The sequence below is a fragment of the Lycium barbarum genome, chromosome 10, assembly GCF_019175385.1.
Source record: "Lycium barbarum isolate Lr01 chromosome 10, ASM1917538v2, whole genome shotgun sequence".
In the NCBI taxonomy this organism is placed as follows: Eukaryota; Viridiplantae; Streptophyta; class Magnoliopsida; order Solanales; family Solanaceae; genus Lycium; species Lycium barbarum.
Window position 1 is genome coordinate 57,046,016 of NC_083346.1, and position 72,089 is coordinate 57,118,104.

At 35.8% G+C, this 72,089-nt stretch overlaps 2 protein-coding genes across 9 annotated transcripts; both read right to left on the reverse strand.

The window, feature by feature from the left end:
* Positions 1–22,227: 22,227 nt before the first annotated feature.
* Positions 22,228–27,802, reverse strand: LOC132614415 (pentatricopeptide repeat-containing protein At1g52640, mitochondrial-like). 7 transcript variants are annotated; one of them, XR_009572292.1, is made up of 6 exons: positions 27,588–27,801; positions 25,772–25,825; positions 24,625–24,850; positions 23,277–23,434; positions 22,660–23,167; positions 22,228–22,508 (listed from the first exon to the last, which is right to left on the reverse strand). XR_009572292.1 is itself a non-coding variant. In XM_060328868.1 (3 exons), exons 1-3 carry the CDS (start codon positions 27,139–27,141, stop codon positions 24,799–24,801), a joined length of 243 nt encoding a protein of 80 aa, XP_060184851.1. In that variant the 5' UTR covers positions 27,142–27,581; the 3' UTR covers positions 24,375–24,798. The 7 variants fall into 7 exon arrangements, 1 of the variants encoding a protein (XP_060184851.1); XR_009572293.1 differs by lacking the exon at positions 25,772–25,825 and adding an exon at positions 26,864–26,884; XR_009572291.1 differs by lacking the exon at positions 25,772–25,825 and having other exon boundaries at positions 22,660–22,917; positions 23,044–23,167; positions 27,588–27,798.
* A 19,756-nt stretch (positions 27,803–47,558) lies between these two features.
* LOC132615910 (uncharacterized) lies at positions 47,559–51,646 on the reverse strand. Of its 2 annotated transcripts, none has more exons than XM_060330506.1 (6): positions 51,508–51,646; positions 49,829–49,905; positions 49,375–49,668; positions 49,142–49,228; positions 49,004–49,060; positions 47,559–48,915 (listed from the first exon to the last, which is right to left on the reverse strand). In XM_060330506.1, exons 3-6 carry the CDS (start codon positions 49,595–49,597, stop codon positions 47,660–47,662), a joined length of 1,623 nt encoding a protein of 540 aa, XP_060186489.1. In that variant the 5' UTR covers positions 49,598–49,668; positions 49,829–49,905; positions 51,508–51,646; the 3' UTR covers positions 47,559–47,659. The 2 variants fall into 2 exon arrangements, with proteins under 2 accessions (XP_060186489.1, XP_060186488.1); XM_060330505.1 differs by having other exon boundaries at positions 51,307–51,599.
* Positions 51,647–72,089: the final 20,443 nt, after the last annotated feature.

A 72,089-nucleotide genomic window follows, 5' to 3' on the forward strand; every position in this document is an offset into this window, starting at 1 on the left:
AATTTGTACATACTACTTCGGATCTTTGGAACATCCTCCTACGGGGTAGGTTTGGGCAATTCGATACGCTAACCTATGCTTTGAATTATATGAACCATTTTGGAAACGTTTTGCGAAATGAAACTTTATGTCGACTAAGTATTCGACTATTTTGTAATATGATATGATTTATGAATTTACTTTGTTTTGAAACACTATTTTGAAAGACGACTTGCATTTGTTTGCTCACGACTCCGTTCGTGCCTTATTATGACTTCGTTCGCCGGTTCCCGGGCCGGTTTTGATTCGTGCGCCTAATGACAAATTCGGCCGTATGCTGTGTTACGGTTCCCAAGGCTTCGCCATAGGGCCGGGTTCCGTTTGGAGTTATGCTGTGATATGGCTCGGGACGCGATACGCTCACCGATGATTATGATTATGTTCAGGGATGTACGGAGATTTGAAACCTTCTGGTGTTATGCTGTGTGTGGCGCCAGCGTCGGAGTGGCGACCACGTTCTTAAGCGTTTGCATGATTTTACTTGCATAATATATATGTATATGATTTCGATACAGACTTTGACATCTGATTTGCTTTCGATTTTGATTCATATTTCTGTACTCCGTGCTTTAGATACTCAGTACATATTCCGTACTGACCCCCTCTCTCCGGGGGCTGCGTTTTATGCCCGCAGGTGCAGATCTTGGTGATCCTCCGCAGTAGGCTCCACTTTTTGCTTTCTCGGAGTACTCTTATTCGATTCGGAGTCCACTTCTGGTATAGACATCTGTTGCTGTATATATTTTGTATATTTGGCTGTTTGGGTACGGCGGGGCCCTGTCCCGCCATATGATTCTGTCGGTCTGTTAGAGGTCTGTGGACAGGGTCGTGGGTTATGGTCCTTAGGTATGGTTATGTGAACATGTCGTTGTGCGATTCTCATATACTGAGGCGGCCAGTCCGCATGTTTTGATTAGGCGATTCTATACGCCGAGGCGGCCAGTCCGCGTTTGATATATGTATATGTATTGTCCTGTTAGCCCTGAGTGGCTTTTGTTGGTATTTTCTGCGTGCAGGATATACTGGGTAGTCCGTAAAACAGAGGAAACTCTGCCGAAATTTTCCTGGAAATGGTCCAAGTCTGTTTATGTAGCCTTACTGGCTTTGGCTAATCGTTTGTCTGTAACTGGAATATGTAACCAGGTCTGGGTGCCCAAGTAGGGCGCCAGTCGCGGCCCACGGGGCTGGGTCGTGACAAACATCATCTTCATAACGTGCTCAGTAGGTGAGAACTCCAGTAATTCTCGAAGAGGTGAATCTCTGAGGGCAATGTCAGTTGGAGAAGTCTCATTCTCGGAAGTACCATTCATTTTTGCTTTGCCTTTGTCTTGTTGGGATAGGGATGCTATTGTAGCTTTTGATCTTGTGAAGAATGTCAGTGTGAACACGAATCAACTTTTCTTCTATAAGAAAAGAATATCTCATAAGAAAATAATGTTAGTTTATTAGGCAATAAAAGATAAGCAGAATATCACACACAATTGACAGTTAAAACACTTAGCACATACATAATCATATGTTTGACTTAAATGGTTAATTGATCTCTTGTACCGAGTTTCAGGTATTTCGGCTTTGTTAAGCAGGGGAATATAATATTTATAATATATAGGGACCGAGTCTTACGTAGATTGCCTACGTATCCCTCCGCGGGAAATCAAGCCCATCCATAGTTCGGTTTACATAAGATAAGACTCCCTAACTTAAAACCTACCCGTGACCAAGCCGATAGGGGCTTCCTGCGTATCCTTCCTTGGGACATCAGGTCGGCGCAGTTCCTTTTATATATAAATAGGGGAAGGGGACAAATCTATGTTAAATACAAAAAATGGGATCCCCCAAAATTTTAACCAAAAGATGACCTTTACCTGAGATCAGAACCAGTTGTTTGTCCTTTCAACCCTTCTCCCGGCCCACAGGTCCTAATTTCTAATACTGTCGTAGGAGCACCACCAAGATGTTTCTTGTGTGGAACAAATGCTCCTTCTCAAACTTGAACGCCTCACATTCTTCTATGTCGTGCCCTAAAGCCTCGAAATGGTAGAGACACATCTGACGGCGAACAGTTCCTTCGGTTTGAGCCCTCCTAGTTCTGATTGGGCTAATTTTTCCGGATTGACCAATTTATGGAAGAAATTGGCATAGGAGTCCTTGAAAATGGTGAAATTGTAACGCCAAATGTGGGTATTCAGCGTAATCCCTTCAATTGGCGAGACACTATCGTGGACCAAAAGTGAGTGTGGGTCCCATAGTTTGGTGATGCGCTTCTCATTTATCAGCCCTATCATCCTTTTTCTGAGGGCCAAGCAATCATTGGTGATATGACCCTGTCACGACCCAATCGAAGGGCCATGACGGGCACCCGGTGCTAACCCACCCGGGTACCTCTTATCGTACTCTCATATTCATATCTAGGTGAGCCACATGGCTTACTCATAATTTACATACATCAATAGTTCTAATCTCGTTGGGCAAGAACACATTTATATCATCATCAATAACAATGCCCATATCCATATACACAAGCCGACGAGGCTATCAAAATGATGTACAAAATATGAGCCGACAAGGCTGCAAGACATCTAGCCATACACAACTGTCTACGAGCCTCTAAGGAGAGTATGTAACATCATATAGGCGGGACAGGACCCCGCCATGCCCATATGTATGTCCATAAAAGAATAATACCCAAAAGTTGTAGCTCTGGATGAGATGGAGCTCCTCTATGTAGTCCCTGAAAAGAAATCTACGGATCAAGCCTGTCTCCTGGTTCACCTGCGGGCATGACGCAACGTCCACAAACAAAAAGACATCAGTACGAATAATGTACTGAGTATGTAAAGCATAATCAACATCATAATAGAAACATAAGAAATAACATAAGATAGAGAGGTCATGAGATAATGAAGCCATTTATACCTCTAGCATTGTTCATCGTATTTACTTATCCCCTTTCTAATGGGAACCTTCCATTTCATACATTTACACGTGTAGTAGTATCATACTCGACCATATAGGTTCGGTGTCTTACATACCCGTCCATGATAAGGTTCGATGTCATACGTACCCGGCCCTACCAAGGCTCAATGTTATCCGTACCCAATTGCAGTGGTGTGCGCGCGATAGATATCATACCCGGCCATGAAGGCTCGGTGCGCTTAGTAGTCATACTTTAATATATAAATATATACATATACATAGAAGCACATAGACGTTCTCAACATTATTATCGTCATCATCATTTTAATTATATCCTTCCTTAGAGAATCAACTATCATAGGATGGGACTAATGGTGTCATGAGATTTATCAAGAATCATGAGCCTTAGCGATTCTAGGAATGAAGTCATTTGGAAGACGCTATGGAACTCATATGAAGGTATTTAGCAATGGGACCATGCCTTAATGAAAGAAGGGTTAGCCTTACATACCTCGTCGTCTTCTTAACTACTTAACGTTCGCCGTTGAAGCTTGGAAAATATATTTTTAAAAGGATTCATACCTTGATTAAGCCTTAAAGATACTCTTAAATCCAAACTAGAACAATTCATGAGTTAACGAAAATCGGGCAGCATTTCCCCTACTTCATCGACTTCCACCATATCACAAAAAAACTCCCAAATAACCATAATAACATCTACAATATCATAATCACGTAGTCACATTCCATTAAGTCTTCCATATTCATTCTCACATTCAACTTACACTAGCAACTTCACACCAACCTTTTGCACATTTTTCATAGAACTTGTCTCATCATCATTTTTACCTTCTATAGCAAGATTATATCCATATCATACTAAGAATCATAACTCAAGTTAACTTACTGCTCAAAAACATCATAAAAACTACATTTAGAACTCATCTTCTACTTTCTCCTTCCACTCAAGTTGTTCAACAACTAAACATTCTTGATAACATGTAATAAGCATGAAAACTAAACTTTTATCTCATAAAAATGAGCTTTGGAGGAAGATATCAACTTATATGAAAACCCTAGCTTCAATACCCAAATAATTCTTGAAGTCTAATAACCCTAGCAAGACTTCTAACACATGGATATCTTGATTCTTGCCTCTTGATATTTAATCTCCCTTGGATTTTGGCTTGGATTAGTTTATGGAGTTGAAGAGAGGGTTTTTGGAGAGCTTTTGAATCTGATTTGGTAAAATAAAATGTCCAAATGAAGTGGAGTGAAATATATAAAGCGTAACTTAAAATCCCGTCGGGCAATTTTGCGCCCATTTTGACGGGCCGGCAAAATTCCTACGGACCATCAAAATACTCTGTAGAACTCCCCAATGAAATATGGTTCACTGTGACTGTTTTACGCTCGGTTGGTACCATTTGACGGGCTGCAGAAATTTCTGCGGTCCGTCAAAATTCCTGCGGGCCGTCAAATGGTCCGTCAAAATTTTTTGCTCAGATGGTCTGTCTTAAAACACCCATAACTTTTTACTCCGATGTCACATTGACGAACGGTTGGTTGCGTTGGAAACTAGACTCGATGAACTTCAATTTGGCTAAAAGAAACACACCAAAACTCCTCATATTATAGGAGATATACCTCCCCCAATTCGGACCAAAATCCTGTCCGAAAATTTTGCCAAGTTTTCCCAAAGTTCCGACAAACTCCATTCCTTAATTTGCTTGTCCTCAAATCCTTCCATAGCTTATTTCATGGGCTTAAACCCCCATAACCATAATATGGGAACATATAATCTCATATATCCTAGAAGGTAACTCCAGTTTCCACGATTAGGACAACTAACACCTAAAGAATCTCAACGGACGTAACTACGAGGTGTAACAGACCCGTTTAATTTTGGTGAAAAGGGCACATCTTACGTGCAAAAAATAGGGCACAGGGTGGAAACCTTTCGTGGCTAACACAACTATCCCTATGCTTCTGAGCTTGTCTAATATTTCCTCACTTGTCACGTATCTTGGTGAGACACGGTACGGGCAGGCCAAAGCCTTGATTGCAATAGCCCACCATTTGGGTGATGCTGGTGGAACGATCTCTGCCCGTTCCTCAAGATCCACTCTTGGGCTTGGAGGTACGATAGAGGCGGACTCTCTTCTTGGGCCTAGCGGCATGAAGGAAGCAGCCTCTCTGGATGGCCAAGTGGGTTCTTATGGATAAGAATCCACCTCTTCCTCCTCTGATTCCTCAGCTACAGGGATATACTCGGGAAGTATTCCCTTTCCCTAGTCCAAAACATTCTTTCCTTGGTGTTGTGTTTCAGTTGGTTCCTTGGGCGGATTTTCTGCCGAATCTATCAACTCGTCGGCCTCCCTAATTTTGGCCTTGACTGCTCGGAACTGTCTTTCGAGATCTTGGATTTTGCGGCGAAGTGAGCCCTCATTTTCCTTTTTGTCCTCATGCTCTAGTACGTTCTTGGCATCCATCTTCAGATTCTGAGAAGGTCACTAGGATTAGTATGGATATTGTTTTTCATTGTTTTTCTTTGGGATAGTGGTTAGTACTTTAAGATCAATTAGGCATTTAAACGGAACATATGAAAGAAAGTAAATCACATAAGGCAGTTCATACAAGTATAAGTACACTAGTTGTATTCCTAAACCAAGGCGTACAAATGGTATGAAACATAAATATGCCATTTGAATCAAACCATTGCCCCATAATTAGAAAACAATAATAAAATTCTTCTCCGAAGCGGTGAAAAAGGATGAAGTAAAGACAGTGCATAAAAATAAATCAGCAGAAGTGTCCTCTAATGGATGATGACGAAGCTCGATTAGTCTTGGCCTTCTTCGCCTTTTGAAGGGTAGTCTGGATATGAAGAAGGGGCGATGTCAAAGTGGCTTCCATCAGAAACCCCTTCTGTGCAAAAGTTAGTGCAGCAGCATCATCTAAAGTCTTCTTCATCCGATCATCAAGAACAATCATTAGTAAGCTCCAACACAAGTCTTAGACTCTCTATGATGGCTTTGTCATGCTCAATCTTCTCCAAATACTTGGCATCCCTATCGTCGGCTCTCCCTGAATTAGACGGGCCTGAATCTTACCTTGTGAATCCTAATCTTGTACACAACTGTAGAGAATGGGTCTGGGAGGGAGAGTACCTTGTAATTCATCCCTTAACCAATCCTTATACTTCACCACTCAACCCAAGCAACACCTATCCTCGGCTAAGGTATCAGGCCCCCAAATTATGCGACCTTTCCACTCTCGTACGCAATCCAAAGCCCTTGGCAGTCTATTGGTGTCATGGTTAATGATAAAGTATCCAATGCCTCTGACTTGGTGTATGACTTGGATCCTTGCAAATTATCTCAAGACTCTAGCAGGTACGTAAGGGCGGATTCCCCAGATTCCTGTAAGTGGTAAAATGGACACTTCCTACTCGTAACCACAATCGTATCGGACACAAAGTTGTGGAACATCCATTGAATACTTTCTTCTCTCATCCTAGAAAAGGTGAAGGTCCAACTTTATTTGTTTTGTTCCCCAAAGCTCGGGCGAAAATCAAGGATACCATCCCTTTCGACTGGCTTACTTAGGCGTTGTTCACCTCTAAATTTGATCATATGCTTAAGGATCCACCATTGTAAGAGTAGGTTACAACCTTGGAAGTATTTGTAATGGTTTCGACAGAGGCTCAAGGCTCGGTATAGATCGGCTAGGATAATTGGTGTTAGGTCGAAGTATTTGGTTTCCTCTTTTTGGGTTATGCCGCAGAAGATGGCATTGGTAACTGAAATGACTCAGGTGTCTATGGCTAATGACTAATCTTTGGGAAAAACTATGGTTCCTAGAAAGCAAATGGCGAAGACTAAAAGTCAGGTGGCCGTCCATTCAGCATAAGTCTTGAACTCTCCGGGATGTTTGACAAATCCACTTGGGCTCCTAAACCTTTTGTATAACTCTCTAAAGGAAACTCAGAGCCAGTAGAGTAAACTCAAATGTTTCAATTCCATGTCCAATAAAGTACTAGTTCATTGGAAGCAAAGGGACAACAAATCACAGAATGATTATATTCACACCTCAATTAATGTAGTTGCATCTAGGATAGTGAATCAAACATTTCGGCAGAAAATGGAAATGACATGGCAGACGGCCATTGCTTCGGTTGGCTAAGACTCAGCAATAACTTTCTTGAACTTAACAGGACACTCATTGAGTGGTCGGTCACTAGACTATTACTAATAAGTCTGTTGGAAAGTGTTATTCGATCGAGTTCACCCATAAATGATGCTACTTAGCCCCTTAGTGCATTAGTTTGGCTCCTCCTAAACCCTACCTATAATGTGATAATATATCATTATGACCGTAGGAAAATAGAATATTCTCTACATTAGTTGACAGCTAGGGTTTACAATAGAGAAAAATGCTCTGCATCCCCAAAGGATATATAGGTTGTGGACAAAGGAAGTTGATCGCTTTGTGAGAATTATCGACGACCGACGAGACAAGTTGTGATTGCCGCAAATCCACTACCGCTATGAAAAATATATAAATCTCCTAACTAGTATTTACGATTCGAATTACTACAAGTCAAAGCACCGTTGAAATTCATAAGATTTCTTCCCTGGTGCATTTTTCTTCCGTGTATATTAGATATGAGAAATTTGGAGCCGTTTGGCCATAGATTTAGTTTAGAAGTATCATTTCAAATAAGTATTTATCTATCTAATTACCTCATTATTTCAACTTCAAACTTGAAACACAAAATTTGAAATTTGAAAAATATATTTAGGAGCTTTTCAAGCTTTCATTTATAAAACTTCAAACCGTATTTGCGAATTGCCCTTCTTTTGTAGTGGTCTTTAACTTTTTCCCCTCAAATTGGTGGTCTTTAATTTTTATCCTTCGCCTAATACCCATGGGTTCCGGGTTCGAACCCCGCTCAGTCAAAGAAAATTTAAAAAAAACACAAGGCAGAGTTTGAACTTCGCTCTGCCGCCTCCGCCATACTTTTAGTTATGCTTAACTAAAAGTGTGTCGTAGGGGGCAGACTTTGCCTTCATGCATATATTTTATTTTTTTTACTTTTCAAGGCAAACTTTTAGTTATGCCTTAAGGAAAAGTTCCGCTTTATGGGGCATACTTTTAGTTATGCCCTAAGTAAAAGTGTGCTCCATCAGACATGACTAAAAGTATACCCATAAGGCGGAACTTTTCCTTAAGGCATAACTAAAAGTTTGCCTTATAATGCAAAGTTTATGCCTAAGTTCTGCCTTATGCGGCATACTTTTGGTTATGCCTTAACTAAAAGTCGGCCCCATAAGGCATAACTAAACTATGCCTTAAGGAAAAGTTTTGTCTTATGGGGCAGACTTTTAGTTATGCCGGATCCAGCATAACTTTAGGTTTTCCTTAAGGCGTGTATGACGGATCCGGCATACACGCCCCAGGCCTGCTTTGCGAAATTATTTTTTATTTTATGCCTGAACGAACCCAGAACCTCAGATATTCGCTCACCTTTCCAAGCGAAGGGCAAAACTTAAAGATTACAACTATGAGGGGCAAAATTTAAAGACAACCCCAAAAGAAGGGCAATCCGCACAAAAAAATGACCATATTTTTATGTTTAAATACAACTTGAACTTTCAAATATTATTCTTTAACTCCAATACTATTGTCTTTCAAATGTCAATCAACTCATGTTCAAACGCCAGTTAGGATAAGGATGCTTACCTTTCTACTTGTTATATTCCACTTCTACGTTGTGCCCAACCAAAGGGCGACAGGGACAATAAAGAGAATTAATTTTGGGAGGCAAATAACAATGATTCTTGATTCACTAGCATGCATGTATTTCACCTTAAAAGTGGAAATGTCGCATTAAATTGCTATTTATGTAATAGATGAGCTTGTGGGAACTTTAAATAATTATACAACCTTAATAGACAAATTATAACTTCTTTACCAATATTTTCAATTACATATCCATAGCAAATTTCAGTCCATAAAAGAAATCACGGTTGGGATACAAACCAATCCCTTCCTATTTCTAGCTAAAAATACTCTCATCGTATACTTTTTCAACTAACCAAACGAATTTTTTCCTATTTTCTCTTTACAAAGATATTGTCTAACAGCTGAAACAAAAGTATTCCGACACTCTCGCTTTTCTTCAACTAGTGGGATAAGCCCCGGCTCCCAATTGAGGGGAACTTTCTTTTTCTCCTGTGAAATTTCTTCGGGCAATTAGAACCCATTGCAGTGCTCACTTGTACTTGGGAAACAGCTTTAGAGCTCTAGATGCAAGTTTAGGAAAATACACTTCAAACAATTTAGAAGTAGTCGGAGATAAAATACACTAAAAGGTAGAAGGCTATTTAATGTTGTAAATATATATAGATCTACTCCTATATCCATTTTCAATATTTGTCAATGTGACTTTGAATGAATTTTGAGTTTAAGTAAGTAAATGAGACAATTAAATCTTGTGATCCTAAATTAAAAATATTTTTAATGTATCAAAAAAACCTATAAATATTGTGGTTGTAAATATTTCATATAAGATATTGAATTTAAAGAATTACTTACTAAATATAAAAAGTGACACTTTTTTAACAAACAAAAAGCAAAGTAATATACATTTATATAAAATGATGGAATACTTAATTCTATTTATTCTTCACCTCAATACTTTTTCTTTTGATTTTTTTGGGAAGCCCCCTCTGCAACCAAAAATGTTGCCCCATTTTTCCATTGGTGATCTTGCTAAATGCCGGAAAATATATTTTAAAATTTTCTCCTTTTATTTCAATACAAATATAAGAAGCACATTTGGACATTTAGAACGTTTTCTGAGCAATTCTCATTAATCTCATGTATTTCTTTATATTATAGCAATTTCTCGCAGTCCAATTTATCAATGAAGATACTATGTTTATAAGTAATATATTTGGTTAACCTAATTCCCAGTAAACCTATTCAAAAAAATTATGGCTATGCAATTTTTTCTTCAAGAGTCCATTTATGCAAAAGCAAATAGAAATAAAATATGAGGAAAATTCAATCCACAACATAGAAATGGAAACATCTCCCACATATAGTTGAAATTGACACTTTTATTCATTATACAGCCAATTGAAAGTAAATAAATAGTAATAGTAGTAGTAAACAAAATAGCAGTATTATTAGTGCAAAACTAAAAAGTTAAAAGAGTGGTAGGTCAGGAAATGACGCAATTACTCAATGAGGTGAAAAGAAGATTTCAGTGGGACCCGCTTTTCAGAAAGTTGTACCCATCTTTAGATGGTATAAACGAAATTATACTAAAGTGTCCTGGTTTGTTCGTCCAAATAGGTAAACGTACGCCCATAAAGCCAATCAAGTACAACAGCACATAAAACATGCAATGACAAAAGTACCTCCATGTCGGCAAGGAGGACAACGGGAAGCACCTGAAACTCCTCCTTATATAGTAGTAATAATTTAGCTTAATATAAACCCTGTATAATTAATTATATTAGGAATAATTCATGTATATTATCTAACAATCTTGTATATTTTAAAAAATATAAAATACATATACAGTCAAACCTCTCAATAACAGCATGGTTGAGTTCGAAATGTTTTGACCATTATAGAGAATGACTATTATACACCTATAACATCATTGACATTTAAATAATATTTCGCTGTTATAGGCAAAAAAAAAAAACATGCATAAAATCTAATTTTTCATTTTTAATTGTCAAATTCTAAGCTTAGTCACACTTTGTATAACGAAGAAAAATCTTTTAATGATGATATATATATATATATATATATATATATATATATATATATATATATTCTTTGTCATAAATAGTGTAAAGGATCAAATATTTGGTCAAAATCTCTATACTTATTATCAAGTAATCATAAATATTATATTTTTATAAAGATGATTAATTATTATATATATTACCAAAAAAGAAAATTGTTGTTATATGGAGGTAATTTTACAAAGAATGTACTATTATAAAGTTGGTTGTTGTTGTTATAAAGGTAAAATGTTATTATCGAAAAGTAAAATATAACATCAAAAATCAGTTCCGAAAAAACTTGGCTATTATAGAGAGATGTTATATGTAGATGTTGTTATAAAGAGTTATGATTGTATTAGTGGGAAAATGTAAGGTATGTATATGATATATCTAAATGGGACCAAGCAAATATGTGTGATCACGTAAAAGTTTAATAATTTTAGCTCTGCGTTAGGGGCTGAGCCTCAAACCCAGACATACCTCTCTCTCTGGGAAGTCAATGAAGAGATTACTTCCTCAAGCTCTTTAATCATTAATTTGGTTGCATCCGAATCTTCATGATCACTAAATGTATCCAGAGTGCCACGGATCTCGGGCCCTTCTTTAATGGACACTTCATCAATCGGTTCCTTTACTAGACCGTGAATGCTTGGCACCCCTGGTAGCTTTAGCTGCTATTCGGGGCCACTTCCTATGGCACAATGGCTTGCCAGTGCCAACGGAATTTATTTCCCGGGATGCTCTTTGCTTTCTCCGGATCTCTGATTCTCCACTTGGTTGGGAACTTCAATACTTGGTGTAAGGTTAATGATACTGTTTTCATATCATGGATCCATGGCCTACCCATGATAATTTAAGTCATGTATTCGACCATTACTTGAAACGGGATGTCTTTGATTACCCCTTTTGTGAAAGTTGGCAGAGTTATTTCTTCCCATATAGTTTCACTGGAATTGTTGATGCAGACAGTAATCCAGTTGTTGGAATGATCTTGTCCATCAGCTACATCTCCACTATGAAACGAAGTTGAATGATGTTGACAGAACTACCTGGGACAATTAAAACACATTTAACGTCAGTGTCTGAAATTCATAAAGCAATTACCAGGGCATCATTGTGTGGAAACATCAGGCCGTCGACATATTTTTTGGTCTATCGTTAAATATGCTACCGAACTTACCGTTTGTAACGATTGCCAACTTGTCTATCCTCTTCGATCCCGAGTTTGATGTCGTATCGGTAGAATACATCATTCCAGGTCGTTGGTGAAAATTCTCGGAGACTGTCCTTCAACCTTTTTGTAGCCTCCGAGCTTTAAGGGTTCAAACTCTTCACAAAAGCCACAACAACGCATTTATCCAGGACAATAGGCAACACCATCCTTTCTTTCTAAAATCCATTCACGAAGTTTAGGAGCAACTTAATGCTTTCCTGTCTGATTTTAAATATATCTTTCACCAACATCTCCAAAATTTGGGCTCCAACATGTGCCTTGATAAAAACATCTGCAAGTTCGACAAAAGAATTAATTGTTCAAGTAAATGAGAAAGTGAGGGTATATTTCATGAGTATCTCTTAGAACTTTTTGACCAACACGGATTCTATCTCTAGTTTGGTCAGATCGTTCCCTTTGATCCCAGTTGTATAAGCTGTGATGTGGTCCTGGAAATCCGAGGTCCATCATACTTTAGGATATCTAGAATCTTAAACTTTTTTTGGTATAGGCAAGGGAACAATGCCCGGCTTCCAAGGTTAATGGGAATACTTTTCCACATCAATGCTTTTAAGAATAGGTGGAGCCCCTGAAATCTAGTCCATGCGATCGTTCACTTCCTTGAATTGCCTTATGAAACCCTCTATGAGTGAGTTTTATGGGTCGAGGGTGACGGTTCCTTATACCACCGCTTCAGTTCCCAAGCCTCCGGTCCTTGAGTTACCTAGAACCCCCCAGTGCCACAGTTTCTTGGCATAAAGTCTGGAGTCTCCACAACTGGTCTTGTCCCCGGTGGAGGTGTTGGCGTTCTAGTGTTGGTATTGTTGGTTATGGCTACTATCACCTGATTGAACTGATTCATGAATGTATTTTGTTGTGACACTAGCATTAGCATCTCCTTCTAGATCAACGTGCTGAATTCCCTGGGCTCTAATTTGGATATGTTGGTCATTTCTCGGGGTCTTGTCACCCCGTACAATTGGACATCTTCTGGAGTTGACAGCAAGGGACCAATAAACCGGTTGTTGGGTCCTCCAGCCATTACATGGATTTCTTGGAAAACAAAGAAAGAAAGATTACTGAAAGGTTGATAGTGAACTAAGCCAACAACGTAATTGTCTTGGCCTCACCGTGAGTGTCAAACTGTTTAACCTAAAATCTGGATTAAAGATTAACAATTGAATTTGTAAAATAAAGTCACCAGCAATTGAATTATCTTAAAAGTAATTAACCTCCCGATAATAATGTAAAATCAACAGTATAAAATATATAAGTAAATAAATTGTAGTGAATAAAGTAAAGGAGATAGAGAATTCTTATTCGTAGACTCTTGATTGAGCAAAAGAATAATGGTGTTAATCTGAGAGCAAATTGCTTTTCCAAATTCGAGAAAATAAATAGTATCAGACGTGGAGTTCAAATGGGATACATGTGAATAAAAATGGGTATATTTATAGCACAATATAAAGTAACGTTTCCTTAATATCATGCTCCTCATTACGATCATTATCTACATGTTCCGCACGTCACACATGTTGATATGTAACTGCCATAGAGGAGCCCAGATACTTCGGAGTATGTTGGCCTGGAGGGTGTATCTTATCTGTTCACTCCGGTGTAATGGAATTGGTGAAACTATGTTGTGGATCCAGGGTAGACTTCATGGGCAATCTTCAATCCTAGAACGACATGAATTTAACTAACCTGACACTAACTAGACGATGATTGTCGTATGTCGACCTTTTATTTGGCCACATGTTGTGTCTATATTTTACCAATACAAGTGCTAGGTATGTAAGGTAAGAGTGGAAGACACAAGTTCCTCCTTTGTCAAAATCCAAAAAAAGTTAGAAGGGCTAAAAATATCTCTGAACGAACTATTCGAAATAGGTCAATTTATCTTATGTTATGGTTTGGACACAAAAATACCCCCGCGCTAGTCATAGTTCAAAATTGCCTTCTAACTACCCAAGTATCTCAAAACTACCCTTCCTTCTAACGGTTTCTCCAAAACAAGAGAACAATGACCAATTTTGCGCTTAAACTATTTAAAATGGGACAATTTTGTCCTTTTTAGGTTTCTCAAGAGGGAAGGGGGTGTGGAGTGTATGTGTCACGACCCAAACCGCTATGACTGGCGCCCACGCTAACTCCTAGTGGGCGAACCAATACGCCTAACCATGTACGCATTCAAGTCCATTTTTATTTATCCAATTCGTAACAAATAAACGCAAGATTAATCAAAAGTAATCATGCCATAAAACAATAATCATAAATGCGGAAGTCCTAACTATTACAACCCCAAAAATTCGAAAGTCACCGTACAAGGACTCTAATCCGAAACATGTCCAAGGAATTCATATTATCTAAAATAAATAAACATCAATGTCTGGAATGGAGATAGACATTAGATAAGAAAGATCTTCGGGCGACCTGGCATGGATAGAAGCTCACCCTTAATCTGTCAGCAAATGGACTTAACGTTAAATGTGAGGTCGGGTAGCAGTCTCTGGATCACAATCTGCACTCAAAAGAATGCAACAAGGTAGTGTCAGTACGAACACTATGTACCGGTAGATATCAGGGTCCGATTAAGATTAGTATCATGCATGAATCATAAAATCAATAAAATAGACAGATCAGTCAACAACACATAATCAAATAGCCAACACCAAGTTAATCAATAATATTAACAAATCAAGTCCACCAATGATGCTAACAATCAAGTCAAGCAATGATCTTAATAATCAAAACAAGGAGAGCAAGCAATGAAATAAACCTCCCAACAACATTTTCACTCACTCAGCCACTGATCACTCATGTACATACATGTTAATTGGTGTCTTTGCCCAATAGCCATGACCTGCAGGGACCCATAGTGTCCATGTACCACTCGTTCCGGAATGAACCTCAGACCATGAGCTCACAACTAGGCCACATCCTCACCTTCTGTCAAATGTGTCTTTTTATATCTAGGCCACATCCTCACACCCGGTCAAATGTGCCTTTTCATATAAATATATTTATTGTCACATCACTTTCAATGATCGATTATCAAGTAGTATCTCAATTTCATCAAGAAGATCATATTAACTTCTCACCACAATTGTCACCGAAATATAGATCACAATACATCAGATAATGGCAATAAGCCCACATTATTACTCAATTAATAGCATATAGGAATTCCAACCACACATTATGCCTGAAGACTAGACATGCTTTCTCCTATCAATCTGATAACGCATACAATCAACTAATCAAAATCTTACTCAAGAAGACCGTAACCTACCTCAACTGCAGAGCTGAAATAATGTGAATCACTCTGCTATATCTTTTCCCTTCCGTAATGCCTCGGAACGCTCAAAGTCTAGTAATTAAGATGCTAAATAAGTCACAAACACTCTAGTCCACAATATCAAAACAATGAACACCCTTCCACCTAACCCCTTTCTAATGGGTGAATGATTACTAGGCGTAATCATCCTAGCATTTGCCCTAGAAACCACAAACTATCAATTTATAAGATTATTCAATCAAGGTATCTCTTTCAAGCAGTTTCTATGGTCAAGCTACTATTTTTATGAAACCCTAAGTCTCAATTCACTTAGTTCATGTCTCTAATGGTTCAATTCTTGATTAGAAAGTGATAATCCAAGCCTTTAGATGATAATCACATAATAATACTCATAACCCACCAACTATTGAAGCTCTATTAAGTTCTAGGGTTACTATTCTCACTTCACCATTGTAGACCCATTAGAATGATGACAATCTTAAAGATGAAAGCGTAATGAAGAAAGGGATGGTTGAGGCTTACTTTTCAACGATATTCTTGCCTTAGCTTTAGAATTTCGCCCTAGGTTCTCCTTGGAAACTGTGTTGGAGTTTTATGAATAAAGAATTCGGAACTAAGTGTTTAAAATTTGGGACTCTGTCCCCGTCGACTGCTGCGGCGGTCATTATGCCGCTGCAGCGGTCTTGCTATAGCGGGTAAGTGCCCGCTGTAGTGGACCCAACAGAATGTTTCCCTCCGCTGTGGCGAGCCTGGTTCCGCTACAGCGCAAGCGCTACAGCGGTTTAGTGCCCGCCATAGCGGACACCCCTAATTTCCCGTCTGAGTGCGGCGGCGAGAGGTCCGCAACTACAGCGATCTCGCCGCAGCAGTACATTGTCCGCCGCAGTAGTACCACTGAGCCAGTAAGATCGCTAATTTCCACAGTTTTTTACTCTACCATCCAACACTTCATCTGAGGCCTCACAAACACAATAAAACATGCACATTAATGTAAAAAAAACACCATACGGACTCACCCGTAGCCTCGAAATTTCCAAGGGAGGTCTAATTTTCTACATCATCCCCTGTCATGCCCCGAACCATGGCCTGTGGGAAACACGGCACTCGGTGTCTTACTGCATGTGACCGAGCGAACCACATGGCTTGCTGAATCATCATGAAGCATAACATGAGCGGAATATAACGTGAATGCATGATGAGCCTTTATAAAATGTAGTAAGTCATAATACTTAATAAAAATACTTGTTTAAACATGAGTGCGGAAATAACATGAATGAGCCAAAATGGCTATAATACTCCGAATGTCTGACATAACATAACTGACTTGTCTAGTCTATGAAATCTCTATCATGAGTCTGACTGGAAAACATACTTACTGGGACAAGGCCCCCACCATACCTTAGATGCATAACTAATCATAAAAAAAAAGTTGACTAAACCCCGAATGAGATGGGGCTCACCAATAAGCTGATACGAATGCTATCCTACTGAGCAGATGTGTCGTCCTGTATATCAATACCTGCATCGTGAAATGCAGGCCCCCGGGCAATAAAAGGGGACGTCAGCACATTGAATGTACTGGTATGTAAGGCAACTGAATGAAATAACATGGGACATAAAGTAATAAAGATAAGAACTGACCGTGAAACGGAAACCTGGTTATGAGTATGAACATGAATACATATATAATATAAAGCATGAGTAAAACATGGTAGGTAGGGAGAGCATTTCATAACCGACAATATAATATCACCACGTGGGTACGTGGAGTCTGGTACCTCGCCGGACCAACAGAGCCCCCATACCTTGCCAGGGTATGAGGTGGTGTCGTGCCTGATGGATCCATTCAGTGTAAAATTAAGGTATCGTCCTATCTGGGCGGAGCGATCCTTGTCCTACGGTGGCTACGTAGTTTCAGGCTATCTGAGCCTTCTCGGTAATTCGTACAACTCCTAAAAAAAACATGAACATAATATAGTTGGCTAAGAAGCCCATGATTTTCGTGAAATAACTTGTATTTAGCATGCATATTTCTTGTATCATGGCATGAAAGTAATTATATGATTTAATTGCATGAAAACTTGTAGACATATAGGATATTCATGAAATAATCATTCTTAGTCAAAAACATGCATGCAAGAACCCATGGAATACAAAATATGGGTTTTCATGGATTACGGACAGATTCTCAATAATCATAATGAGTATCAAGAACACAATGATAGAATAATAGCAATTCAAACATAATATAGTCATAGACATGGACCTAGGGTTATTATGACCATAGTATAGAATAGAAACCCTAGTTTTGTAAAGTTTCATACTTTATGGATTAGGAGGCGTGGGGAAGAACAATGATGTTCCCATATGTAGATAGTAACTCTACATACCTGGTAATGCTCCAAAACTTGAATTAAAGAGTTGAACTTTGAATTGAATCTTGAACCTTGAGATGGGTTTTCTTGAAAACCCTAGTTTAGGAATGATGATTTCTTGTTTAGATTATTAGAGTATATGTTAGAATTGAGTTGGAATAATTAGAGTAGGCTTACCTTGGTGTTCTTGATGATGGAGGAGGGTAGGAGGTCGTTCTAGGGCTTGAAGGAATGAAAAATAATGATTTGAACTGATATGGACGAATATATACTGTTCTGGAAAATTGAACTTTACGTCCAGCAAAATACTGGCCGTATTTTGAAAGACAGACCGTATTTTGAAATACGGTCCGTATTCCGTATGGACTGCACTGCGTCTCTTCAGTAAAATGACCATAACTCTTTGCACAGATGTCCGTTTGACCCCCATAATATACCATTGGAAAGGTATTTCAAAGCTCTACAACTTTCAGCAAGGAAGTTTTCCCAAATTCCAAATAAATTTTGAAATACGGGCCGTATTTTGAAATATGGTTCGTATTTAACGATGTAACCTCTAAGTGTCAAATTCCAGAATGCTCAGAAATATTTGGTACCAGTTTACGACTTGAAATACGGGTCGTATACTGAAATACGGTCACTGTTCATGGGCGTAAACCACCATCTTACAACTGAAGAGGAAATTTCCAATTCCCACATTCTTTATCTGGTTTTCTAAGTCTAGGATCATGGTCAAAGTTTAGGTTAAAGGTACGGGGTGTTACACCCCCAATGGACTCAACACAACCAAACAATAATCACAAACAAGCCAATTTTTTTGTTCTTAGACCTCTACATTTGAGTTTTATTAGCTTGTTCTACCCTTGGAAGGATTATATTTGGTAGGGTGATCCTAGATTTTCCATAAAAACCGGAAGGATCGTTACAGTATGATAATAAGTAGTAGTATAAAGAATAACATATAACTTTTTTTTCTTCTGGTTCATTACGAATTAGTTATGAGTTATTATCTCAGAGCATGAAGACTACAACAAATGTGATATATAGCTACAAAATTATTGGCTACAACATAAACTTTGTCACCAATTCTTCACTTTTGGTGATAAATATTATATTTTGTCTTTAAATACATGAGCCACATACTATTAGTGACGGAACACAAAACTTCACAGCAAAAATTTTGTCCACTAAATTTTCCTGCCAAACATGAGTTGGCGCCATTTATTGAGTAAAATTAGCCATAAATTTTAAGTTATCTGTAACACACTATTTAGTCACTAATAATGTACCCTATTTATGACAAACCATTATTTCTCTTAAAATTAGTTATACAAAAAACTTTCGTCACAAACAATACATTGTTACAATAGCGACAAATTAAAACAGGTAGTTAAAAATTGTAAACTTTAGCCACAAATGTTTATGTTTAATTGTTACCTTAATTTTTATCACTACTAGTATAAACCTTTAGTGACAATCATTTTACTGTCTCTAATCAACCTGTGATTTAGTGACAACAAAGTTTTGTCACAAAAACAAATGACCCACACAGGACGGCCCTCGGCGTACAACTCTGCTATGGCTTGACTTGTATCCAACTGAACCCAGGATTCTAGGCCAAAGCGATGCAGAACATGGGTCATTTCCCCACACTCCTAGCCTCGTACAAGCGATGCTTAGCCTCGCTTCAAGTTGTGTCGACTCCCTTTGATCGAGTTTAAGGCCTCATTTGTTTTCATTAAGATTAAGACGACTGAATCTGAATGCACATCTGAATGATTAAGATGTTATCTCTAGATCTGAACATTGAATGATTAAGACTGTTTGTTTTTCAACATCTGAATGTGCAGAACATATTTATTTAAACATAATAAATATATAATTCAAATAAAAAAGTAACTAAATAAAAATTTAATAAAATAAAAATATTATTTGACAAAAACAATGAAACATTTATGTTTGCTAGTGATGGTGGAGATGCTTTGTATTGGTGGTGGGTGGGGTAAGTGTGTCGTGGTGGGTTGGGTGGGGTAGGGGTGGTGGGTGGTGGTGGTAGTGTGGTGGGTCTGGGGTAAGGTGGTGGTGAGGGGGTGGTTGGGGGTAAGGTAGGTGGGTGGTGGTGAGTGGGGGGGGGGGGGGAGAGGTGGTGGTGGTGGGGTGAGTCGTGGTGGTGTGTTGGTGAGGAGGGTGGTTGGGGGTAAGATAGGTGGGTGGTGATGGTGGGTGGGTTGTTGGGGTGGGGGTGGTAGGGGTGGGGGTTTGGGTGGTGATGGTGGGTGGGTTGTTGGGGTGGGGGTGGGGGTGGGTGGGTGGTTGGGGTGGGGGTGTTGGTGAGTGGAGGTGTTGGGGTGGAGCCGGTGGTAAAAATTATTCATAAAAAAAATACCTCTTAATGATATTCAGACTTTGTTCAAGATCTTAATGATTAAGATCTATTCAGACCAAATAAGTTGTTAGATCTTAATGTAATCAAATGCACTTAATGGTATAAGGTCTGAACCATTCAGATTCAGACCTCCATTAAGTGCAAACAAATGAGGCCTAAAAGGGATAAGACGGCGTCCAACAACTTCCACGGCAATCTCCACAACAGCTTCTACGAGATCAGTAGTGCAGATACCGGCCTTAAAGGCTAATTTAGTTCAAGGGACTAATCAAAGACCTAAAGTCAGTCTTGGACTCCACGCACCCAAAAAAACTATAAATACAAGATAAAGGACCAGTGAAAGGGCATTGAACACTATCATAATTAAAGACATAAAACAACATACTTGACTATACTTAATTTGTTTTCATTCTCTCTTACACTTTTACTCTCACAAAAGAGCACTGTATTTTCTCTTTTAGCTCCCTCCAAAGCTCCTAGCTTGTACCTCCATATCGCTCATATACTTATAATTATAAACTTAACTTAGTCTTGCAATATCCCAGATTTCATTCGTGGGCATAATAGTTTCAAAAGAAAACAGTAGAATAAATGTTTAATTGGTAATTAAACTCTAGATACATAAAATTGGCACTATATAGAAATTGTCATTTAAAATAGTCAAAGTATCTCATAATCTCTGGTATACATTTTTGCGTAAATATTTGCAATTAAGAGAGCACTTGTCTGAACTTTAAACGGATGGCAAAATTGTCCCGTTTCAAATAGTTCAATGACAAACTTGGCTCTTTTTTCCTTGCTCTGGAGCAACTGTTAGTAGGAAGGATATTTTTGAGCTACTTGGGCAGTTAGATGGCATTTTTGTAATTAGTTAACTAACAACGGGGATATTATTGTGCCAAAAATGTAACGAAAGGTAAAATTCACATATTTCAAGTAGTTCAAAAATATTTTTAGCTCTTTTCTCATGAGAGTTTCACCCTTCTGAACATGTCACATTGAGACTAGTAATCAGTGTTGCTTAGAAAACACTCCTCAATATAAATTTATACCGCATTCTTTAGTTCCACTCCCACTCACGTTTTTGTTTTCCTCTTGAAAGCAACATAATTTTCTTGCATCCATCGAGTGCACATGCTTATCGGTATTCTTCAAAAATAATTATTTTGTATTTCATACAACGTAACTAATATAAGCTGTGTGAAAATTGTTTATGTTTGACAAGAAAAATTTGTGATCTAAAATTTTACATTATTTCAACAGATGGAATTATGCAAATTCTACTTGTTAACAAATAAGCCATCTTCCCACAATTAATATTTATCAGTTGTGTAAATTACAAAATAAAATTGCTCGTATTCTTCAATGTATCCCTTTTGATGCATGGACCAAATTGGCATTAGAGTCATGCCCTCGTGCACACAAGTAAAACTTCCTGCAGACCAATGCCCTTCTTAGGACCACCCCAAAGTGACCTTCTTCCCCTTTACAGTTTCACTTTCTAGAATTGAACTTTTCTTTTTCTTGTTTATTTTTCTTTGTCCCTCTCACCCCTCATCAACCGAGGAAAAACTCTCATTTTCTTTTGCTTTGGTTAGTTGGTTAAATGGGAAAAAAGAAAAAGGCCGATGATTTGATTATACTGCCATAAGGCTAAGCTGAAAGCTGATTAGTTAGTATAGTAAGAAACTAAGTATGGCGTAGATCTCATTTTTTAAGTTTGACCATTCATAAAAGTAAGAACTCTTTTCAAGATACTTCGCTTCAATGTATCTATCGTAATTCTTCGAATTTGAACTTAAAACTAAGCAAATCATGTTTATTTTATGCTTCATGATCAGTCGATGGAAGATGTTCTCTTATTTTCCTGCCAAGATGGGTTATTGTCGTTTGTTATTAAATCATTTTATACATTATACATTAAACAATCTTAACTGCATAATGTTGTGTTTTAGAACAAATTGTATATATGTAGATTCAAATGATGAAGTATTAATTATCCGGGGAAACGAAAATATTACAACGGTGGAAGGTATAAAAGGTCAAACAAACAAACCAACAGGTAGGATACGTGGCATTTACACAAAATGTGAAGGATTGTACCGCAGAGAACAATTGCATCAAAATATGGTCTGAGCGTAAGTGCTACAGCAGGTAAAATAAGTATTTCCCACATTTACAAGCATATATGAACGCACAGTACACACACTTATTTACACAAAATTTGGAGTATTGTACTGCATCGAACAACTGCATCAAAATTTGTTTCGAACTACAGCAGCTAAAACAAGTATTTCCCACATTTACAAGCATATACAAACGCACAGTACATACACTTATTTACACAAAAATTTGAAGTATTGTACTGCAGGGAACAACTGCATCAAAATTTGTTTCGAACATAAGTGTTATAGCTGCTGTAGGATACCAAAAAGTAGTTATAGTTGCTGCTCTAAATCTGCTTCCTGGTCTGTATAAACAAGAAATTCACTATGAGAGAACAAGAACATTTTAAAATATGCAATTTTGTAGCAGTAGTAAGCGGAAAAAGAAAGCAGATTAGATTTGATGAGATTTTTAATTTAATTACAATCCTAAGTAGTCAAGTTTCAGTTTCTAACCTTCAGTGTTTTTTTGATTTTTTGCTCAATGACACATCTTGTGTTGACGAAGTGGGATCTTCTTCAGTAGGAGTGATATAATCTATCTTTCTTTTAGTTCCCTCGCTAATGGTTATCGGTGTTGAGCATTGCAGTGAACCGAACATGGTTTGTTTTTGGCTGTAAGATAAAACGACTAATGAGCCGGGGGTTCTATCCGGTGTCCAGAGTACTGACTTCTGTAGGTGAATTTTGAACGATTTGTGCAACAGTTCTTCCCTGATATGCTCAACAGGTAACAATTGTTTTTGTGCAAAGAAGTTCGAACGTTGTTGAATCATTAATTAAAGATTTTCAATAAAATTCCATAAGATGAATTAATGTTAGTGCTGTATGTATGTGCACCTTGATAACGGTAGTTTCATCTATTTGTTCTGCTGTCATTGAGAGCATTCTTTCAGCCAATTTGTCTGACACTATTGCTACTATTGTTCCGCTGCCATCTGTGATTTCAACTTCAAATTCGCATCTGCAATGTTGTTTTTCCCGAGTGATTTGGATGAAATATAATAATTAATATAGTTTTTGCTATCACGGGTCTGCAATGATGTTGTGGCAGGGGTAAGAGTTGTTATTACCTTGGCATTAGCATTCTGTGGAGCTTGCAGTTAATGCATTGGACCTCCTTCTTCCGCTTGATTCGTACCAAGTGCTTACACTCTGGGCATAAAAGCACGTAAAAGAACTGGAATTCACATGGTAATGATATTTCTCCCTCAACATAAAAAGTTTGGGCCTGTTAAGAAAATGAAGCAAAGGTAACGTTAGTAATTACGATACCAATTACTTACAAGGGAAAGTACTGTTACCAATATTAATGAAATCCCCCTATATATTTCATTTTGTGTTGGAAAGCAGAATGTAAAAAAAGCAGCGAAATACCAAAATAACTCGCTATTGCTTTCATGCTATTTTAAACTTCCTTTCATGCTATTTTAAACACCATATCCATGTATACCTTAATCTATTTGATGATAATACAACTGTGCTCAACAAATATTCTAGCTAGCAACCAGTTAAGGACGCATTGTATGGACAACGGGTTAAGCTGATTAATATATGAATCCATAATTGCAGAAGTGCATTAGATTAGGTAGTAATTAAGCATAAAATGATTGAACTAATTAAGTTTAAATTGTAAGGAAGTAGTAGTTCACTACTAAAAAAACTGCATTTTCCGACCTAAAAAAAAGGGCAATTTCCGACCTCATAAGGTCGGTTTTGGGCAAAAACCGACCTCAAAATTAGGTCGGAAAAGAGTGGGTCGGAAATATTACCGACCTCATGAGGTCGCCAAAAACCGACCTCATGAGGTCGGTAATTTTTTTTTAATAGGATATTAATTATATGAAATACCAACCTCATTATGTCGGTAAATTATATTAATAATATAATGATATTAGTTTACCGACCTCATGAGGTCGGTAATTTGCAATTTCTGGAAATATTTTGCAGAAAACCGACCTCATGAGGTCGGTAATTTGCAATTTTTGAATTTTTTTTTTTGCAGAAAACCGACCTCATGAGGTCGGTACTATGCAAGAAAAATGGTAGCACCTAGCTGTTATTCCAGTTGCCCACCTGTCAAGATGAAAATAATTTTACTTTCAACTAAAACCAGCTCAAATAGCTGCCAATAATACACCAAACTACTATAAATACGTAAAACATTAAGCTACTATTACAACACATATATTACAACCACCAATACATCAAATTCAATTCGAAACTACTACAAAGTTGAATAAAAACATCAATCAAACATTCACAAGAGACATTAAGCTACTTCAACTTTTGCAAACATCAAAACAACATTAAACTATTTCAACAATTGTAAACATCCACAAAACATTAAACTAGTCTACACTAAGTTAGTATACAACATTAGACTACTTCACCCCTCGCAAACATCCACAAAACACTTACACAATCCACAAATCATATGGAGGTGGAAGACTATATGAAATGCCATTCATGAGGGGATCATGAGGCAATGGAGAGCCGCGTGGTGGGAGACGTGGCGACGGGCTTCTATCTCTAATCGCAAGGTTTTCTGGTGGTCTCCAGGGAACCCCCGTCTCCTTAGCTTTCTTTGTTTTCTTACTCCTCTTTTCGCCTGCCATCTATGTTTGTTGTTCCTTTTAATATCACTCTGTAATCAAACAGAAAAGTATTCAAAAGCTAGCCTCAAGCAATTAGGAGTTTGTTTGGGGTAGAAATATAAAGAAGTTCAGCAAAATTAAACAACTTTGCAGAGAAGTCATTCTCTACCTGACTTCAGCTCTAAACAACAAAAGAATACTAGCATTTTCTATCCTTGCTACAACTTAAAAGGAGCTAACTTATTTAGCATTAACATATCACATTGGATCTTGACCACATTTCACAGCACATTCTCTCAGTATGGATGTTACTATTCTTTAGAAGTTTCTTAGATTCCATAGATGTTAGTCAAGCAGTTATACAGCAAATAAATCAAATCTTTAGCATGATCAACTGATTCCTGCCCTCTTCTAGTCAATAAGCTGTCAAGCTTTGGTTAACGAAGAATTTCTCATACTTTTTTTAGATCAGTGGTTTAGACAAGTGGGAAGAAAGAGAAGATGCAAAAGAAACCAATTGAAATTCATACAACATATTAGGAGGATATCTCTGCATTTGAAGTGAACTTTAGAATGCTGGAAATATTGTGTTCAAATTATTATTAGATACTAAACAAACAGCTGGTGTCTTGAGTATGTTGTTTATTAAAGTCCTTTCCAGTTAGAGTCAAGCATGAAGCAACCTTAACCAAAATAAATAGCTCATAATAAGAGTTGACCAACAACATCATGAAGTAATCCAGCTGAAAGGCTACATTCTGAGAAGCTTTCAAGTTCTAATCACATTTGATATCAAGAGAGTGTTCCAAAACAGACATATACTTGAATCAGATATAAAGACAATGCATAAGAACATATTAAGTCGATCATTAAATTTGTACATTGAACTATAGGTATATGCATTGAACACATTAACATGTTACAGTTATCAGAAGCATCAAGCAATAAATGTCACGCAAATAAATAATTACCAGCAGTATCCCACAACCCTAGATTGACAGTGGCTATACAGTGGGCACATAATCCTGTCAAACAATTGCATGAATGAGGGAAGAGCAGTTGATGTTAAATTAGGGAAAGATGAAGGGACTACTTCTCGGAATATAAAAACTTAGATATTTCAATTGACAAACAAAAAAGAGTAGATTCTATGCATGTAAAGTCATATGTGATAATACAACATTTTCCCTCAAAACCACAAAATATGTAAATGCATCAAAGAGCAAACACCAGACAATCAGATATAATTATCACCAAGTTCATATTGAAGTAAATTCAATGTCTTCTCTTCCTTACATTTAAGGCTAATTATGACAATTTTATTTAGAAGGGACATGTGATGAGTTTGGTAAGAAATAACTCAGTATGGCATAACAAAACAAACATGTAAACCAAAAGATCAAAACAAGATAACGACTTAGCGCCCGACAAGATATTAGGCCAAACAGACCTTCAATAAGCAAAAAAAACCAAAACACGCAGCAGGAACTTATGGACATGCCTAAGCAAAAATCTGAGACACTCGAATTTCTTTTCAAAAACTGAATAAAGGCTAATAAGACACGCACTGTTTACATAATGTTTATCAGTATATATTCACGAATAAGGCCTGAAATGAATCAAATTATGGATACAAGAGAATAAACAGAGAAAATGAGGCAAGAGGATGAATGCAATTTTACAAGGTAATACACATTGAAAAAGGAAAAAACTAGAAAGAAAAAAGAAGGAGAAAATAAGTTGTGTATTTTCTGGAAGATGATCAGAAAATGATTATCCAAGATAAAACATTTTTCGAGAAACATCTTTTCCTTTAAGTCCCATTTCTTTAAAAACACAGCTTTATTTTTTTAATATCATTTTCCAGGTTTGATGTAAATGCAAGTGTCGTACGGCAATGATAAGATACACAAATTGAATCTTTATTATAACTCCAACAATCAGGCGTTACAGCTCTGTCAATCATCTCATCTATCAATTGGTAAGCCTCATCAACCTTATCACTCTTACAAAGCTTCTTAATAATACAGTTGTAGGTAAAAACATTAGGCACAAGTTTGTACCTTTTCATCCGATCAAGGACCCTGAAAGCCGAATGAATATCATCCTTCACACAATAAGCATGAATAAATATTGAATAGGTAAAAGCATCTGGTTTAAGCCCCACAGACCTCATTTTTACGAACAACTCATAGGCCTCATCCATTTTTCCTGCCTTGGAAAATGACTCCAAAATGCTGTTACAAGCTAACACATCGATCGAAAAACCTCTCTCAAGCATTTCATCGAACAGTTTACGCGCCTCAACTACTTCCCCTAAATCTCCCCATCCCCTAAGCATAATGCTATACGATTTCACACTCAACGCGCATTCATCCTTAACTCTATCGAAAAACTATTTCGCTTCTTTCATATGTTTTCTTTTACACAATGCAAGCAAAAGCTGATCAACATCAACTACACTAGATGTAATTCCAAAATCAACCATTTTATCAAAACTCCTAATTGCATCAACAGGCAAATTAGCTCTACTATAACATCTAAAAACAACCCAAAAAATATCTCGACTAAATTCGCAAGATTTGTTTCTTTTTACCTCAACAAGAAAATCCCATAACAAGGGAAACTGTTTGCTACTTCCTAATATATGAACTGGGAATGTGATAGCTTTCTTTACTATGATTAAAATCGGGTAATTTCTGTGCCCATATGAAGAATCTATGAGAAGAAAATCCAAGATTTTTGCAACGTTTAAGGACTTGTTCAATTAAAAAACATTAGGCATACCTCAAATGATTGGCTGTGGACGCGATGGCGATGGCGACGGCGGTACTGATTAGGGACGGTGGCGACGGTGACGAAAGTACTGATTAGGGATGGCGGCGACGGTGACGACCTGCAATGATAGTGATATCGACGACGTATTATTAGGGTTAGAGAGAGAGAGAGGGGGGAGTGAAAACGTGATTGGGAAAGAGAGAAGGGTTTATTAATTTGAGTCTGTTTTAATTTAATTTATTTTTCAATTATACCGACCTCATGAGGTCGGTATATTTAATAATTTTATTTTTAATTTAAAAGAATACCGACCTCGTGAGGTCGGTATATTTAATAATTTTATTTTTAATTTAAAAGAATATCGACCTCACGAGGTCGGTATTCTTTTAAATTAAAAATAATATTATAATATTAGGCATCAAATAAATTTCTGACCTACTGAGGTCGGTATATTATTTTTTTAAATTTTGATATAAAATTACCGACCTCATGAGGTCGGTTTATTTTTAAAAAAAATTGAAAAATAAATATTATGACTTTACCGACCTCATGAGGTCGGTTTTTTGAGGTCGGGAAATCCTGTTTTTTTTAGTAGTGGTTCCTTTTTTATATCATCAACAAATATTTATAAAATATGGTGTTATTCTAATCTGAACCATATGGGGGGATGGAAAGGTGGAAATAGGAGAAATATGTTGACTTTTTATGAATATATCGGAGAGTTCCTTGGGTACATTTGATTAGAAATTGAGGCGAAACACCATAACGTACGGAAGGAAATAACCAAAGAGATGATCAGCTCATTTTGAACATTTGTATATTCTCTACACCACCGACGCACATATATAATAAAAAAATAAAAACCGTGGAGTATATACCAAGATAAAGTTTAATCTATACAGGGAAAATATTGTGGATACGATAGTTCTTTCCACAAGATAAAATTAGAACATTTGTAGGACTGATAATTAGACACAGTCATAAGTAGTATATACTGTGAAAAAGGAAAAATTACTGATAGTTAAAGTAACAGATGCAGGAAAAGGCAAGAACGATAAAATTTCTTATAAAAAGGAGACATAACGTAAAGTGTGACTGGTCTGTGTAGATCAACAAATAAGAGGACGTCTAGCTTTGCTTTGTATCTACTCTTACCAATGCAAATCAAATTTGATCTATCATGTATTCCAGGGGGGGGGGGGGGGGGGGGGGGGGTCTAGAGTAGCAGTTGTTTCCTACTTAGATATGCCAACTATCTAAAGACAGAGAAGACAATATGAAATGTAGTAAATTGATGGTATGGTCAAAGTCCAAACCAAGAAAACATCCTCAGATCATTTAGTCAGTACGTTTGCTCAATTACGTTATTTAGGGGTATCACCGCAGTACAATAAAATGGCAAAACAAAAAAATCACATATCTCTTTGTCGATAAAATATTGAAATTTAAAATGCAGTTTCTCTTTCAGCCTTCGAAACTACGCAGCCAACTAAAGTATACCAAAAAGGGAGAAAATATCAACGGACCAGTTTACCCAGTTTACATGGTACAACTTACCTGTGATGACGAACTCTATGAATGATTTTTATTTTTAGTTCAAATCGGTCAAACTTGTATAGTAATTTCAACCAAGTGAATACATAAAGTAGTTTGGGGTAATTTTGCAAGAAGTTAAAGTTGTCTCTCATCATTTGAAATATATCATAATATGACATTACGATAATCAGAGATAGCACCTAGATAAAACTCTGGCACGCCAAATTCGAGAAAGATTAGGGACAATATCATATGTTTTAATAAACTCACTGTAGATTGTGACGGAATGCTTGAAATGGAGATTATTTCATCTTCAAAAAGAGCGACGTTTAGTGAAGAAGATGATTCAGATGAACTCTTCACAGTGTATGCAATTAGCATCTGCCCATTGTCCTTTGCCCTGCAATGTAGCGATAGGAATTGTGATTTTTTTTTTAGGAAGTTGTCAATAAATAGAAATATGGCAGTGTGCGCACAAAGTTTGTGTGATACCAATTCATTAACTTTGTTGCCTGTGAGTACAGAGGGTTGATTAGGATCGTCAAATTGAACCTTATTGTCAGTCGAGTGTCTGCGTGGAATATATTTGTTGATGAATAAAGTTAAACATTTATATACATGTGCCGGAAAAACTTTACAATACCTTTCTTAAAGTTAGAAACAGTTATCCGTTTAGCGAGAATCACAGGATATTGTTGGAGTTGCCGCAACAATTGAGTTCCATCATTGTCCGCAAGTTCTTTGTTACACCTCGGAAAAAATTTCCGTTCATGCACAGTGAATAGACTGACAAAGGGTACGACTTATGCGATGTTTTGATAAGTAAGAAATAGCGTTTGACGATCCTAATCGAAATTTTAAAGACATTGGAGGTGAGGGAAGAAAGTTGTCAAGGAAGGCAAGGCATACGTTGTGTATCGGAAAGAATTATGAGTAACGAGTCAATGATAACTAAATGGTGCTTTGGAGAAGAGTTATAACATCCTTTAGATTGTTAATGAGGTGATAAACAAATGCTAAGAAGGTTCCCTAAGGATTGGAGATCAAACGAAGTGACAAGAAAAAGATCAGTGAAAGGATAAGTTATACGGTCGATTATACGGTCCGTATAACGTTATACGATCCGTATAATGGACCGTCGGATTGTCACAGAATGAAGTTGTGGAGGGGCGTGATTTCACGGTCACTTATACGGACCGTATAAATTTATACGGACCTTATAATGTGCCGTGAAATCGACACAGAATGGGATGATCACTGGAGCAGTTTTACGGTCACTTATACGGACCGTATAAATTTGTACGGACCGTATAAGTGTCCGTATAATGGTGTCGGGACAAATTTTGCATTTATAAAATAATATCTCGAGTTCATTTAATTCATTTCATCTTCTCTCTCCACGACCCAATAGCTCTCTAGAACCTTCCACACACTCAATATACACGAATTCATGAGAAATTGATGATCAACTTCATCAAATCAAGAGAAACAAGTGTAAGAAACACATCAAAGTTCATCCAAGTCAAGAATTTCCATGGAAAGTGAAACTATAGTTTTGCTCAAATGAAGTATTTCTAACCAAAGCTTGTTCGTACACCATCTAAGGTAAGTTTTATGGTATTTACATGTTATTTGAGGTACTTGAAAGGTTGAAACACATGGATTGTAGAAGATATAGGAAATGGGTCATGAATGAGTGAATAGTGTCATGTTGAGTGGTAGTTTGGGATGAAGTATGAATATTGGTATGTTGTGATTGTAAATATGTTATGAATGACATTTAGAATATGGAATAAGTATTATATGTGAGAAAATGCAATAATGAACTATGACTATGATTATGGAGAAATTGGAGTGAAATAGTGAAATGTGGGTAATGTAGACGAATGATGATTGTTGTTCGCGATATTGTGAATGTTGTCATGGATGTTGGGAGTTGATATATGATATGGGGAAAAGTTGTATAAACAAAGGAAATGCTGCCCAATTTTCTTTAGCTCTAGTAAGTACGTTTAGGTAATCGATTAGCTAATGTTCATACGACTTCTCTTGAAGGTAGAAACGTGGGCATTGAAGGAGAACAAGCAAGCGATAGAATAGTTAAACGGAAAAGGTATGTGAGGCTAGTCCTTTCTTTCTATGGCATGAATCCGATGGTATGATTCTTCTTTCTTCTCCATGAATCTCCTACATTCCGGAAAGCTAATAGTCCATGTTCATGAATAGCTATATGAGATATGAGATATGTTGCGAGCCCAATAATGATGATGATAAGCTTGAGTCTAAATAGTCTAGAGTTCATGATATGATGTTCCTATAAAGTTAATGATATTGTTTGTTGTACACACTCACCTTATATACTATTTCCTTCAAGGTGAGGCAGAATATCGTTGAGCTAATGATCTCATTATTGTATACACTCACCTTATACATATGTTCCCTTCAAGGTGAGGCAGAATACTATTAAGTTAATGATGTCAGTTATTGTATACACTCACCTTATATACTATTTCCTTCAAGGTGAGGCAGGATACTTATAGATGTCCATAATGGAATTGGGGGTTCACGACCTTATGTTACTTCGATAAAGTATAGCTATCTTGGAGTTATTATACATGCATTATGATGAGTATATGTTGACAATATTACACTGTACCTATATGGACGGGCAGACATACACACCACTATAGTGGGCAGCTTATACCCCGGACGCGGGAGGCCTAGACGCAGGTTAATCATTATCACACCGTACCTATATGGACGGACAGCTTATACATTTATATATTATCACACCGTACCTATATGGACGGGCAGCTTATACATTTATACATTTATGCATACATGACATGACGACGATTATGAAGTAAGCCAGCATGCATGATTCCTTCTACAATTGACAGTCAGTTACAGTCAGTGTTTTAAAAGGCGTTTTTGAGGCGAGCCTCGGGGCGAGCCCCGGGGCGGGGCGTACCAAAAATGTCTCGGGGCGATGGGTCGGGGCGCAAGTCCCCAAAGGCGTACGCCCAACAATTTGGGGCGTACGCCCAGGCGTTTGGGGCGAGTTTTTTTTTTGTTGGGGCGTAAGCCTAGGCGTTTGGGGCGAGTTTTTTTTTGTTGGGGCGTAAGTCCAGAAAACTTCTTCAAACTAAAACGAAATTTGTTAAATAAGTCCTTAGTATAATGCCCAAATTTTCAAAAGTCAACATGTAATTACTCAAATATTTTAAAAAGGAACTGAAACATTAAATTTAAAAGTCAAGACCTTTTTTTATTGCTAGAATGCCTAATATATGTTCTTTTCCAATTATTTATCTTATTTTCTACTATCTCAAAAAAGTAACGAGCAGTTACTTATACTTGTAAGTACGTATAATAGATTGTTCTAATTAGTTTTTTTGTGGGGGTGGAGTATGTATATGTGTGTGTGTATATATATATATATATATATATATATATATATATATATATATATATATATATATATATATATATCACTTATTTATTGTTTTCTTCAATTTTTTACGTTATTTAACCAATTTAAAAGTATTTATTATAATTATATCATTTTATAAAATACTAAAAATTAAAGTCTCATGAGGCTTACGCCTCGTGCCTCGGGGCTTACGCCTCGCTGAGGCAGACATAAAACGCCTCGCCTTACGCCCCCGCCTTTTAAAACACTGGTTACAGTTGCTCCTTCTTTGATGTTTCCTTTTATCTCATTGACGTATTGTTATTATTTATGCCTCTCATACTCAGTACAATGTTCGTACTGACGTCCGTATTCTTTGGACGTTGTGTTCATGCCCACAGGTAGATAGGGAGGTGAGCTTGATCCAGATTCGTAGAAGCTAGTAGCTGACTTGAGAGCACTCCATTGTTCTGGAGGTGCCGTGATTATTCTTTTGTATATTTTTGGGCACGACGGGGTCCTGTCCCGTCCCTATGTCTAGCACTCTCGTAGAGGCTCGTAGATACACAGTGTGGATTATATGGTCTCACGAGGTTGCTATTATGTATATATATATATATATATATATATATATATTATTTCGATGGCCGAAGGGTTTATGTATATAAAAGTATTTATGTTTTCAAATGAAAGATGATTTCTTATGATTTGAATATGAATTTGATAAAAGAAGGCTTAATGAGTATGATGAGTAGCAGAATGAGTGGTGCTCGGCGGTTAGCCCGGGGTACCCGTCACGGCCCCTAGCCGGGTCGTGACAAAAGTGGTATTAGAGCAGTTCAGTTCTAGGAAGTGTCTACGAGCCGTGTCTAGTAGAGTCTTGTTTATGGTGGGTTGGGCGCCACACTAATAAACAGGAGGCTACAGGGCATTTAGGAAGAATGACCATCTTTCATCGTAAGATATTGTGCGATAGAGTTGTATTATAAGATTATTCCCTCCCTAATTGTGCATCATAATTTCAGCAAAATTGATGAAAGGAAAAGCTACGGCAGCCCAGAAGGGCAAGATAGTAGTTGAAGAAGGGCTTGAACGGGAGCCGTCTATAGATATGGAGGAGGGCGAACCCCAGAATAAGGCCTTGCCTCGATTTTCCCATACTTCACCCACTTTCGAGGATCAGAGGGGAGCCTCAACTTTAGCTCCAGCACCCCCCGTTCCTCCACCAGATGCCTTGGGCCAAGAGATGAGACAGGTTATTCTTTTACTGACTCAATTAGTAGCCGCTCAAGCTCGGCAGCAGGATGTGGGCCACGATAACAGGGTTTGGAAAAAGAGAGTTAATTCTTCAGGGTTTGATCATGAGTTTAGGGGTGATTGGAGGCAACAATTCTCTAGGCACTCAATTCGTTCAACAAGTGGTGCTCCTCCGCAGTTTCCTAGACCCAGGTTTGATGGACCTACTTATTCTAGGTCACCCCAGAGTCTCAGAGTTTCCAGTTCTCGGATTCGGAGTGGTTCTAGTCAGACGAGATCCTCGGTACCACGATGTACTCAGTGTCGCAGGTTACATTGGGGATCGTGCCACTTGAGCTCGGATGTTTGTTATACATGTGCTCGACCAGGCCATCTCATGCGTGACTGCCCATGGAGGCGTGGTAAGGGTAAGGCTTGGGGTACGGGAGTGATAGTTGGCTCTTCGTCGCCAGTACGCCCCCCTAAGGCCAAGGCCACAGATGTTAGTAGGTGGTGATAGAGACCAAAGAGGGACGCCCAGTCCAAGTGGATCCTAGCACCATATCCATGCATTAGCTGAGCGACAGGATCCTGAGCCCTCCCCTGATATTGTTCCAGGTATATTGTTAGTATCCTCTTATGATATGTGTGCATCGATTGATTCGGATCCTATGCTGTCATGTATCACCCCGTTGTGATGATTGTGTTGAGGTGAAAAATCTGAGTCAATCCGATGATTTGAGACGACTATATTTGTTAGTAACCTAGTGATAGCCAGAATCGTGATTTACGAGTAAGTTGATTGACAGTGAGTGAATATAAATAATATGCGTATGTATATAGATATTGGAATTCTAGACCGAGTGTGCAGGCACAACTTATGAGACAAGCCCTATTATTTATATCCTTTAATGGTAAGTGATCTTGTGTTGTTCAGTTACATATTATGTGTATTCCGATATATGTCCTATTGAGACATCAGACGTGTTTTCTGGGCTATGTGCAGGTTTGGGATTGTTATGCTTACAAGAGAAACTCTGCCGAAATTTTCCTAGAATCTAAAGGAGATAAGATATAAGCTTGTGACATGTTCTAACGAGAAGAGATGTTGTGCAACAAGGTAATGGCAGGACGAGATTAAGTTAGGAGTATCATTAACAACTACACGAGATGAGTTAAATACTATTGAATTGATAGTAACAGTAGTTATAAGAGCGACATTGATACGGTAAAGAGAAATGTTTGGTAGTACTAAAACATGACATGGAAGAGAAAGGGTAACCCCAATAGAGTGTGACACTGAAGTATTGGTTGGATGGATAAGTACAGGTAAAATATGATAAGTTTACTAGCAAATAAAGTAACAATACCCGGAGACAGAGGTATGAATACGAAGGGTTATAATGAATGAGAATACGTTGGTAAAACAATTTATATGGTAAGCGTAATAGAACTGATTAGAAAGAGTAACAGGTTGAGTATGCTTACTTCGCAAGATTTATTCTATCTTACGAGCAGGCTTGCGAACGAGGTAAAGAAGTGGCACTCTATAGCGTTGATTATGATCAAGGTATAATGAGAGCATAACAAGAATTGTAATACAAAGTATAGCGAGGAAACGACTAAGGATGTGATATGTTCTATATGAATAAAGAGTGAATGCAAGAGTGAAACCAGCAAGCGAGCCATGGGCCAGTAGATGAGAAAGCTTAAAAGACCTTGTTAGGGGAAAGTCCAGCATAGGGATTCCTCAATGACAGAAATGATAGCCACCTAAAAGGGGGAAGTCAACTTGAAAAAGAATTAGAGAAAAGTGATATGGCAAAGTAGCAGTAGTTTGTGATTGGTATAATCAAGAGTATGAGTGATATCTTTAGCTGGATGTAAAAGACCAAGACTACAGAAAGATGAATAACGAAATAGGACGATTATTAGGAAGAGGATCAACACAATAAAGGTGAGAGGGGATGATCAGAATGAACGAAATAAGTTTTGGTAGCAAAGAATGGATTGTACAAAGGTAGTATATTCTAAAGGACAAAGCGGTACTAAGTTGAGAATATGGTCCCTCGTGCGAAGAATAAAGGGATTGATTATAAAGTGGAAGGAAATAAGATAAATTGAGGAGGAAGGAATGTAAAGGAATAAGAATGAGAATAGAGAGAAAAGGAAATATACGAAGTACGCGCACTTAAGAGGTAGTCGTGTTACGATTAAAGAAAAATACATCTGCTATGAATATCCTATACCAAGTTAGAACGAGTAAAGTATATGAAGTGATGAGCTGAAAAGAAAAAGATGATCATGAGTTATGAGTTTAGCGTACGACGATAAAGTGATAGAGTAAAGCTATCATCGACGATAAATATAGTACGATTACGATTGGTTTTGAAATCAATGTTGAGTGCAACACAAGAGTAGTAGAGTATGAGGCATGAGGGGTATTAGTGGCGCATAAGACTTAGGCCCTGGAAAACAAAGATGACGTTACAAGCGAACTTTGAGCGCGGAAGAAGAGGGCAAGTGACATTATACGGATGGTATGGATAACTAGACCTACCACTATTGTGAGCATCCCTATGGGACAAAAGTTGTTAATTGGAGCGGATTTAGACATTGACTCATAACTACTAGATGAGCTAAGTAAAGATACATCCTTGTTCGGATTGCTATATCAGTTGTATTATTTGGTTACAAGACTGCAAGGTGAGTATGTTAAGACTTCACACATGAATTATTGTAGCTATAGATTATGGGAAACGGTATGAATAAGATATAGTATAGTGAGGGGTATATGAATTCAAGATTTGAAGGTGAGGCAACGAATTTGAGAATGGTGCAAGTAAAACCCTTAAAAGAGGGGAAGCGAGTAAAGGGAATTCAAGTGTAGAGATTTGGAACAATGGATCCTAAGATGTGACAGATATAGACTCTAAAATAAAAAGTGAGAGTTATGCAGAAATGAGTCTAATGACTAGTAAATAAACGAACACGAATTGAGCAAGCACTTGAGACTGTACGGGAAACCATTCGCGAAGACCTTGACCGCGTGACATTGAGAGCAAATAAATCAAGGGGTATTGTAAGGATGGCGATGTTATACCCGAATAAGAGGCAAAGGCACTAAAGGTAAAGTCGTAAGTAGTGATATTGCGATTTATAAGCGACGGTTAAGAAAGGGACCTAATGTTTTCTATAGTATAACCTAAGATATGATGATCAAGGGAAAATTAAAGGAAGGAAGAGAGAATGACGATATAATTTACTACAGATAGACAAAAGAGTTTAGGTATATGTAATCACCGAACCTAGCCATGGTCGGGCACGCGAAACACCGAACCTTCGTGGTCGGTCATGCTATGTAAATGATATGTATATGAATATGACTATAGACACGATATGTAAGTGAGTACGATTATGAATACGGATACGAATATGAATACATGTATATGTGTAGATGTGTATGTACTCGAATCATGCAAGAACGGTTATGTAACTTGCAGATATTTATGCGTCGCCAATGAAACCAAGTGGGTACTTAAAAGAGGAGTAAGAGGTAAAACAAGGATAATGTAGTCATGATACTCCGGGTTAGTTGAAGGAAATCATATGGTAAATTGAGTTGAAATGTTGAGTTGGGACTATCGTTAGGGGAAAATAGGACAACTACTTGGAATATGACATAAGTACATGCTATACACTTCCTATGGTAGCCCCGGGGTGTGACAACTTACGAATGCAATAAGATAACTGAACGAAGGGGGAGCTTAGTCCCCGATACATTAGGCCTTATGAGATTGTGTGCATAATAGGCAAGGTGGCTTATGAATTAGATCTACCTCCTGATTTGGAGTCAGTTCACCCAGTTTTCCATGTCTCGATGCTTCGCAAATATGTTGGAAATCCTACTAGGATCATGCCAGTAAATAATGTTCAAGTGACAGAAAGGTTAATTTATGAAGAGGTACCCATTGCCATCTTAGACAGGCAAGTACGAAGACTTCGAAATAAGGAAGTAGCTTCAGCAAGGTCTTGTGGCGAAACAACAACCGAGAAAAAATGATTTGGGAAGCGGAAGAGAAAATGAAATCCACATATCCGCACTTATTCCAACCCCCAAGAGAGATTCAAGATGAAACGCCAACAATATAAGGTATGTATGCTTACTTTTCATGCTTTTGGTCGTGTGTGGCCAATTTATAGTTTCATTGTGTTGTGGCCCTGTGAGGCAATGTTATTATGGGTTGTTGTGACAGGATGGTAGTGACACATTACAGGGGAACCACTGGCGAAATATTCATAGAATTCCCGGATAGTTTAACATTCGAGGACGAATGTTCCCAAGGGGGGAAAAATGTTACACCTCGGAAAAAATTTTCGTTCATGCACAGTGAATAGACTAACAAAGGGTACGACTTATGCGATGTTTTGATAAGTAAGAAATAGCGTTTGACGATCCTAATCGAAATTTTAAAGACATTGGAGGTGAGGGAAGAAAGTTGTCAAGGAAGGCAAGGCATACGTTGTGTATCGGAAAGAATTATGAGTAACGAGTCAATGATAACTAAATAGTGCTTTAGAGAAGAGTTAATGAGGTGATAAAAAAATGCTAAGAAGGTTCCCTAAGGATTGGAGATCAAACGAAGTGACAAGAAAAAGATTAGTGAAAGGATAAGTTATACGGTCTGTACAACGTTATACGGTCCGTATAATGGACCGTAGGATCGTCACAGAATGAAGTTGTGGAGGGGGGGGGGGGGGGTGATTTCACGGTCATTTATACGGACCGTATAAATTTATATGGACCGTATAATGTGCCGTGAAATCGACACAAAATGGGATGATCACTGGAGCAATTTTACAGTCACTTATACGGACTGTATAAATTTATACGGACCGTATAAGTGTCTGTATAATGGTGTCGGGACAGATTTTGCATTTATAAAATAATATCCCGAGTTCATTTAATTCATTTCATATTCTCTCTCCACGACCCAATAGCTCTCTAGAACCTTCCACACACTCAATATACACGAATTCATGAGAAATGGATGATCAACTTCATCAAATCAAGAGAAACAAGTGTAAGAAACACATCAAAGTTCATCCAAGTCAAGAATTTCCATGGGAAGTGACACTAGGGTTTTGCTCAAGTGAAGTATTTCCAACCAAATCTTATTCCTACACCATCTAAGGTAAGTTTTATGGTATTTACATGTTATTGAGGTACTTGAAAGGTTGAAACACATGGATTGTAGAAGATATAGGAAATGGGTCATGAATGAGTGAATAGTGTCATTGTTGAGTGGTAGTTTGGGATGAAGTATGAATATTGGTATGTTGTGATTGTAAATATGTTATGAATAACATTTAGAATATGGAATAAGTATTATATGTGAGAAAATGCAATAATGAACTATGACCATGATTATGGAGAAATTGGAGTGAAATAGTGAAATGTGGGTAATGTAGACGAATGATGATTGTTGTTCGCGATATTGTGAATGTTGTCATGGATGTTGGGAGTTGATATATGATATGGGGAAAAGTTGTATAAACAAAGGAAATGCTGCCCAATTTTCTTTAGCTCCAGTAAGTACGTTTAAGTAATCGATTAGCTAATGTTCATGCGACTTCTCTTGAAGGTAGAAACGTGGGCATTGAAGGAGAACAAGCAAGCGATAGAATAGTTAAACAAAAAAGGTATGTGAGGCTATTCCTTTCTTTCTATGGCATGAATCCGATGGCATGATTCTTCTTTCTTCTCCATGAATCTCCTACATTCCGGAAAGCTAATAGTCCATGTTCATGAATAGCTATATGTGTTATATCCCGTATTTTTGAACGTCAGATTATTTGCTGAGGTGGGACCCACACATCGAGATTTTTTTTGGGACATCTAAAAAAATTCATATGAATCACATATGAGAAGTTAAACACGACTCAAGAAGGACCCTTGGGCCAAATCAAAGTGGAAGTCCTCCAAACGAATATTTTTAAGAAAACGTTTTCGGGTGATCTGACTTCAAGGGGCAAAAACGGTATTATAAGTTTGGAATTTGGAAGAGTACCAAGATATATAAGTTGTAGATAATTGAATTAGCTTTCCAACCATAGGTCGTGGGTCCCCATGTGACGTCGGTACAAGGAGATATGGACGTTTTAAGGTCGAAAGGTCAGTGGGCTAGGCCCAACTCGGGACCAACCGGGTTGGCCCAAACAAATCAAAAAAATAATAATAAGGCCCAAATTTGTGAGGGATGGCCGGCCAACATGGCCCAAGCCCATGATTTTATTAATTATCCATGTGATAATTAATATAAAGGATCAATTAATGAGTCATATGTCATTAGAAACTTCAAGAACACTTGAGAAAAAGGAAAGAAGGAGAAATCTCCAAGGCCATTTCGGCCAAGTGCAAAAATTGACAAGAAAATTGACAAAAATTTCTTCAAAAATTATTTTCTACCAATTAAAGGATTCCTAGCAAGGTGGAGTGGTCTTTGGAGCAAGAAAAATTCATATTCTAGCAAGTTGCAAGACTTAGCTAAGTGAAAGATCAAGGAAGAAGGTAAGAACTTATTCTTTACATGTTATGGATATTTTTGCATGTTGTAGTGTGCAAAAGTGAGTGAAATTCATGAATAGCAAGAATATAGTTGTGTGGCGGTGAGTTGTATATCACATGTATAGCCGTGTATATTTGGTGAATCATGAATGCATGGTGAGCAAGTTTTATTTAGTATGTTGGTTGTTGTGTTGTGGATTTTATATTGCAAACAAAAGCCTAATGAGCTTAGTGAAGTATTAGTAGTTGGAGGCTTGTCTTGGAAGATTATGTAAATTGAATATTATGTTCTTACATGTATGGAAGATAATGATATTAGTATGGTGTTGTTGGAATATATATTATAAGGTTGTTATTGTTTTCATTGGAGTTGGAAGGTTTTGAAAGAAGTAGTAAGTTGATTAAGTTGTTATAATGTATCTTGGATTGAATATGGAAATTGTTAGTGTGGTTGAGTTATGTTAATAGTTTGGCCGGGTTTGAATTCCCGGGTTGTTGTTGATTGAAAACTTGCTAGGTAAATGTTGAGGATGGTGTATTTACAGAGGAAATGCTGCCGAAATTTCGGTAGCCAAGTGTTTCCTTAAGATTCTAACTCTAAGTACCCTAATGAAAGTTTGGGTAAATGTGACCAAATCGCAGATTTTGGCGGATTTGCAGCTTGAATTCGGAATAGCAAAAGAAGCGGAAAGAGGTATGTAAGGCTTCACCCTTCTTTCTATGGCATGTCTTAGTTGAAATAAGTTGGGTACGAGCCTCGGGGACAACTCGGTTCCCCGGAATCCGCACCTAAAGTTTTCCACTTTTTGTTCAATAGAATTGAACTAGAAAGTGTGCCAATTGTTGGAAAACCTCCTACACCCTTAGAACTTGTATAAATGGGACCCGATTACCCTAAGACCCTCACAAGTAACGCTATGACACGTAACATACGTAAATCGTATACACTACCTCATCCGGCCCGAGGTGGGCCCGCTACTCTCGGATTTTTCCTTACAGTCTTGCTTGACTTACTTGAAGTGAATCCAAAGGGAACCTTTGATCCCGATTTCGTTACCAAATGATAAATACTATGACTCCTCTAACGAGGGCACTTCCATGACGATAATGATAACAATGATGTTAGATAAGAGAATATGCCTATGATACGTACTACCGGAACGACTCTATGACTAAGATGACTAAGCTAAGTATCTTATGTAGACATGAAAATGATAAACTAATTTTTGAATATTATTTATATTTCCTAGCTATGACTTTATTTTCTAAAAGATTTCAAAGTCTATGAACTGTCATCTATGATGCCCCGATTTCATTCTACGTTTACTTTAATATTATTCCCCATTGATAGTCTCACCTTAAAATACTCGTTCCTTCAAGGTGAGACAAAGCGATCACGAGTGTTCTATAATATAATTGGAGGTCACCGACCTTACGTCACTCCGATGACTACATGATTCTTCTTTGGGCTTTCCTGCGTGCCTATGAGACATATGTATATAGGATACGTAAATGCATATAAGACATGTAAATGTATGTAAGATATGTGTATATATTTTTAAAATATGCACATGACGAAAGAGCTAGAGCGCTATAGACGCTGATACATGCACATGACATACGTATATGTATATGATAAAAGAGCTAGAGCGCTATAGACGTTGATATATGTACATGATATATGCATATGTATACGGGGGAAATTGAGGTAAGGGCAGAGCGTTATGAACGCATATCCACCTGATCAGTTGGCATTACATGATATGATATCGTCCCGGACGCGGGATGCCGGGACGCGGGATGTGTATATTTATGGTTAAATGGATCGGCTGCCGACGCCTCGGCAATATGAGATTTCCTATTTTATATGTATATGTATATGAACAAGGAAAGATTCTTAAAGGAAAGCTAAGTACGCATAGCACCTGCCAAGGGTATATATATATATACAGGTTATGTTTCTACCTCAGGACATGTGCTATTATCCTCTTATGTCGTTATTTCCGTTTTATACTTTCCGTATGCTACTATTCATGCCTTACATACTCGGTACACTATTCGTACTGACGTCCCTTCTTGTGGACGCTGCGTTTCATGCCGCGCAGGTCAGCAGACAGACGGATTTGATCCTTAGAAGCCTTACCAGCAGTGTTGACCGCGCTCCAGTTGTTCCGGAGCCCCACTTTCGTGGTACTATTTTGTGTATGTATTTTCGGGCACGACAGTACTCGACCCTTTCTATGTATAAGTGTACAATGTCTAGAGGCTCGTAGACAGATATGTACAATCAGTCAGGTACAGTTAGATATATGGTGTTCTAACATGTTAATGTTGTTGTAGAAAGTGATAATGAAGTTGACTAGTCTATGCTCATAATGATGCTGCTAATGTTCAAAAACAAAAATATGGCACAGTTCATACAGCATGCTAAGAGGAAAAAGTAAAAGGATAAGCAAGGGGTGCTCGGTACAAGTATCGAGTACTCGTCACGGCCCCTAGTCGGGTCGTGACAATATGAGATAAGAGATATGTTGCGAGCCCAATAATGATGATGATAAGCTTGAGTCTAAAGATTCTAGAGTTCATGATATGATGTTCTTATAAAGTTAATGATATTTTTTGTTGTACACACTCACCTTATATACTATTTCCTTCAAGGTGAGGCAGAATATCATTGAGCTAATAATCTCATTATTGTATACACTCACCTTATACATATGTTCCCTTCAAGGTGAGGCAGAATACTATTAAGTTAATGATGTTAGTTATTGTATACACTCACCTTATATACTATTTCCTTCAAGGTGAGGCAGGATACTTATAGATGTCCATAATGGAATCGGGGGTTCACGACCTTATGTCACCTCGATAAAGTATAGCTATATTGGAGTTATTATACATGCATTATGATAAGTATGTGTTGACGATATTACACGGTACCTATATGGATGGGCAGACATACACACCACTATAGTGGGCAGCTTATACCTCGGACGTAGGAGGCCTGGACGCAGGTTAATCATTATCACACCGTACCTATATGGACGGGCAGCTTATACATTTATACATTTATGCATACATGACATGACGACGATTATGAAGTAAGCCAGCATGCATTATTCCTTCTACAATTGACAGTCAGTTACAGTTGCTCCTTCTTTGATGTTTCCTTTTATCTCATTGACGTATTGTTATTATTTATGCCTCTCATACTCAGTACAATGTTCGTACTGACATCCGTATTCTTTGGACGCTATGTTCATGCCCACAGGTAGACAGGGAGGTGAGCTTTATCCAGATTCGTAGAAGCTAGTAGTTGACTTGAGAGCACTCCATTGTTCCGGAGGTGCCGTGATTATTCTTTTGTATATTTTTGGGCACGACGGGGTCCTGTCCCGTCCCTATGTCTAGCACTCTCGTAGAGGCTCGTAGATACGCAGTGTGGGTTATATGGTCTCACGAGGTTGCTATTATGTATATATATATATATTATTTTGATGGCCGAAAGGTTTATGTATATAAAAGTATTTATGTTTTCAAATGAAAGATGATTTTCTTATGATTTGAATATGAATTTGATAAAAGAAGGCTTAATGAGTATGATGAGTAGCAGAACGTGTGATGCTCGGGGGTTAGCCCCGGGTACCCGTCACGGCCCCTAGCCGGGTCGTGACATTCTCCCCATATGGAAAACAAGAAAGGTCTTTTCCTATGAAATTAACAATGGAATTTTAAATATGTCTTCTGTTGTTAACATGAATTAAAGTCTACTTTACTTACTTGTCGTCTATGACAATAGTCAGGACATCTTTTGTCTTCGCTACCATGATATTTCATGGATCCAACATTCGCAACAACTGCCAGCAGATCTGCTTCGGCAACTCATGTGGATTTGAAGTTAAAAATCCAGGTATTTAAATTAGATAAGGAACATGTATGAATCTTTTGATACAATAAGAAGATGAAATAGTAAAGAGAAGTATTTGCTTACCGAATTCAGCACCTGGTACTTGTTTTTCAATATCAACAAAAGAAACCGTATTTAATTTTGTTGGCAATGGTAACGTTACTTCTTCTTGACTATTCTCTGTAACTTCCTCGACAATGGTAAATGTATCGATGATCCATTCGTATTTTTTCAACGGTATTTAATATTGTGAAGGTTCTCTTACTTTTGCTGTTGAGATAAGATATGTGTGAAAAACTTTGAACAGGTTGTCGTAATGTGGGACTTCAGAACCATATATTACCATGGAGATTTGTTCTTCCTGCAGTTTATTAGTTAATATCAAACATGCGGTATCTATTTAAAAATGAGATAAAGGATTTGTTGTTAAATGAAATCTTGGAAAACGTACATTTTCATCCTGCACAATGATCGTCTGAAATCGAACCTGCTGATATTTGCTTATTTTTGGACGGATTTTGTCGACAACCAATCTCTGGTGGCTGGTGTGATTTGGTTGATGGTATACCTCGGTTCCATGCCATTAGTAGCAACAACCTGCACAAATAGAATTGTAAGAACAAGTAAATGAATGAATAGTTATATAAAGAACTATTGAATGTTAGAGACAACATGCATACAATAAAAATCAAGAGAATGTTTTTTTTATTATCTCGTCGTAGTTATATAAAGAACTTAAACACGTGTGATTCTTGAAATCTCCAGTAACAATTTTAGCACTAATAACATGTGTTATGAAATCACAACAGATCAATCGAGTACTGTTACATAATCCTTCACAAGGATTCAAATTTCGTAATAATATAATTGGACAATTTTGTTTCAAAGTCAATTTGTAAGGTGGTAAGCCCGCAGGATTTAATGTATGTAGAAAATCTTCAAATAGACTCTGATCATTAGGCTCAATATTTTCATCTATAGCAACAAATGTTTTTATTCTATTTGGAAATATAGCTATGAGCATTTCATTGATTTCATTCACAAAATCATTTTTGGTTGTTAGAATAACACGAGAATTTTGATTGCCTGCATCAGTAAACAATGTGTGCATATTTGGATAGGTCACATCAAATAAAGTGTCTAAAGATTCTTTCTCAGTTGTAAAAGGTGCAATTAATGAATCTGGAATTTCGATTTTGTTGTTAAGATTTACTTTTTCCTTTCCATTTCCAATTCTCATAAGATAATTACAAAAAGCTGGATCTGTTTTTACCCACATATTTATAGATAACGGCAATTTTTCCAGTTGGCTCCAGATATGGGAGTATAACAAACTTTCATTAATGAAATCTTCTTTTTTCCCGTTTCGTACTACCGGAAGAGTTTATCTAAAATTGCCTCCAAAAACGACAACCTTTCCTTCGAAAAGTTTATTCGTATCCATTAGATCTTTTAAGAGTAAATCAAAAGTTTCAATCATTTTCTTTTTGGCCATCGATACTTCATCCCATACGATCAATCTTGCATCTCGGATTAACTGAGCTAATGCACTTTGTTTGCTAATATTGCAACTGAAATTTTCATCAATATCTATAGGAATTTTAAATCATGAATGTGTTGTTCGCCCACCACTGAGAAGAGATGCTGCAACACCAGATGTTGCTGTTGCAAGGGCTATATATCTTTTACTACGCACGGTGGCTAACAAAGCACGATATAAAAATGTCTTTCCAGCCCCCCCCCCCCGGGACCATCAACGAAAAAAGCTCCTGCTTTATTTGAAAATATTCTATGAATAATAGTATCATATGCTTTTCGTTGTTCTCTATTTAATTTTCTATGCAAAAATAAATCCTCTTCTGTAACATTAATATTTCTTTCAAAGTGGATTTCTTTCATTCCTCTAGCTTGGGGAGATGCTCTAATTATTTGATCAACAAGTTTATATTCATTAATATCATGTCCCATAGAATGCAAGATATCATTTATATGATTCAACGCTCTATACCGAATATCATTTGATCTCAGATTGGGTAAAATTTTATAGTCCTCGCACATTGGCTGTTCAAATTTTTCCCACAATTCTTTTGGATTCGTAGGCTCACAATACACTAATAGTACAACAAATAAATGTCTCAAACTATACGGCAGTTGATAACTTATAGCTTCAGACATACAATCAGCAAGACTGCTATCACAACGTAGCAATCCTCGTTTTTCAGCAGATTCTCTAAAAGAGCTACAATCGTTTCCATTGACCTTTAGAAGATCCTCATAAGATTTTGGACATCTTACATTCATTAGTAATAATCTTAGATAATATCGTTCTCCTTCTGTTGGATGACATGTCACAACGCGTCCAATTGCAAGATGTTGTTTGCGACGTGTCCACGTTTTATAACTGCTAGACCATACAAAATGTTCGGGAAATTCTCTATATAATAGATTCAGTCGTATAGCATCATCATTCGATGTATTCATATAAAAAAACTCAGTTAACATTGTCATCTTAATCATGGGATTATTAAGGATAGTATTTATATCAACATTACTTTTGGAGGACACAAATTGTTGTCCTTTCAGATGTAGCTGAAGCTGATAAACACTTGGGTTCATTTCGCTAATAGGAAATCCAAACAAACGCCATGTAGCTTCCGGCGGTGATACCCATCTTGCAGATTGATATTCTTTTATTTCATCTATTTCTACGTTCACATCATTATTATTTACGGCAAAAGCTATTTTGTCATGTCCTTTACAAATGTATTTGTACAGATATTTAACAATTTTAATATCTGAGCAAACTTCAACATTCATATGACAATTAAATTTGCCAAGCAAGAATGGATTGTATGGAACAACCCAAGAATTGTCTAATGGTTTTTCTCTTATCTTTACCATCTTTCCAGTATTTCTCCTTTTGTAGATTGGGTATGCATCTTTTCCTTTTAATGCCTGATCAGCAAATTGCTTTGGATAGCTAAATTTACAATAACCCCTTTTTTTTTCATGCATGAGTTCGTTGGATTTAGATCACCACAAGGTCCATGCATCATATGTTTAAGAACACGCCGGTATAAATCCGGTTCTTTAACTTCGCCAGGTAATTCAGCACTAATTATACTGTCATACGCCTCAGGAGTTATCAACTTGTATTCATTAGCTAATATAATAAAAAAAATGTGCACGCGGTAATCCCCGTTTTTGAAATTCTATTGTGTACATATAAGCAGCAACTTTTCCGAAGATATTTCGCTTGCTTATATCTATTTTGAGTTCTTCAATTTTAGCTCGGAATACGCGACTAATTAAATCAGGTCTATTTTGTGCTTCGTCAGTTGACAAGAGATGTTCTTTTATTTCGGGCCAAGCCGGATTACAAGTCATAGTAAAAAATAAATCTGGTTTACCAAAATGTTGTACTAATGCAATAGCATCCATATATTGTTGTCGCATATCACACGCCCCCCTATAAAAGAAGCAGGAAGGAATCTTTGTTTTCCAACATTAGAAGCATTTCGTTCCCCAAGCCTTAAAATGTCACGCAACCCTTGCAATACATCCGTTCTGAATAAATCTTGGTTGAAGGAAATGAAATCTAACCTTTGGGTCTCAAGTTTTATGTATCCATCTACTGAATACTGCTGAAATACTCTACCAGTGTGTAAAATTTCATCTTCATCATCGTTTCTTATTTGAAGTTTGTAACAGTAATATTCATGAATGGAAACTGTATCCCGCCTTTTTTTCCCCTTTTGCAAGATTTTGTTTTCAATGTCAAGATATCCATCAATTGAAGATACATTTTTTATACTGGGTAATTTGTCAAGTTGAGTATGAAAATATTGTCCACTACTCCTCTCAAGCTTTCCAATTTTTTTTATTCCACAATGCCATCCATTTTGTCCATAAGGAAATATCAGTGGATATTGCAGAGCATCATAACATCCGTAATAATAATTCACTAATTGTGATCTATTATTATATGTGTAAATTCGAATGTGAGGTGTGTGAGTAACACTATTATTATCTTGTTCAATCCATATAGCAGCAACTTCGGATGCAGTAGGAAGATTATATACCCGTTGGTCTAAACCTGAATCACATTTGAAAGCAATATAAAAATTATCTATGTTTGGAATATCCATAAGCCTTTTAAGGAATATGGTATACGGGTTGATCTTCAAAATGTCCATTAATTTTCTAACTATGGACTCGTCAATCTTATCTGAACATATCATTCTATTACTAAGTTCATTATCATTATCATAAAAATACAACTGTAAATTATTAGCTTTCCCATCAGCCAGACATAAATCATCTATAAAGTGATACATTTGTCCCTGAACCTGAAATGTGTAAATACCATGATTCCTTCTTGCTAAATCTTTGTCATAACGTACACCGAGAGATGTAAAAGCAAACATATTATTGTATGTTCTAATAAATGTCCGAAAATGTTCTGATTCTTCGCAGCTTCCAAAATATAGGTTTCGTAATTCTTCAGGTAACTTATGTGACATCAATTTAACTGAACCTTCACTACAGCAAAATCCAGCTGATTCATACTCAAACTTAAACGCATGACATAATTTGCATCTTGTAACTTTTTTAAGTGGAACGTAGGATGTTCGAAGTTCACCAATATGCAAAACATTTCTATTTCGAGATTTAGCACCTATAATTTTAGAAAGTAGCAAAATTAAGAATGAAACAGGAAACAAGTAGTAATAATAATATAGCTGAGTATCTGCAGAAACATTTACCTTTAATTGTTTGAGATGGTATATTATGTTGGTCATTACAGGTACGCGATGTTGAGCCTAAAAGGGAAAAATATTTATTATCTATATATGAATATACATTTAATTACTAAAAATTGAAAACTTTGTAGGTGGACCTACCTTTCTCAAAAACAGAAGATGGGCGAACAATATTACTTTCGTCGTGACAAGTATTTATGATAGAACAGACATCATGTTCAGTAGTTGCTATCAGAGGTGAAACGTAAATAATTTTAGTCAGTAGGAATGCAAAGCAAAGAAAGGTAGACAGTTGAGAAAAGTACTATGTGTGCTATATCATTTTATATCTGCGCACGTATGAGTTGAGGCAAAATATTTTGGCCACCCCTAACCTGATTTTAAATTTTGATGGCGTCTCGCTGCTGCAAGGATATTTTGCTCAGCATAATCAGTTGGTTCTTTTCGAAATGAAGCCGACGGCTCAACTGATTCTATAGTTGTGGGGTTCATAGGAATACATTGGCGTTTTGACCGTTTTCTTTTTAGCTGTTGTTCTAATAGTTGTACATCCTTTTCATTAACCTGCATCTGGTCGGTTGTTTTATTTCGATCCATATCTTTGTTGCAATATTTTTTTTTCAAGTACAAAAGTCAGTGAATAAGTTTTTGCTCTGTATCCCACTGACCTATGTAGTAACAGTAAGCATTCTAAATATTAGAAATCCATGGAAAGCAGTAATAACGAAACAATCACAGATAACGAAGAATAACTTTATTAGAACTAAGATTTGGAGCATCAAAAAACTACTCAAGTAATCAACTTACTGAAAACGCTAAGTTACTTACTTGTCGTCAATACTGGCGAACAATAGATGGTGCAGTTATTTATTATCTTGTCTTCACCAAATCAACCAAGCTGTCACCTATAACAGAAATTGCAAACATTATTTCGCTGCATATTCTTTAGCGAGAATAAACAACTGAATTCGAGAACAAATAGCAGACGAAGTACAAGAAATCATAGTTGTTGTGATGTAAGATGCAATTTTTTTTTTAGTCCATGTTCCACTCGAAGCCGAAGTAAAAAAATTTCACTCTATGTTCCATTTATAGTCAACGACTTTGTATATGCCCGCACATCTAAAAAGAAATCACATAATTCAAACATTTTGTAAGAAAGTGCACAGTCGAAGCACGATGACAAACAATCTTGTATAAAGGCTGCAGTTGAAAGCTACAAATATAAATGGCAACTCAACAACATATGAGGTTGGAAATAATTTTCATTGTTGTGATAAAGATATAAAAATGAATACATAGAAGAAGATGTGTGCAGCAATCTAAGAAAAGCTACTACATTTTTATCTATTTCGAATGAAGCATGTCACAACCTCCTCTGTTTGTACTTATTTAGTGGTCGAATCAAGTTAGTAACAAGCAGATAAAACTTCATCTGATATAGGTAATAAAAAGAAAAGTTCGTAAGTATTGCAGTAGCTCCCTCTTATCTCTTTCATTTTACTTTCTTTTTCCGTTTTCTCTGCTACTCCATCATTTTCCACATTACTCTACCTTCTCATTTTACTGTCATCCATTAATTTCATCTTCTCCCAACGATAGTAAAATGCTAAGACTACTCGAACAGAATATTACAAGAACAGAAATCTTCCGTACAAAAACTGAAAGAATGGATTCCTTATTTACAAAGTATATATTATTGTCTAAACCTGTTAATATAAGGTCCGACAAGCGAAGCGTAGAAAAATCACAAAGCAGGGACTCCAAAACAACAACATCAAGGAAATCAGCCCAAAATCAGAGACCACCAAAAAGAAATAACATATAGAAGCTAAGGAAATAAAGCCGGTTATTTAGCATTCGATGTGGCAAGCACCAATGTAAAAGTCTGAGAATTTCAAACCTTTCCTTAAGGAAAGGCCTTAATAAGCAAATCGACAAGCTGATCATTATATGAACGATGAACCAGAATCAGTTCATTGGATTGTTTAACTTCTAGACTAAAATGAAACCTGATTTTGATCTACTTGGCCTAATTTTGCATCTCTATTCTTTGCACTTTTAAATATAATACAAAGGTCTATGGTATCTTTCAAGTATCTGAGAGTTTTTATTGTTGCTGGAAAATATTTTTCACAGGGAGAATGCACATACCGAGATAAATACTCACAAAAAACGTAATATCTTAGAAAAATCACAAAACCGGGACTCCAAAACAACAACATCAATGAAATCAGCCCAAAATCAGAGACCACCAAAAAGAAATAACATATAGAAGCTAAGAGAAACAAAGCAACAGAACTCACAGATGTTAAAGTAAAGAAGATGGAAAGCGAGAGCAACACAATATTCTCTTTGAGAAAACAGAAAAGTGAGAGCTGAACTTATGAACTGATCTTTGTGGGTAAATTAAGGGACAGATTACATTACAGCAATATAAATGAGATTGGCTTTATCCACACATATCTTATTTTTGAGCTAATCCCTTAGGAGGAAAGAAAAGTTACAGCTATGTAGTTGTATTTATCCATTCAGGCACAACAAATTGAGCTGAGTTATATATTTTGCAGGCTGATCTCATTAGCTATATCATCTGATTCACTTACGTAAACACCCTCATGGGCCCATCATAACCACACAACAAAGTGAAATAGTTAGCAACATATAGGGTGTTGAATAAATTAAAGCTGAGAGTTCAATCCATTGTACATAATACAAAAGGCGGCAGCAGCCAGAAATAGCAAATACCAACAACACCCTTGAAGCAGCTGGTTAAGGCCAGGCTTTTCAGGCACTCAAAGAAACAGTATGATGTCAAAAGCATAGATGTACAACCAAGGCAATGCAAACAGGAAAGGAAATCCCTAATACACCCCTAACCTAAGGTGAATAAGGAGCTCAAGTGTCTCTTCTATATAAGTAGTAAAGTAATATGATATAAACATGTGTACCGTAAATTTGTAATGATTATATATATACAAGTATTTGCATCACATCCGTAGTTACATATTAAAGCTAGAATACGTATCACTATTTATACCAAATCGAAAAATATTTCTTCGCGTTCAATGCTGCGCAAAATCAGTAATTAAAAGCTAAAGTTAGAATACATATCACTTAACCAGGATTAAGTATGTATACATGAGGATAAATATTACTCCCCCATCTCAATTTTTGTGATATAGTTTGAATAGGTAGAGTTTAAGAAAGAGATGAAAACTTTTAAAACTTGTGGTATAAAATAAGTCATAGATATTTGTGTGGTCGTAAATTATTTCATTAAGAGTAAAAATGAAAGTTTCAAGTTAAATTATTTCTAAATATGAAAATGTATCATTCTTTTTTAGATAGACTAAAAAGGAAAGTGACATAAATTGAAACAAAGGGGTATCTATTAATTAAATAATTTTCTATAAACACCCACTAAATATAAGATTTTGACCAAAGGTGCAAATATCCCTCAACTTTGCAATTTACAGCAACTATATACCTCGTCAAAAAAGTGGTGCATATATACCCTGCAATTACACAAATGGTACAAATATGTCCTTTTCGTTGATATAATTTTTTTAAAAAAAAAACTATTTAGCTTGTTTTTTAATTAAGAAATGCTACATGGCTTTAGAAAAAATAAGTCTACCCATTTTTTAAAGCAACGACATCTTTTTAATTAAAAAATAAGCTAAATAATTTTTTTTTAAAAAAATTATCAACAAAAAGGATATATTTGCGCCATCTGCGTAATGATATGGGTATATATACACCATTTTTTAACGAAAAATACATCTGCTCTAAATCACAAAATTAAGGAATATATTTACACCTATTTATCTAAGTTGGTGACTCGAATTCACAACTATTAAATTGGAGATGAATCGTGCGTGAGCAATCCTTTTACCTATTAAAATCATAACAAAACAACAAAAAGATGACTAAAAAGAAAAGAAAAGAGAACTAGAAAGTAGATGTGGGAGAAATGACTAGACAATGAGCATGAGCATGGCAATAATTAATGATTGATCTCCATCATTGATGAAGTCGTGAAGAGAACGTCTACGTACCTTGTGGACCCCCATATCCATAATAGATTGCCTTCTCTCTCTCGGACCGGAAGATAATAGACCGCCGAATAAGTCACGTGACTTTTGTTATTTTGTAGAACCGACCATACCTCATCCCCGCCACTGTATCTTTGACCGTCCACGTGTCCTTTCTAAAGTTCCTCTTTCTCATTCTATTTTCCAGTGATTTGATTGTATAATGAAACAAAAGTGATGTCTTGGTTATCGTATTTGCTTTCGAGTTATGACTTTGAAACAATACCCCACCAATGGGATCCTCCTATATTCATTCTTTTGGTCTCCCACCTTTCACCCATGCAGAATTCTTGAAGATTTATGCCTCCCGTGTTTTATCAAAATTAAGATATCTGAATTTAATATATATTTAAATATTAAACTTTTGTTATGTAAATTTGAATACTAATTTGGATATTAATATATTGTATTAAGATCTGAATATTAAAAAATTAAAATTATTATTTTTTAATATCAAAATATAAAAAAATCTTTATATATATAGTATCTAAATTCAGTTTGTAAGATGAAAGATTTAAATGAAGTTGATACTATTTTGAGAATTAAGGTCAAAAGAGATAACAAACGGATGATTTTATTGCGTACACATTATATTGACAATATCCTTGTCAAGTTCAATCATTTATTCCTTATGATTCTACTGTTAAGCTAACTGTAAATATTAAGGAGTTTAATAATCCTTATGATTCTACTGTTAGACTAACTGCAAATATTGGAATAACAATAGCACAACTAGTATATCACTACAAAAAAAACAGTGAATTGTAACGGATTCTAGCGATGAATTGATTTCTGTCGCTAAATAACGACGGATTAGCTACGAAATTACATTTATGACACCAAAAAGGGAACAAAAATAATTGGCATTTAAGATAACGACGGATTAGCGACAAAAATTCCAATCCGTCGCTATATATTGGCACTACATTTATGCGCTTCATTTTAGCTATAAATTTAGCAACCAAATGGCCTGCGACAAAATTTATTAAATTGTAGCGATGGAATTAGCGACAGAATATCCGTCACTAGTTATATTTTGTTTATCAAAATATTTTAAGATAAGTTGGCTACAATAAAATCCGCTTTATTCACAGTGACAGAATCAATTCCGCGGCCAATTTTGTCCTAAATACAATATAAGAGTTATTTTAGGGCACAATGGTGAAAACAAAATCTGAAACAGATGCGGCCTTCTCGCTCTCTTCATTCTAGGGCAGCCGTCTGTTGTCTTTCTCATTGTCTCTCTCCGATGGCTCGCCTCCTCCGGCAGCTCGTCCCTCTTCGTCAGCTCGTCCCAATCCAACAACTCGTTGATTTCAGGTAATGCTTAATTTCTCCCGACTTTGGTGTCTAATTAGGGAAAAGAAGCTGAGGCTCTTTATCTAATGCAAAAGTGTTTTTAAATTATAATCTAGGCAGCAATTTTTATAAGAGAAAAGAACTGTTCTTTCATGGTTTCTTGTGTGGGAAGCCGTGAAATTACTCCCTCGGATATTAGTTAGTACTCTGAAAATCTTTTGGGAGGTTCACACCTGTATATGTTTATATAATGTGTTATTCATATGCACCTTTCTGTTCTCTGCTTACATAAACCTAGATTGGGAGAATCTGTAGCTAAGTACATTCCACGATTATACTCATTTGGACAGGTTCAGTTTAGAACAAAGACCTTGTGTAGCCTGATAAATTTAAAAGAATTTTGACAGTGAAATTTTTTGGTTCAGTTACTATAAATTGTTTTTTTTTCTTCCATATAGTTACTATAAATTTCAGTTACTCCTGCAATTTCATTCATATAGTTGCTATAAATTGCTATTTTTTTTTTGTGTGTGTGAGAATGGTTTTATTATTTGTTTCTTTAGGAAAACTTAGCAATCTTTTGAGTCGTTTTAGATCTATAGTTTTAGCTTGCCTTTTAAATTTCTCCCATTCTCGTTTATACCTAATTCAAATGATAGAGTTTCTAGTCGGACATTGTGTGATTTGAGGAACTTACAGTGTAGTTTGTAGCGACTGATACATACACTTGACACTTGGATAAATGATAAATTGCTAATATTATTCACAAGCAGCAAGATTTTGTTTTCTGATACTTTATTCTTAAGGGGAAAGATCAGGTTATAATGAAGTTAGGTAGAAATGGAGACAGTTTAGTGAATGCAGTTTAACTTATTTATCTAAGTTTCAAGTGTACATATGATAGTTCAAAAGAATTAATTGAATTCTGCTTTCCATTTCTTTGAGTCATTCACAAAGACGTGCTTCATTTTTGGTTCTGGTATCTATAGACATGATTTGAATTTCTTCCATTTTGTAGTATAACCTATATAGAATCAAATTGTGCCTTACGTATGTAGTAATCTGTTGGTATGCTATTTTAGTTTTTTATTGTGTATCTTTCTACATTAATCTGGTTGCTTATTTCTCACACTTTTGGAGCTTGAAAAGTTGATAGTTTCAAAGATCAAAAAGTTATCTTTTCTAGAACTTGAAGACAAGCATCTGATGTATATCCTGTGTTAATCCTGAATTTTTTTGCAGTTCCAAGAGTTATTGGGCTTAGGACGTGTAAAATCTTCTTACATCTGTGCTTCTGAGTATCAGTTGATGTTCTGATTTTAGCAACCCCACATTTTAACTACTTCAGTGAAGTTCTGCACATATGGTGGAATCCATGTATATATGTGATTCTTTTGACCCTCAAATCATTATTGTCTTTGGAATGATGTTAAGGGGTTGTTTGGTAGGAGGGATAGGATGGGATGGGACTATTAGTTCCATGGGATTGGAATTATCCCATGTTTGGTAGGTGGAATAACTCACTTTGTTATCCCACCCAATCCCATCTTTATTGAATAACTTATCCCTCCTGCCAAACGACCCGTTAAGATATGATTAAGAATCACATGTTTATTGCAAAAGTAGATATGACGTAGCTGGTGTATCCAAAAATTTCGTACTCTATAAAATGTGTGATTTCTATCTTGTTGAGTGTTTAAGTTATGGTTGAAAACAAAGTGTGATGGTGAGGGAGACTTCTTCTTTGGTATCCTGCACTGCCTCCTCGTTGCCTTCTTTTTATTCTTTCTGTCTTGAGTTCAATGCTTTCTTACCTACTTGCTACTATAGGCTATAGACAATATAGTCAATACCACCAGTATCCTAAACTTCCTTAACGAAAAACAAAGTATCCTAAAAGTAAAAAAACGCTTACTGGTTTTTTAATTCTCTCCTTTTTTGATTGGATATTAAGTTGAAGATTCCACCTCGTCCTCCTTGCTATTTCTTTGTGGAGGTATGTTTGTTTAGTATATTAACATATATATGGTATTCTATAGTTTGAGATTTCATCTTCTGTTGTCAATTACTTCTTTTTTTGTTTCTTATCTAGTTGTCAATTACTACTTTAGTTTGAAAGTTCTCGAGATGTAGAAGATGCAGGGTAAAAACAATTCTTACTTCATTTTGTCATATTCATATATACAGAGACCTATGCAGGAAACATAAGCTTCCGCGTGGTTGACTTTCTTATATGCATGATAATAGGTTGAGCTTGCTATTAAATTTCTATTTCAAATACATATCAACTGTAAGTTCTTTAGATTTTAGTGTATAGTTTTCTTAATGTTAAATTTCTAATTTTCTATTCCTAATTACCATGTAATTCATTCGTACAAATGTTTCTTTAATCATTAATAAATCACTTTGCCAACGTTATTAGTTTTTTCCTCTTTGAGACGGTGTATGGGTAACAAGGTGTACAACTTAGCACCGCGTTGCTTGTAGTGAAGCGCTGAGCAGAGGCTCAGTTGTCATTTGGCTGCACTTTTTCTTAAGCTAAGAGATTAACATGATGTTTTACTTGTATATTAGTGATGAGTTGGTTATTTAATCAACTTTAAGTGTTTATTTGCATAATCGTTTAAGTTTATATGCTTTACGTGAAAGCTTAGGAATTGCATATTATTTTTACTATTCATGAACCAACAGCCTCAGTTTCTCTATATTCTTTTCTATTCTTTTATTTTTTAAAAGTTCTTTGTTAGGTCCAAGTCTAAACAAAGTTTGTCTCATTGGGATCGAGATCCAACATCATGTAAGATACATACAGATTGTTTTTCTTTACTGTTTAAGTTTCATCAATTATTATTCCACTAATTTAATTAGTTATTATTCTTTACAGGAGGGATATCAAGATATATTACAGCAATAAACACATACTCAAACTGATGTTGATGAATGTCAAGCGTATTACGTAGTCGCAAGAGGGGAAATGAAGAGAAAAATATATGCTCTTCTGAATAATGTTGATAAGGCTCATGCATCAATTTTGATGATGACCATCTCTCTGGCCTAATATTAGTTAGCTTTTTGATGTTGTTGACTTCATTGTTGGTGTTGTGGATGTTTTGAACTTAAATATATAATTACATGTGTGTGTTATCTATTTCGGACCTCGGTGAATATTGATTTATAAGAATTTCAGTTATTTCTAAGCATATTCCATTTTTCATATAATATGCTTCAATATGATGTATTTGAAATATTAAATAAGAAAATTTAAAAAAAAAAGAATTTTCTACAGATTTGTGGTGAATATTTTATTGCTAAAACAAATGTATAAATTTAATTATTGTGACAGATTAGTGACGGATTTTTTCGTCGCAAATTAATCCTAACGACGAAATGCATTATAAATTTACTGACGAAATTTATGAAAATAGCAATGGATTTTTTCGTCGCTAAGTTTTAGCAACGGATACGGTCCGTCGCTAATCTGTCGCAAACTTTGCAACGAATTCAAATTTTCTGTCGCAAAGAGGTTAGCAACGAACAAAATAGTAACAGCCAACAATCCGTTGCTATTCCATTACTAAATAGGTTTTGCGACGGAAATATGTTGTTTAGCGATGGATTTCGTCCGTCGCGAAATGCTAATTTTTTAGTAGTGATATATGCGAGTGTGATAGGTTGTATGATGTATGTTATGCATTGTACAAGACGAAATATAGCATTTCCGTATGTAAGCTTTCAAGATTTACAAGTAATCCAAGTAATGATCATTGTAAAACAATAAGTAGAGTACTTGAATATTTAAGCTATACAAGACACCTTGGCATTTGCTATAATGGTTTTCCTACTGTATTGGAAGAATATTGTGATACAAGTTGGATTACAAGTGTTAATGATAATACAACTACATAATGGATTTTTACTTTGGGCGATGGAGCCATTGTTGAGCATCCAAGAAGCAAACGTGTATTTTCCATTCTACAATGGAATCTGAATTAATTACATTAGCAACTGCTTGTAAAGAAGCGAAATGGATGAAAAATATGTTACTTGATATAAAGTTGTGGCCACAATTTAAGCCAGTCATTTTCATATTTTGTGATAGTAAGACTACAATGTGTGTTGCTTATAATAAAATGTATAATGAAAAATCGATACATATGAGCTTGAGACATGCTTATATAAGAGATCAATTAGTAATAAATGGAACTACAGCTATCGAGTACGTGAGATCAAGTAAGAATTTGGTTGATCCTCTCACGAAGAATATTAGCTAGAGTTGCAATACAACAAACCTAAAGAAATGGGGTTAAAACCCTTAACTGAATGCAAGTAACGGAAACCCAACTTTGCGTTATTACACTCTAACAATATAAGTTCAATGGGCAGTAGCAAGTTACTTGTGTTGTTTAAGCACTGATCTCCTCTGTCGGGACCCTAATTTCAGTGTACTACTTAATTACTATTATGTGAGAATTTAATGAGTTGTTAAATGTATGTTGTAACAGGGGCAGAAAGACAAACTTCAACGTGCAAACTGTTATAAGATGAGGTTGAATTAATCTTAATGGAATTAATAAATGTCTTGAAGTAGTACCGCTTCTAGCAAGATTTAAAAAGGGTCGATCATGTAAATATTCATGAAATCAAGATAAGCACATGGTAGTAACGTCCTAAAGCGAATACTGAATTTTCTAAGCTACTAGATAACACTGTGATGGTAATTTTCGATTTTGACATATGGAGTTGTGGTTCAAATCTTTTAAGATGCCAGTAACTTCATCAAAATTTTAAAGTACTTATACAATGAATAGGTCAAATCTAATTAAGATACCTTTCATTATGCACAAGTGATATAAATCGATATAACAAACAAGTGGGGGATTGTTAAAATAGTTTGTTATATTTTGGGAATTGAATGGCTCTTTCCCACATCGGTGATGAAAGGCTTCATTTAGGACCTTATAAGTCTTTATCAATTTATACGAACTTTGATATAGTACACATACTCCTAAATGTGTGTGAATAAATATATTAAATATTATATATCAAAGACTTGGACTTGGGGCGTGAGCCGGGTCGAATCCTAAATTAAATATTTTATTTTCGTTTCTATAACAAAATTTATTTGAAATTTGAAATTAAAATTCAAATAAGCAGATGTGTATATTTATGAAATAAGATGTCTTTTCTGAAAGGATCTGATGGTTGCCTATATACAAGGATTCCAACGAAATAGAATAGAAAAATCTGCAAGTATATTTTGGCTTTGTTGTATTTTGAAGAGAATCATTTGTATTTCTCCTAAGTCAATATACGAGCGATAACTATTTAATGACAGTCAATTTTTCATGCCTCAAAGCCGTTTTTTATTTTATTCTCTGGTAATTTTTCTCTCATTCAATAGTGGAAAAAAGGATATGTAGTAAAAGGTAGAGGACTTGAAGAGTACAAGTGACAAGAAAAATAGAACATGACGAATATATCCAACATCGTTACTCATGCAAAGCAACTGGTTCAAATTTTCAAAACCGACAAATACTAACTAAAACATTTGTTATGGTTAGGTTCGGTACATACTTTTAAAGGAAAAAAAGACAAATAATTAAAGAATGTCACATCTTTTGACACATGCTCCGATCGGTGAGTCCGGAACCTAAATGACTCAACAAAAAAGAAAAGTAACCAAAGTACCCCATTAGAAAAAGAAATTGAAGAAGTATCTTTATCACACTTTTTTTATGCGTTATAAGTGACTAGGCTTACGGCACCCCCTTAAAACCTGTTACTCGAATTTAAAAAAAAAAAAAAAAAAAAGTGAATAACACAATAAAATATTGCGTTATGCAAGAGAAACATCCCTCTCGTATCCCAACTACTAAAACTTAGCCTCTCTCATAGTTGGCATTAAACCTGTCAACCAATTGACCCGGGACCAGTTCCGGTTAGCAGCAAACCGGCCGGTTACCGATTTTCGAACCGTTCCAGGCTGACGGTTACCGATTAACGGGTTCCGGTCAGCCAGTCGGTTTGGCTCTAACCGGCGCGGTTCCGGTACCCTTTTACCAAACCGGTAACCAATTAGCCCAAAAATCATTTTTTTTTTATATTTTTTGCTTAGTTACGTATTTTACAGATAAATTAACACTATAGTTTATTAGTTTGTATATATATATATATGTTTAAGTTATATGTATTACTTAAGTTTATATATTTCCTAACAACTTATGAGTATTATAAAATTCAAGATTGTTTTTTTTCTAAGTATATAACTTTCTTTTTTATAACTTCAGTATATGTATATTATAAGTATGTTCTAAGTATATATGTTTAAGTTATATGTATTACTTAAATTTTATATTTACATTCAAGATTGTATATTTATAAATATATATAGTTATAACTTTCTATTTTTTAATTTAAGTAGATGTATATTATACGTATATTCTAAGTATATTGTAGGCATTTTCTTAACTTAATATAAGTAAGAATATGAATACAAATAAATAGAAGAAAGCTCAATGAGCCATAATTTTTATTCATTAATGGATAACATTTATTTGTAAGTTGTAATTTTTTTTAACTTGAAAATAATACATGAGTTGCAACTAAGTAGTACACGAATAAAATTACATTTTAAGCATCATTTTGCTAATTTCATATATATTATATTCATCCATTGGGATATCTTCAATGTCTTCAAATTGGTCCCCTTCACTGTTACACCTCGTAAATGTCCGCGTCGAATGTGTCGTAAGTAAATTAACGTGAGTCCAGAGAGGCTATGATACCCTTATAAGGTTAAGGAATACTTTTAATAAGTGTTAGACAAGTATTTAAAGATTTCGGGATCAAGCGAATCGAAGAAATGAAGTTTGTTAAAATTTTGGGAAAACTTGGCAGAATTTTGATTGGAAATTTCGGTCCAACTTGAAAGAGTCATATCTCCTAGAATATAAGGAGTAACGGAATCCATAACCTATGTAAATTGAAGTTCGGTGAGTCTTTTTTCCAATGCAACTGACAAATTGCAATTCTGAGAAGTATAGAATAAAGTACGGTCCATACAAAAATGTACGTCCCGTACATTTTGGACGTACCTTACCCGAAATTTTCAGAAAGTTGAAATTTTTTACCTCCAAGTACGGGATGAACAGTAACTCGGTACTTTGAAGTACGGGGTGAACAATAACTCCGTACTTTGCCTGAAATTTCCAGAAATTGGAAGTCGGTGGAAAAAATTTTCCTAAGCTTATAAATAGATATTTCCACGATGTAGGCTTCATTTTTTCACCCAAAATAAATCCCTAATGTCTCTCTAAGCTTCCCTTAACATCCATAAATACTCCAAATCATTCCAAATCAAATCAAGGGAAGATCAACCTTGAAAACCTAAGTTAATTTATGGAAGTTGGATGTCCTTGCTTTCACTTGGAGTTGTGGGGATTAAATCTTGGAGCAAATTGTGTGAGTTGAAATTCTTCAAATACAAGGTATGTTCTTCATCTTATCTCTTCTGTTAAGTTGATTTGAAGGTTTAGCAAGTCTTAGAAAGTGAAAAGAGTTATGGGGAAAAGTTCAAATATGAATTGATGATATTTTGTGTTGTAAATTAACTTGAGCTATAGTTGTTAACATGTTATGAGTATAATCTCGTTATGAGGGGTAAAAATGATGTTGAGGAAGTGTGGTATACCAGTGTATAAGGGGTTGTATTGAAGTTGTTGTTATGGATTGTTTATGAAAAGAAGTTTGGGATTGGATTGAGTATAATTGGAATGTAATCTTTTGATTATGGAATTGTTGATGTTTCTTATTGTGGTTGTAGGAGTTGTTTTTGAGTTGAAGGAAATAGAAGATATAAGGGGAAATGCTGCCCAATTTTCGTTAGCTCATTTATTAATTTAGTTTGACCACATAAGCATTTCAATGACTTACCCGGAGTGCGAATCATCTTGAATGTAGATTTACGAGCTCGGGATGATAGGCATTGAGTAGTCAAGGAGACGACGAGGTATATTAAGGCTAACCCTTTCTTTCTTAAGGCATGATTCCTTTATTGTGAACCTATACATGATATCCACAATATTCCTATTTCTAGAAATGCTAGAAGCTTATAATTCTCAAGGTTCTTATGATATTGTTGATAAATGTTCTCTATGATGATGATGATGATGATTCCATTTCTAGAGATAGCAAAGCTTAAAGTTCTTGATGTTCTCACGATATTATTGAGCTTGTTACATGATTATTGATTTTATTCATTGTTGTTGATCTCATCTTATAATAATTGTTCTTTCAAGGTGAGAAATAGCGATGATGATGATTCCATAATAGAAATCGGAGGTTTACCGACCTTACGTCACTCCGATAGAATAGTAACGTTTCATTTGGGCTTTCATGCATGCTTTATATATATGTATGCATTTTCTCACTCCGCGCCGCGCTATAGTCGGCCAGGCAGGCACGGAGATGTGCACACCACTGCAATGAGTAGATTATGATGTTACCCGGACGCGGGATGATATGATATATGGATCGGACGCGGGATGATATATATATATATATATACCTCTCTCTAGAAAACTTCCATCTTCCTTTTCTCTTTCATCAAATGCTCCAATCCTTTGCCCAGTCAAAAACCTTTGTAATATAAACTCCTATTGTAAAAAAGTATTAAGTTTTTAATACCTACCCCCTAATGTGAAGTATTTTTTGGGGTTCCCCGAAAGGGAAAACTCTCTCCTTCTTCAAAACCATGTAAGTTTATTTACTATGTTTTCTGTACTAATCTCTCTATTATGTAAATTATTTTGTGATTGTATGAATATTATGTTTAAGTAATTTCCTTCTCATCATGAATTTGTTATTCTTAGTATATGGTTATTCTCTTAACTTCTTAATAACCTCGATGCAGTGGCGGAGCTAGAAATTTTGTCAAGGGTGTTCGAATTCATATAATCTATATATTAAGGGTGTTCAATATGTAATATATGTCTGTAATACTTAATAATTTACATGTCTACACGGTATATTTTTTTTAGCGGAGGGTGTTCGTTTGAACACCCTTGCCGAGCTGTGGCTCCGCCACTGCCTCGATGGATTAACCTGTAAATTCCTAGGTTTTAAAGAGGCCGTTTTAATGTCCAAATGATAAAGGACGATGTTGGCCGTGGTTACCGGGGTGTGGTTAAAGAAGACTGTTATTAAGAACAAAGGTTAAGAGAAAGAGATGAATAGTATAACAAGATTCGTGACTGGACAGAGTCCAGATTAAAAAAAAAAGGTCTTGTCATATAGTCTTAGATGAGTCTTAGGTTCCAAAATCTTCTCGCTCTGATACCAAACTTAGAGGGGGATAGTAAATTTTTCAATAAGTTCTTTCAAAAAATACAAGAAAATAATAAAGACATTACTAGAATATTAGAGGTGGTAGAAGCATCCCAGAATAAGCAAAAGAAAACTTTCGAAAAATTAGAACAAAATCTCGATTACTTAAAAACACAAGAATCTTCTTCTAGGTACATTTCCTGTGCTCGTGTCTACTGTGTATTGTTCTCCTGTTGTTCTTAATCACTCTTTCATGAGTAGACCAACCTTAGCTCAAGAAGAAGCCTCAAAATTAATAGAAAAGTATATACCTTTACCAGCAAACTATAAAAATTATATACCTAACGCTAAATCAGATCAAATAACACTACAACAAATATATATATATATATATATATTTTTTAATAAAGCTAATCATGCATGACATCCGCCTTAAGAGGCATCCAGATGTACAGGTTATCTCTCTTATCTCATGTTACTTTCCATATCTTTATTATGTTGTTATTCATGCCTTACATACTCAGTACATTATTAATACTGATGTTCTTTTGCTTGTGGACGCTGCATTCATGCCCACAGGTAGGCAGGGAGACGGATCGGATCCTTAGGTGCTTCATCAGCGACTTCTCAGGAGCGCTCCATTTGCTTTGGAGCTGCAGTCTAGTAGTATTATTCTTTTGTGTACATATTTGGGCACGGTGGGGTCCTGTCTCGTCTTTATGATTTCATGCACTCTATGTAGAGGCTCATAGACTGATGTATATAGTTAGATGTTCTATAACCTCATCGGTTCATATTTTGTGTATCATTTTTGGCAGCCTTGTCGACTTGTGCATATGGGCATAGTTGAGGATGATTATATAGATGTGCCCTTATCTTTTGGGACTCATGTCTTTACAATTATGATAGTTATGAGTTATCTATGATTATGAGATGTATGAGAAGAGGTGTTTGGGAGGTTAGCTCCGGGTGCCTGTCATGGCCCTCTGGTTGGGTCATGACATTCACTTGCTATTAAAAGTTCAATCTCTTCCTCTTCGCCTTGCCTCGCCTCTAGCCTTTGGTTGCGCCGCTCCGATCGAATCCAATCGCGAATGCAAACTAGTACTTGCAAGCTAAATCCGGATAAGGAGTATCTATGGTCTCCAATTTGTTGTCTTCCTCGGCTAAATGCACTTTCCGAGGCCACAGTTGATATTTGAACATTAAGGATATCCCGAGCCATTCTTGCAAGTACGGGATAATTCACCTTGAATTTCTTCCACAATCCTAAGACGTCCACTTTGGGCATGATCATTTTCACCAATGGCTGCGACAAATAAAAGTGAAGTTCATCAAAGTTTGCGGTAGTTTGAGTATTAGAAGAAGACATTCTCCGAAAAACACCTAAACTCGACATGCCTTTTCCTTTATTTTGAGAAGTAGAAGTACTAGGTGGTGGAGCAACGGGACTTTCTTCCAACTTAGAATAATATTCAAAAACTTTTTTAAGCTCAGTTTCTATGGCTCTCTCGGCCTCAAATAAATATGGTTGCTCGGTGGTAATTTCTAAATATTCATAAATTTGTCTAACCAACTGAATGGTATAAGAGGTTTTAAGACAAAGATTTAAAATAGAACTCAATATGAATAAAGTTGGTATGGAAAAATACCTCATACAATGAATAGCCGCTTGATAACCGGGCTTTGCCTTATACTCAAATAAAACTCTAGCTATTTCAGCCAAGTATGCTAAAATTTCGGTAACCGCGGGATAAAATTGTCTAGAAAAAGCAAGAGTAGCATTATAAAAATGTTCTAAAAGTTCTTTACATTCCAAAACATCTTCTCAATCGCTATCAAATAACCACTCCGTAACCTCTTTATTGTGATTGCTGTGAGTATTTTGTATGACAACCCTATATTCATATGCTTGTTGCAACATAATGTAAGTGTAGTTCCACCTAGTATCAACTTCAACTTGAAATTTTCCTAGGTCTAAGACCAAGACTCTCACATTGATTATTAAAATCTCTCATTTTAGCCTTACTTGAATTACAAAAAAGAAAAGCAACCGCATCTCTAATCTTTTGAATAGGATCATCAAATAAGGAAAGACCATCTTTAACAATCAAGTTTAAAATGTGACAACTACATCTTACATGAAAAATATCCGCTAGTGGAGGTTTTAATTCCTTTTTTTTATAAGGCCAACCGTGTTTGTGTTGTTAGTAGCATTATCTAAAGCAATACAAAGTGTTTTTTTTTTTGTAAATTTGAAAAAAATTCATAATAGTTGTTATTCCGTTCGCTAAAAATTTACCATCATGACAACCTTTCCCTTCATCATATAAATGAACTATAATTCTTTTTTTGCATGACCCAATTATCATCTATCCAATGACATGTAATAGCAAAAAATTCTAACTTATCAACACTAAGACCAATATCGGCGGTAAGGGAAACATTACAATTTAAATTAAGTACATGGCGCAAATAAAATCTATATTTTTTTATATAAATCAATAATATCTGCTCTACAAGTACTTCTAGGAATACCCTCAAACATCAGATTATAACGACGATGAATATAAGTAACAAAACCCGGCCCCGAAGGAAAGAAAAATGGTAAACAATCATAAGCTACCATTTTAGTTATCTCTACACGGTCTTTCTTTTTGTTGTAACTAAAAAAATTTCCGGTATGTGGGTCTATTGTTCGTTGAGTACCCCCTACGGAACTTGTTCCCTCTACCCAAACATCCTTATGCTGACCCAATAAATGAGTCCTTAGTGAACCCGTTCCCCCATCCTTATTGTTCCTACACTTGAATTGAAATGTTTTTCGACATATATATGACATGTGATTATTTCTTTCTCCCCATCTTTAGTCATAAATTTCCAAACTTTAGAGGTTGGCGTACGAATTTTTGTCGATTTTTGTTGTGTTCGAATTGGGAGGGCGATCCTCCCGGTGAACTGACTTGTGATTGTTGTGTATCTTCTATCGGATTTTCCAGTGATTGTGTTTCGTCATCAATGTCATCATCATCAACAATTTCACTATAGTTTGGGCCAAATCAGTGTTCTAATGCTTCATAATCTAAAAGTGGATTATTTTGATTAATGTCAACTTTTTTTTTTTTTGGTAAATTTGATTAATGTCAACTTGATAACACATATTCGCTTCCGTTTCCGGCACAAACGTTTCCTCCATATTTTCCCTCCCCCCACTACTACCGTCTCTTCTAACTCTCTTAGATATAATTAAATCGCAAGCAAATAAATCGCAAGAAAATAAATTGCGAAAATTAAAAATAAAGTTAGAACGAAGGTACCAAATTGCCGAAATAAATTCCGCCAAAACAAATGTTGAATTGAAGACAGCTAGACTTGCAAATCCACCAACTCCACCAACACTTTATTTTTGTATAATTGCAAAATATAAAATAGCTAATAATTGAGAATTTGAGAGAACTTGTAATTTTAAAGTAGCTAATAATTGAGAGAATTTGAGATTTGAGAAGAGAAAATTGGTGTGGATGAAAATAAAATGGAGAGGGATTTATATAAGAGTGGGAAAGGGGTTAAAGTGTTAAAAATAAAAGTTTGGGGACTGGGGGGTAGAGGGGGGCCAAAAATCCCAATTTTGGCTGTTGCCAATAGCCATATCATCAATTTGGACCGTTGGGAAACGGCCCAATAACGGCTATAATGTACAGAAATTAAAAAAACAAACAAAAAAAAATTAAAATTACCGGTTAACCGGTCGGCCAACCAGCCGATGCCGGTTAACGGTTAGTCATTTTTGAAACCGTAACCGGCCCGGTATACTACGGTTTCTGCAACCATTAAACTGGTATACCGGAACCGGTTCCGGTGTAGGTTTTACGCATTTCGGCTACTGTTTTAACCGGCCTGATAGCCAGGCTTAGGTGGCATTTACTAAAACCCTCTCTCATTTGTTTCCAAGAATCTCACAACTCAAATAGGTGGCATTTTCTTTCTCTTTCTTGCTCAAGTTATAGTATAATTTCTGCAATTTTAAGGTTTTCAATCCAATTGTCAAAAACAAAAAACAAAAAAGGTTTTGAAATTCTATTTAGAAACGTTTGCTTTTTTTTTTTTTTTCCTTCAGGAAAATGCTGGTAACATGTGCAGTTTTCAGCTTTCTTGTTTGCCTTTCTAGTTTATTTTATCCTGTTGCTTCCCCTTTTAATGTGTTTGTCACTTTAGTTTGGGGGTTTTTATTTCAATAAAATAAAAAAATTGTTCACAAAAAAAATAAAAAATAAAAATCTCATGTTTAAATTAGATATTTAATTTACAAAAAATATTGTTTACCGTGTACCGCGTTAATTATATCATATGCACTAAAAATATTTATATAATTAGGTTAATAATTAATAATTACATGAAAATATTTTAAATATTATTGTGCTAATTGATAATATAGTAAAAATGGTAAGCAATATACTATCCAAAGTTAAAATTATTAAATATTATAAACCAATTTGATCGATTATTGTATAATTAAAAGAAAATCTCTTAATAAACATTGTAATTGATAATCATACAATAATGCTTTTGGCAACTCATAATTTAATACTTGTAGAATAGAAAATTCTCCTTTCTTCCTTTCCCTTTTTCTTCACAAAATCCTATTTCAAATCTCAATGAGAGTTCATCCAGAATCCGCTAGTAAAAAATAATCAAATAACTACTCATTTATATATTTACTAGTTGGTTGGCAAATCATAATCGTCTGATTTACTTCCGAAAAACGCTTAAAGTTCGGAGCATTCATAGCATTTGATACAGCTCTTTGGCGACATATAGCCACCTATTGTATCTCCAAACAAATTAATTTGCTTGTAAAATATCACGATTAACGGTATATTTTAAAATTATCTTAAGAAAACAAATATTACGACGAATGCTGGAATATGAGTGTCAAAGGATTTAGTTAGATGTAGCAGATTCATGAACTAAAAAAGGATTAATTTATTAATTGCAGAATTTTGAGGGGCCAATGTTGGAATAACAAATCATGTTGAGAAATTCAATATGTAATGAATTAGGAACTACAAAAGTTCAATCAATGCAACACTTTCAATTAAGGAGCTAAATTATGCTCCCTATGTTCACAATGTAAAATATTTTTATACTATCATTGTTATAGTATATTACCATATTTATCAAGTTACTAACTAATATTTACTTGTTATTACCATATAAATAGTTTGATACCAAAAGAAGAAATAGTTTGACAATATAAGTATTTGAAAAAACCATTTTCTAAATGGCTCTCATTTGGGCATATAAAATTCATTACTAATTTGTTCTCTTGCGGGTGATTCCCGGCTAAAATCAATTTTTTGAACTTGATCCATTAAATATCATTAAAATCCATGTCAGACGCGGTTAATTCCGTGTCTTGGATACCACTGACAATATTATCCTGATCAATTTTAAGACTACTGATCCTATTATTATCAGTTTCTCTAATTTGAGAAGTAGAAGCTCTAGATGGAGACTGAACAATATAATCAACTGGTGAAATATAAGAATGACATGAAGAATTTGATTTAGTTAGTCTAGATCTGCTGCTGATCCCATGAGTTTCAGCTTTATCTAATAAAGATGGAGGTTCATAAAATCTTAATTTAATAGTCCCATTTGGGGTTTGCTCAATTTTTGGAATATCAGTATTAATATTATTTTGAGGAGGTACTGCTCCTTCTATGACCCATTCTTTGGGAAAATCAATTTAATCCCATTTGTTAGGTCTTCGAGTAACAATTTTGGATTTGCCAAAATTAGTTTCTATTAAAATAGTTTCATTTTTGAAATACATGATTTTACACATAGGATTCATAGTATATAATGGTTTAAAATATATTCTATAACAATTACATATTACTTCAGTACCTGACATATAATCATAACCATGTAATTTAACACTTAATATCAAAGCATCTAAAGAATTATCATCCTGCAAAGATACCTGCAAATTAGGATAAACATTAAAATATACAAGGCCATAAGCCAAACTAGTTTGAACTGCCCCTATGAGGGATTTTTTCCAATTTTGATTCCTGCTATCTCTTAAAGCTGCTATAAAGTTTTCCGGTAAACCTCTTAATGTAAGTGGCTTAAATGCAACTTGTACTAACTCAATATGTATAAATCTATGAGTTTCCCTATAAGGGGTTAAATCACTTTCAGATAATAATCTAAAAGTAGCATGGTCACTATCAATGGTAATTGTTTCTTCAGTGGTTTTTACCACTTGCTTGAGACCTAATTTCTTAAAAGTACCCATTTGATAAATTAATCCAGGCTGAATTTTAGGAATAGTCCACTTATTAAGAAATCTAATTGCTGAGGCATATCATATTCCTCTTTTTTACTATTTTTAATAGTATTTTTTCTTCTAATGATATCCATTAGAAGATGTGTGTTGACCATATATCACCTATTACTACTCCTGTACCATGACTTTGATACCATCACGGGCACGGATCGCACGGTGAGATAATACTGCGAAGGAACTTTTACTAGGTTAATAACCCTGGCGATGGGGTTGTCCAACTCAGAACAAGTCCAAAAACAGCCCTAAACGCCACCTCAGCTCAGCGGGCAAACAAACAGGACCACTGCCTGAATTTGAACAGTCCGCCTGGGTTATTCTCTGCTTGACCATAGTATCATCCTTTGTGAATCATTACTAATTAAAGCATTTTCACCATAATACCTAGTAGTCTAGTGTGATATAGTTCAACACAAGATTTTTAGCCTGTCATTTAGGCTAAATATGAACAAGTAAATTAAAATTTAAATCAAAATAAAGTACAGGAAAAATTACCTAATATATATAGGTTGTGCTCAGCAGAGATGGAGATTATAAACAACAAACTTTTTTTATTTTATTTAAGAGAGTATTTTACAAGTAGGGGGAGAAGGTGGTCTGTAAAACCTGCCTTCTACTTACCAGAACTGATCCTTATATAATGGATCAGGAGAATGCAACGACAAAAATTAAAAAGATACAAGTGGCCGAAAAAGAAAAATGAAAAGAGATTCTTTGAAATCTCGACAAAGAAAAACTAATGAAAAAGTTAGAAAAGAAAGAAAGAAAAGTAATAAAGGAAAAGTAATATTCAATCATTACTAAAAATAAAATACTTTTCTTTATTAAAGATATGCTTTATAAAAGCAGATTCTTGTGGCGGGGTTCATCTTATCACTTCATTTTTTATTTTCCCTTGTCTTTAGCTGAGCTGGAAGACTCTTCCTGCTGGCTTTTGAATCGGGCCATGAATTGTGAAAAATCCTCAGTATTATCTGGACTTTGAGATTCTCCTGCTAAGAGATGGTCTGCATTTGCATCATCTTCTTCATTATCAGTAGTATGACCAGTTGATGCCATGGATGCAACTGAGGAAATTTCCATATTAAGATTCTTTATTAAATCTTGTTTAAACTCCTCCATGCATGCCGTTATCAACTCTTCTGGGGGTATAATTCCTTTCTTCATTTGAATTCTTCTAGAAATATGTTGGAAGGGGCTAGGTATTTCCCTTTGCTACCTGGAGTGAATAGACTCTCTATAACTGGTTATGGTAGTCTCTATCTAGTTTATTAACTCTTGTCCATGAACGGTACCCTCATTAGATTTTTGAGTTAATTTCTTTCCAGAATTTTGTATAAAAAATTCTGTTTAAACAAGGTATATTGTGTGGGGTATTACCCACTTCAACAGATCATTTCATGATCCATGGAATAGAAAACTCAATGAAGAAATACATATTATCAATTCCATCAAAGAAGTGGTATTAGTCTCCAACCAAGTCTATAATTTTTAGAGAAACTTCAACCCATTCAGTATATAAACTTTTAAAGGGTTCTGGTAAATTTTTTACAGTTGGACCATAATGAATCCACCATTGGCAAAACAAATAGGAATGCCTTGTTTATAAACATTGACACATATTTTTATAAATCATGAATGTTTCCTATTAGGATTTTCATATAACAGGACTTTATTAAAGCCTTCAACACAATCCCAATAGTTAAATTTAACTTGGATTTTTTGTTCAGGATGGATATATTCCTTTTCCTTTAAAGTACTTATTCCCCATTCATTTAGAGAGAAAATCTTTTTTATAATGATTTTAGAAAAATTATAAAAAATTTTGCTAGTAGCCAGGTAAAAATGTTGAAATTCTACTGATCCTAAAGATGAAAGAACCAGCTCATAATTCATACGGTATTCATAAGTAATTGCAGCATATGATCCTGCATCAAAATGCCTTTGCATTATTTGCCAAGGTTCATCTCTCTATTAGAGGTCTTCATTTTCTATGAGAATTATTAATTCTTGGTTG

Excerpts from the sequence above, each read along its gene's own strand:
- LOC132614415 (XM_060328868.1), bottom strand. The coding sequence starts at position 27,141 with ATGCTTAGGGGATGGGGAGATTTAGGGGAAGTAGTTGAGGCGCGTAAA. Across the intron at positions 26,885-26,971 it reads GAGTTGTTCGTAAAAATGAG|GGTCCTTGATCGGATGAAAA; the intron begins GTCTGTGGGGCT and ends TTCGGCTTTCAG. Across the intron at positions 24,851-26,863 it reads GTCCTTGATCGGATGAAAAG|AGTGATATTAAAAGGAACAA; the intron begins GTACAAACTTGT and ends GTTTGATTACAG.
- LOC132615910 (XM_060330506.1), bottom strand. The coding sequence starts at position 49,597 with ATGGATCGAAATAAAACAACCGACCAGATGCAGGTTAATGAAAAGGAT. Across the intron at positions 49,229-49,374 it reads CCATCAAAATTTAAAATCAG|CAACTACTGAACATGATGTC; the intron begins GTTAGGGGTGGC and ends CACCTCTGATAG. Across the intron at positions 48,916-49,003 it reads ACCATCTCAAACAATTAAAG|GTGCTAAATCTCGAAATAGA; the intron begins GTAAATGTTTCT and ends CTAAAATTATAG.